General features: G+C 37.3%; 1 pseudogene; it reads right to left on the bottom strand.

Moving 5' to 3' along the window:
* Nucleotides 1-70,073: 70,073 nt before the first annotated feature.
* On the bottom strand, nt 70,074-71,174 carry LOC101713660 (tRNA (cytosine(38)-C(5))-methyltransferase-like; annotated as a pseudogene).
* Nucleotides 71,175-72,089: the final 915 nt, after the last annotated feature.

Below are 72,089 nucleotides of genomic sequence, written 5' to 3'. Positions count from 1 at the left end.
GTCAAGTTTTTTTTGCAATGTCAAATAAACTAATGTTTTATAATTTAGGAAAAGAAAAAAAATTTTGAAAAGGAAAGACCACATCTTGTTCCAGAAAGGAATATAGTTACGTATTTTATAAAGATAATTAGACCAGAGTGGAAGCTAAAATTCATAGTCTCTAAGTAGTTCTGGGGGTAGAGTATCACATTGTTAGTCAATCCATATCAAAATTTTTCATCCTTTTCTGTATAAAAAGCAGTTCAAATTTTTTTCTTAAAAATTTTTGTTAAAATCAACCACAATTTTAAGAATGAATAGCTATATATTTATTCTATTTTAAGTCCTCATGTAATGGTAAAAATACTTTCAAAAGATTCACCAGCTCTGAAATTTGTTTCAGTCAATGCCTTTGTAAATATACTAGAAAAGAGAGATGCAGCCTATATACAAAGTGTAATAAAGTAATATGGTGGATGTTTAAATTTTTAAAATGTATTACAATAAAAGACACATTGTCACTTATCCCCTTCAAAACACTTCCCTTCAATTTGAACACACTTATCCTATCATTCCTGTGGCTTTCTGAAGCAGTTCTGGAAGTCCTCCTTTGTGAGTGTCTTTAGTTGTCTTGGCTGCCTCATGTCCTGAATTGATTTTGGTGAACATGGGCATTTTGACTTTAGGGAAGAACTGCAAGCTCCATGGAGCAGTTCCAGTGAAGGTGGGTGAGGACACACTGCCATGTTTGTATTTAACAGGAACTATCATGCCAGAAGCCATGTGTGAAATCGAGCGCTGGCTTGATAAAGGATGAAACTGATAGCCCACATGAAAGAGGGCTTTCAGAACTGCTTCATAAAGTGGCAAGAATGATAGGAAAAGTGTTTAAAGCAAGGGGGAATATTTTTAGGGGGGATAAAATTAAAATTTAAGGGGTCAGGAATTTAGCTCAGTGGTTCTACCGCTTGCCTCGCAAGCGCAAGGACCCGAGTTCGATCCCCGGTACCAAAGAAAACCCCCGTGTATTCCAAAACCAGTATTTCAAAAATATCCTTGTTTAAGATTATCATGGCACTGCCCTCCTGATCTTGTGTGCTCTGGGAGGTAGCTGGACATATAGTAGTGAATGACATATCCTCTATGCTTGGAAAGGGTCACTTGTTGAGAAGCAGATTAGTGCTCTGTAGCAATTTTTCCATTTCTATAAATTGTGACAATCCTAACATCCAAGGTTGTGCTGATTGCCTCATCATCATGATCAGTCAGTCACCTTACAAATTTTCCCTTTAATCTCTTTACACTTCCGTGTCATCATCAAGTCCTATTCTCTCTCCACAGTGCTTTTCCAATCCATCTTCTTCACTCCATTCTTGTTTTCCTATCCCTACTGCAGGTCTTTTTATTTAGTTTCACTTTTCTAAATTTCTCACTATTGCAATAGATTTCAGATTGGTATCTCTGCCTTTACTTTCTTTTTCTTTATATTCTTCTCTTTCTTTCTCTCTCTCTCTGTCTTTATTTCTGTCTGTGTCTCTCTCTCTCTCTCTCACACACACACACACACACACACTTTTAAAGTAAAAATCAGTGTCTTTAAAATCCTTTAGAGGGGAAAGATCTTCCAATAACCTACTGAATATATTCATATTCCCAACTCAAGTCCTTTGGCATTGTCTTCCTTGTTGGTTGAGGCACTTAAAGCCCTTTTTCCAGTCTCCTCACTCCTTCCCCACATGCACTGCCCACTGCATTTGTGGTCACATTGTAGCCTTCAGACCCTGCTGCAAGACTCTCTGTGCCTGCTGCAGCTTCCTCCTGAGTCCAATTGTGAAATCAGGCTGCGATTGTGTGATAACCACTGTTACCATTTGTCATGGCCACCAGCATAAATAGTCATGAAAACAAAATCTGGAATAGATTCGCGTCATCTCATCACCTGGACTCTACACCATGATGGCCTGTGGCTGACCCCTGGTATGGTTGACAAGCTGCAGTTACAGTCATGATGATTTCAGAACAAGGAATGTCTCTATTTCTTCCTTCACCTCGAGACTTTATCTAACATATGAGTCTTCTCTTAAATTTTTTATATATAACTTTCACTGTTTATTGTCAGGTGATCACAGATGCACGTACTCATTGTAGAAATCTGTAAACCACAAAGAGAAAATAAAATTACTCAGAAAGCAATACTTGGAGCTATCTACTCTCACAAGGCTGTACTTTGTAAATATGTACACAGTGGTTAGTAGCTTTTCCTGTCCATTTTTTATTTTGTGGAATTTTATCTCTTTGTGTTTCTGTATGTATATGTTTATGTATATGTTTATGATTACATAGTAGTTTAGCAGGCAGATATATTATAATTGAATAAGCTGTTACCCTACTTTTGAGCATTTTGATTGTTTCCAAAACTTTGCAATTACAAATAAATACTATAATGAAAAGTCTGGTAACATCCCTCTTTCTGCATTTGTTCTTGGGATAAATTTCCAGAATGAAATCGCCAGATCAAAGAGTGCTTTACTCTCTAGAAAATTTGTATAACTTACACTTTCTACACCCTTGTAGTTTACTGGATATGGGTAGTTTTAAAGGCATTCATCTACCCAAATGTAAAATGTTAACTTGATTTAACTTTTGCATATATGTATGCAAGGATGGTGTATTATTTTGACAAATTTCTTTATCCATCCCCACTTTTTTGAGCCTGTCAGGAACAAAACAAACAAGAAATTCATAGTTGAAATGCCTTGTTCTATAGTCTATCAACAAATGATACAAAGTAGGTTAATTTAATGAAGTATTCTGGATATTCCCTTGCTGTTTGCTGCTGGCAGCAGAGCCCAGGGAGGGTTGCAGAGCCCACTTACAAGTTAGGTTGAGGTCAGACCTGAGCCATCATAGGCAGTGATGGTATATAACCTTTGCTTTGAGGCAAGGGCAGGAATCAACTGTCATTTGCCCCAACTCTTCTGTGAGATGAAATGTTGATTTTTAAATAAGGAAATTGCATTTATGTTGCCTCTGTAGTATCTACAACTGTTTTCACTGAAATTCTGTGGAGCTGACAGTCTGGTCATGCTTTCAGGGAGTCTGCAGTCCAGTAGTTTTTCTCAATCTTGGGAATATGTTGGTGTCAACGAGAATTTTCACATCAAAGAAGTAGGAAATGGAAGAATCCTGTCACTAGTCTCTGGCAGCTTCTCCCAAGGAAAGAAAATAGCAACTTTTTATTCTATTTTATTGAAATATCTGAGGCAGTTTAATTTATAATTAATAAATCATTTCTCACCCCAGAAAAACCAACAAGAAAATAAACAGATGGAAATATTCCTCCTTGAGCCTGACTGTGCCATTCCTCAAGCTCCAGAACAAGAAAGCTGATTGCTGCCTGCACTTCTGATCAGGCATTTGTCACCACTGCACATTTCTCACCCCAATTTCTCCCTCTAGAGTGCCATACAAATGTGAGGCACTGTCTATGAATAATCTTCATGACAGCCACATAAGCAGCTGTCAAAATCAAAGTACAGAAAACCTCAATTAAAGCAACATACAGAAGAAATGATATGACTTAATTTTACTACCAGACATTTTTATTATTCTTTTTTATTTCAGTACAGGGATTGAACCCAGCACCTCATTTGTTCTAGGTAAGTGCCCACCACGGATCTATATTCCCAGTTCTTTCCTTTATAAAGATACACACTTATCTTGTCAGAAAATCAATGTCTTTTTGAACAGTAGTATGATTCTACCAAATGGTTGATATTTCTACTCTGATTCATTCAGATTTATCACCTGCCTTGTTCCAGGCAATGCAGAAATCATGGTGGCCACAATGAAGAAGGAAATGGGCCTTAGATAAGGGGAGAGCACACTGACTCAACAGAGACAAAGATTTCCTACCTAATATTACAGATATTGATGGCCCCTTCTAAGCAATGTCTCATGAAAACTCTTGATAGAGATGCTTATTCCTGGTAAAGCAGATTGTATTAATAACAGTTGGACACTAGATGGTGCCATAAGACATTCTTAGTTTAATATTTTACAGACGCTTGAGGTTGAAAACTTTATTAGGTAAATGATAATATTTATAAAGTCAGAATTTTTTTTACTTTCACAAAGTCTTCATATATTTTTTAACTAAATGGGTTATATACATACATTTCAGATGTCTACAAAATAAATTCATTAAAAATTACATGTATAATCATTACCATATACCACATAATTCCATTTTTCTTATATTTCAGGCTCAACCTTTATTGAACAGTACCGTCTTTCATGTCAAGATATTACAAGTCATTATAGTATTTCTTCTAGTAATGAAGATGCATTCCAATGGGCCTCCTTATTTTCAGAAAACTTTGCCAAAAGAACAGTTAATAATCTATTCTGGAGAGAAAACACATCAGAGGAATAGGATTATAATATGAAACATTTGGTAACTTTAATGAATTCTAATTTAATAAAGAAACAGCTAATAAGTGCCCTTATATATGTTAGGATCTGAGTTAAATCTATTGTATACCTAAAATGTACCAATGATTAGAATGAATCATCGATAATGGAAAATAGGAAGAAAATGTCCAAAGGGGTAGGGGTAGTGGGAGGGGCAGGGGAAAGGAAAGAAGGGAAAGGAAAAATGCTGAGAAATGGAAAACATGGAAATAAAGTCTTTGTAAATAGGGAAGGGTGGAGGGGGTGAGGGGAGGGCTAGGAATGGGGAAAAAATAAAGTAACTTTCAGGCGTTAAAATAAAAGCTTTCTTAATATAAGTATCATTCAGTCTTCAAAGTTTTCTTGAATTTCCTCTTTATGATACAGGAAACCTCAGAGAATTTAGTAACTTGCAATAGATTGGCTGTTAAGAGCCAGGGTGATTAAACCAATGTCATATTGTCAAAGACCAAAGGCATCCTTTAATGCGAATTTTAATACTTAGTTTTGAAAAATTATTTATTTACTTTTCAAATATCTCTCTGTAATACCTATTTTTACTCTTTCTGCAACTTCTATTAAATAAATACTGAGGGTCCTGTATTTATATTCCAGGTGTTTAATTTCACATTTATTTATTATTCCATGACATATTTTGGGCAATTTCTCCAAATCTATTTTTTGATTTGCTACTTCTTTCATTTCTGTTCAATGTAATCTTTAGCCTTATAATCAATCTTTTGTATGTAAACTTCTTTATCTATCATATTGTTCAGTGTTTTTGATTAGATTTTGTCTTAGTGTTTCTACTGGAAAGATTTAGAGCTGAGTAAAGGGGGAGATTCTGGAGTCAGGCCCTTGCTTTACATTGTGACACCATTGGTTAGTAGCCGTGTGCTCTTGGTTAGGTTATGTGACCTCCCCATGCCTCGGTCTCCTCATTTGTAAACATGGTAGTAATAAATATTGATAGGGTTAGTGTGATGAACAAATGAAATGTGGAATATGAAGCAATCATCTCAGTAAATGTTAATCTTGTTATGTCTTCCTGGATCTCTGTTTATTCCATGAACAGAAGTTCTTGAGTCACAGTGTTTATTATTTGTTGCCTCTTCTGGGCTTTCTATGTGGCTGCTCATTCTCTTGGGCAGCTTGTGATTTTTGTGTCTGAGGTTATCTAAGTGAAAACTGTTTTCCATATAGCTCATGTTGATGCCCTAGTTTCAAAGGCCTCCTTGTAGGGTGAGTTCACATCTGCCTTTGGAGGTCTGACCCAGCTTGGATGGCAGTTTTTCAATTTGGGTGGGGTCTCATGTGGGTAGTGCCACTTCTATCCCACACTCGCACAGGGTGTGGACTTGATGTTCTGATTTCTTAGGAGTAGCTCTCCTTCCACCAAGTCCCTTTCACACTGTGTTCCTGAGCCTAAAGAGATAGGTGGTTCAGTTTCTAGCCTTAGCTTTGGACTTGGATGGTCTTTCATGGCTTCCAGATTTAAACAGAAAAAGACCTCAATGTGGTGCCCTGTTACCCTCTCTTCTGAGAAGATCATCATTCTCTTGGGAATTCAAAGCTTACTTCAAAGACTGAGGCATCAGTTCAGCAGAAAGATTCCATGGCCTATCTGTTTTGTTTTGTTTTCCTTTCCCTAGTACTGGAGATGGGGATTGAACACAAAGGCACTCTTCCACTGAGCTATGTTACCCTTTCATAGTTTTTATTTTGGAACTGGATCTTGCAAAGTTGCCCAGGCTGGCCTTGAACTTGGAATCTTCCTGAGTAGTTGAGATTACAGATGTGCACTTCTGCCTGCAGTGGCCTCTCTGGTTTTGCTTCTGCTCATGGTTCTGGTACCCAGGTCTTGCTCTTTAAAAATATGCCTGAGAAGACTTGCCTATCTTTACTCAAGCGTTCCATTCTTATGTGTTATCCAGAATTTTCCTTTTTTTGGAAAAGTGGCAGAGAGAAGGAAGGGAATTCCAGGAAGAAGAAATAAACATACAATAGCATTAGGGATCATGGCTGATCTGAAGCTTGAGAGAATGTGTAAGATACTCTTCAGGGATGGCAATGGGAAACATTTACACTAAAATTAGCATAGCAATTCACTACTTCCTGGGAGACATATTTCCAGCCTGTCACATCACTGCTGGGCTTCCCTTCAGAAGTTCCCACACTAAACGATAAAGAAGATGTCTAGTTGGTGTCAATATGGCTGCCATTGTTACTTTGGCCAATAAGAGGGTCTGACATGAAGTGAAAGGTATTTGATTCCTAAAAAGAGCTCTTGAACTAGACAGATTGCAGTATAGTGTAGTATAGTACAGTACAGTACAGTATAGTAGTTTAGAGCAAAATGTTCATCTTTACATGTCTGGGTTTGGATCCTAGCTCTACCCAGAGTATGAGCTGCCTTTGAAATCTATGTCCTCAGTGGCACAGCTGCCCTGAGTGTGGAAGGAAGAGCAGGAGGGTGGGTCGCGCAGCCCGAGGTTTCTACAGTGCAGCTGGAGCCATGACCCGGATTAAGATGGGCAACGCCAACCCCTCCGTGGAGGTGTTCGAAGGGGAGCCTGGGAACAAGGTGAACCTGACAGAGCTAATCAAGGGCAAGAAAGGTATACTGTTTGGAGTCTTTCCCCTGGTTGTTCGAAGATGTACCTGCTGGGGTTTGTGGCTCAGGCTCGGCTCTGAAAGCTGAGGGGATGCGTGTGTGCAGGAGGGGTGGTCGCGCCCACAAGGTGGAAGTCAAGATTCAGCTCCTGGCTGACCCCACTGGGATCTCTGGGGAGGAGATGTATTTATTATTAGGCAATTCATTGGTACCCTGTCCCAGCTGGGGCCACCTGATTGGAGCCCTGGCCACGTTTCTGAAATTAAGCATTTCTGGGTCCCACCTGTAACAAAAACAAATATATATATATATATATATATATATATATATATATATATATATATTTCCTTCTCTGAAAATGGATATGAAAATTATATTATTCACCTCATGGAGTTGCAAAGGATTGAGATAGTATATGTGAAGCACTTAGCTGAGTGTCCCCACTACTCATTAGATATTCTCTAACAAAAGGTCTAGCTTTCTAGATGTATTAAGACACGGATACGTATCCGTATCCAATCTCTCATCTGCTAAGCCTGAATCTGTCCTTGTTCAAGCTGAGTTACCTCACTGATAATTCACTAATATCAGAAATTAGTCTTGTTTGTCTGGGGATGTATTATATTGTCCTTCCCACAAGCCATACAGAAATTGAAATGCCTGATGAGAAGAGGTCCTCTGTGTATCTGTCACCTGGAGACCCTGAAATCATTAAGATAATCTGAATTCAAGTGATTTCTTTCCTTAATGTTTTTGTAATGAGGAAAATTGAAAAACACTTTTGTTTTCTGTGAAGCAGAGGTTGGAGTTACTCTAAAAGCACCCATTACTCTTCCAGTCATGAAAATGAAAGAATCAATGAGCTATTCACACAAATTAATGGGGAATTATGTGCAAGTTCTTTGATTATATGGCTAAGAAATTTCAAAGAAAGATTGAAGTCAGTTGGAGAAGGACATGGGCAAGAAAAGCCATAGTAGAAGAGCATTTAGAACTGGCTGTTAAGGACAGATCCTCATTTTTCTGTGTCTCTTCTTCCTCTCTCTGGAGGGATGAGGGATGGGAGAGAACAGAGAGGAACTGGTTAAGTGTCTGGCTTGGTACAGCCAAGCATGATGACAACCGAAAGGGACCAAAGAAGCCCCAGACATCAAGAATGCTTATTGAAGAAGAAACAATTTTTTTAAAAACCCTTGCACCCTATTATTTCGATAAAAGTTGTGAAAGGTAAATCTTCACAGTTTTTTGTTTTGAAGGAGAAAGTCTTTCCCAGCCCTCACCACTCACTGCCAGGTGAATGTGGACAACAGAAGGAGGCTGTTATGCAGATTCCACTCTTTCTGGGAGGGCAGGAGCCCAGATGTGCAAAAACATGGGGAGAAGATTGGAAAACTTCAAGAAAAATGTTAACTTAAAAAAAATTGCCTCAAGTCAAAACTGTGATATGGCTCTGGGGATTATGAAAATGAATTCTTCTCAGATACGATGATTATATAAGGAACCTGGCAGGTTTGTCATTCTATTTCTTAGGTCTACTGAAGACTGCATTCTCTCTCCCTGTTCCTCTCCTGTTGAATAACTGAGTTAATACTTTAGAGAGAAAATCAGCATTAAAAACAAAACTAAAGCTCGACTACATGCATATACTTTAGCTATTACTTGATTTAAAAATTCTTAAAGGTAAAGACATTATGTTGTTCCCACAACACTGTGAATTTACTGTTGATATGACCTTGAGCAAGCCATGTAAGCTGTCTGTGCTAGAGCTTTCTTAGTGATAAGATGTGAATAATAGTTTCTACTTTGTTTAGTTCGTATGATAATATAATAAAATGATACAAATAAAGTGTTTATTGGGGTACCTCACACACAAGCTATATTTGCTGATATTTGTCCAAAACATTCAGAGTATTACATTTCTCTAAAATTTTATCCCACTTGTATGAGTTTCTTGGGCTTATGTAACAGAGTGCTGCAAATTGGGTGTCCTGATATGACAGAAATTTATTATCTCCTGTTTTGCTGGCTAGAAGTCTGAAAAGCAGGTGTCAGGTGTCTGCAGAGCCACACTCCCTTTGAATGCTCCATGGCAGTACCCTTCCTTGTCTCTTCATAGCTTCTGGTGGTTTGCTGTCTGTCAATCCTTGGTGTCTCCCGGCTTCCACCTGTGCCTCCGTCATTATGTGGCACTCTCCCTGTGTGTCTGTCCCTGTTATAAAGACAGCAGGCCATTTGGATGAAGGACCTACCTGACCCCAGTAAGACCTCATTTTTTTTTTTTTTTTTTTTTGTACCAGGGATTGAACTCGGGCCCTTGCGCTTGCGAGGCAGGCGTGACCTCATCTTAAATAATTACATTTTCAGTAGCTCCACTTCCAAGTAAAGTCACATTCAATGATTCTGAGAGTTAGGACTTCAATATATCTTTTTTGGGGACACAGTTCAACTCATGATACTGTTTCATTTTGTATTCATGAACCCTAAGAGTATATATGATCATCAAGTGTTAGTTAAGAATGAAATAAACTGTCAAAGGGGAGGTTGTTTAAGATGAGAAATCAGGCTCTCTTCTTCACATTTTTTTCCTTAATACAAAAATCTATTTGCAGGTGTGTGATTGTAGGTTGATGATCAGCAAATAAAATTTTAGCCCTTTAGTAATTGCTTGATTCAATTTTTTTTTTCACATTTTGTGTTCATTTTAATTTTGAATCAGTTATGATGTGTTTTTATTCCAGGGCCTATTGCAACAATACAGGTGCAAACACAAAATAAAAACCTGGAAATAGTTGCTCTGTACATAGTGCTCTGAACACAACTTGGTACACGTGAGGGACACAAATATAAATTGATGAATTTTGTTATTTTTGTTGTTGTTTGTGGTTTTCTTTGTTCCTTTGTTCTTTCAATCAAGGAGGAAAGATAATTTCTGAAGAAAAAAACTAGAGAGAACCGAACAGGAAGAGCACTTTGGGGGATCTTGATGGAATCAGAATGAAGTTATAGTATCTATAAAGTTGAAAAGGACAGCAGTGTCTGCATTTGGCTCCTAGATCACGTCAGCGGTGCTTGACATGACTTATGGATGAGGGGACAGAGGTGCACCCTGTGCTCTTTCTGAGGTGGTAGACCTTGAGGTTACCGTGCAGGGTACAGTGGGAACACTGGACTTCAGACTGTCTGGTCTCTAGCTGGGCCTCCTAAAGGGTCCCACCTGGCCTCACTGCTTAACACCTCACGAAGCTTTTGCAGTTCCATGTCTCACATCCCAGCCCCTCAGAGAAGATGTTACTAATCAACCATTGTTAATGGCACCTGTGTTTGCATATTTATTGAAGGATGTTTAATTTCGATCAAATATACTTTCTAGGAACAAGTTTGGATTTTTTGAAATTCAATTCAAAAACTGACATAACAGCAAAAAACAAAAACAATTTTCCTCTAAGAAAATTCCATACCTCCCCTCAAAGTCAAAAACACCTACTGAACTTCAGCTGAGCAGTGTTTACTTCAAGTTCCTGAACTTGGAGCTTTTTGTAGCCATCACTTGGATCATCAGGACTCCTAGAAACAGAAGGACTATTAGTTCCTGTTCAGAGATTAGAAAACACATTCTCTTTGACTGGTGCTTTATCCTAGGTCTTTGAGAAAGAATTTTTCCATCCTGGAGCGATATGGAATCATCTTGGTTCCCAGAGCTTCTGTTCTCTCCAGAGCTGGCTAGCCTGCAGCTCATGTTAACATGTTCCTGGGCATGGAAGGCCATCCCTCTGGAACATGTCTTAGCTAAAATACTAATGCCGGTCTCACTTGCAGTTAGAATGCTAGTTGCTCTCAGAGTCCAATCTCACAGCACCTCATGGCTGTTCCTGAAGTGTCATATTTGTAGATGATCAGCTCCAGAGTGCATAGCACTCTCTGCCACATATATAAAAAAGTGTTCCAGGGAAATACACAGAGAATGTTTTGGAAAAGCAAACATTTGTGCAAAAATGATGCTTTTCAGTTGTCTTTGTGTTATTGGCTGCAACAACACAATTCTCTGCAATTCTCTGGATGGTAGTTAGTACACTGAATGATTGTTGGTACAAACCATCAAGGCCCTCATGATCTCATTTTATGCAGTCAGCTTTTCTATTGAATTATAAATGTGGCATTCACATTCCCCAACCATTTTTGTCTTTCTGGCATTTGCCTGAAAGAGTAAGTCCCATTGCTCATTTTAATCATCTATCTCTCTTTGACATATAATTATTCAGTACTTCCTTTATATAGAAAATGAGCAGCCCCTCCTATGATGAGTTTCTCACAGCCATTTTTTACATTGAGGGAAGACAGTTGCCCACAGGAGTGTGTGTGTGTGTGTGTGTGTGTGTGTGTGTGTGTGTTGTATGTGCGTGCTTGTGTGCATGCTCTGGTACCCAACACAAGGTCAGAATCCCAGCTCTGCTTCCTTCTTGGAAAGTGTTCACCTTCTTTTGATCTTGGGGATTTCTCCTAGACCAAACAATTCTTCAGTTCTCCAAGGATACCTACTTAGTTCTACTGCTAATAGGAGTTAGGACATAAAGGGCTTAGTCTCACATGACAGCTGCACTTAAATGATAAGTAGGCTACCCACAACTTCTTATCTAGCAGCTACAAACTAGAGGTCCTCATGGGTCCCTTCTTGGGTTCAATTATTTGCCAGAATGGCTTTTAGAACTTAGAGAGTGCTCAGATGCCAATCTGTGCTCAGCAGTGGGTGTTAGGAGAGCTTGGACTGAGAGTGGGCCAATCATGAGGCTAATCATAATACAGTTTGATTAATAAATATTTTGTTGTAATTGATCGATGGAAAAATCACCTAATTATTTATAGGGCAAAGAATGGGAATTTGGAGATTTATGTCTGGTCTTGTCATTGGTAATTAGAGTGGGGGGGCCATCTATAAGTCTTACCTAAGACCTGTGGGGACTTGCTCCTCTGCAATAAGCAGTTTGCAGAACACAAAAGAGACTCACAAACCTTTGCTATTTTCTAGGATCCCAGGACTCAGGTAAGTTCAATATTATCATCATCTCTCACTCAGCTCTATGAACAAACTTTCTGAATACAGATGTGGTCTAGTGACTCTGTTCCTCACATAGCTTAGTGGCTCTCATCATAGTGTCAAATCCTTACTGGTCGTGGCTATCTCTTCTACCATGTCTCTAGCTTTGCAGTCCTCCAGCAACACTAGACTGCTTGTTTCTGGCCTGTGCCATAAAGTTTCTGACCTCTTTGTCTTTGCCCATGTCATTTCCTGTGACCGTAGTACCATCTCTCTCCTTACTCAATTAAACCTAAACTTCTAGTTATCTTCAAAGTCTCAGTTGGGGCAACCTCCTAGCCCTGTGACAAGGCTGAGTATTCTCTTTATCTTGTTGCAATGTTCTGAACTTATAGCTCTCGCTGGACTTAGCACACCAGAGCCATCTTTTTGTGTGCTGTTTGTGTGTGTCTTTAGTATCAGGGACTATCTTATAAGCCTTAACTGTTAACATTTATTTAGTGTGTGTCTGATTCTTTGTGGAGTACTGTAAATCCATTTTATTTCCCTTTAGCAGACAGGAAAACTGAGAGAAGGAAGATAAACAAGTTGGTAATTATCATACAGACTTTGAATTGAATAGAATGGGCAAGCCAAAGTTCAGATTATTCTAGAATTGTGTCTTTAGAGTATTGCTATCATTTACCTTAGTGGTGACAGGATATTGGAACCATGAGTGATGGCAGTGTTCATGCATTGTTCTTTCTGCCAGTGTACAGGTATTTAACCTTTGGGAGGTAGAAGACACAGCAGTCACTATGCTTGAACAATATTTGCTCTTCTATTTCCTGTTGAGATTTTGGGATGACGAGTATATACTTCTTCAGTAGTGTAACACTCAAAGAGTGAATACAGTACAGACAGCCCTAGGAAGCTGATACCTTTATTCACAGTTCTGAGTAGCATTCAGCACCTTTGTTTTCATTCCCAGAGAAAGCTTTCTGGAGTCACAGAGAATCCTTATTTATTAATGGACATACCTTGTTACTTAATTCAGTAACAATTAATTTTTACTCATTCCTTAGATAATTTGACCAATATCTAATAAGCATTATATTAATTTGTCATACAAAAATCAACAGGTAATCAAATTAGCAGTAAAAAGACATGTAATAAGTTAGAAAGAATGCTGGGAAAAATGGAGCTGTGATTTCTCAAATTGTTATTTATGGTAATTTTGTGACTATTATGTTAAGACCATGGGCTTCCTGCCTCCCTGACTCACATAATTCAAGTAATTATAAGAACTGGAGACAAATCACCAACTACATTCAATTTAGAGGTAACAAGATTAGACTAGAACTTTATTATGAATTTTACATTTAAGCATGTGTATTAGCACATATGCACAAATTATAAAAGTATACTAGAAATCATTAAAAAATATGAGATCTTGGTTGGACAGAGAACATGAATAATGATTATTTAGTCTTAAAAATATCACTATCAGAGCACTGGTAATGAAACTGTCTGCCATAATTTCCTGGTTAAAATACTATCATAGAAATCAAAGGGCTGTGTTTTGCTTCTCCACCTCTTGTAGGTGGTTGAAAGATTTTTGAAGGAGATTTTGTTTCTAGCTTTTGTTTTCTATTTCTGTCCCTTCATACTCTTGCTAGGGTGCCATGGACCTGGTACCACTGCCTTGTATCCCAGAGCACACAAAAAGGCTGATCTCTTTGGCTGAAGTCCACTAGGGGCATATCAATTTACAAAAGACATAGCTTGTGAAAGAAAAGTACATACAAATCAGGAAGTTTTTTTCTTATGTAGTTATTCAAATGAAAACAGAATATGGCAACTTATTCCAATTGCCAGTGTTGCTTATGACTTGTCTTTTTGCTGAGTTAGTAAATCTTTGTAGTACTTGCTTGGAGACCTGGTGCAGATCCCAATACAACTTATTTCTTTTTATTTTTAATTTTAATATTCATCAGTGTATATTTGCAGTATATAATGATTACATTTATCTTAGGTGTTGGTTCTTATACGTAACACATTTTAATATCCCCTCTCCCTCTCCCCATCTCTTAGCCCCCTAGGTCCCCTTCCCATTTGGAAAAGATCTATCTGCTTATTTGAAACCACTTTCTCTTTTTACCAAGTTAGGATAGTAGTGATTTTGTTCTCCTTGGGGTTAAGTCTATATTGGCAAAATTTATTAAAATTGTAAATGGTCCAACTTGAGAAAAATGAAAAAAAAAATAATTTAGCAAATATGTAGTGTAATGTAGAGTGTAATGTAACATAATGTAATGTAATAATGCTCCAAAGCCAAGTAGACCTGGAGTTGATGGCTCTTGTACTTACTAGTTAAATATCTTTGGATTAATTTCTTAATTTCATTTTCCTCCTATGTTATATAACATATTTTAGTGTTGTAGAGTAAAACATAGAGGCCAAGGATGCTGCTAAACACCACTAGATGCCAGTAGCATATCATCACCCTTGAGTTGTGAATATAAGAAATGTTTCCAGACATTGCCCAGGTGTCAAAATGATCCCAGGCTGAGAACCATGGCTGTACAGAAGGGCTTTTGAACATAAAGAGGGAAAGTATATTCTTCTGCTTATTCTACCTACTAATTTTAAGTTTGCTTTTCTTATATTTAAAATGTAGGGTTTAAGCAAGATGGTCTTTAAGGTATCTTCTATCTTTAACAAGCTGTGATTCTGTGAAAGAAGGAAATACATCACTGGACATTCAGGAAGGCATGGAGCTGGAGGCCAGGGAAATTGACCAAGATAGGAGTTTACAGATAGTTTATTTCTGAGAAGACAAAGTGGAGAGTCCATGCCACCAACTAGACAGAATTGCTCACCAAAGCTAGCCAGCTAGGGAACAAAGGGATGGAAATCCAAACAAAGAACCTGGACTTTCATGGATAATGGCGATGATGAGGGAGATGGTGATGAGACAGAAATGGCAACAACAAAACAGCTGACTTTGGTCTGGAACTGTGGTTCAGGTTCTCATAATAGATGGTGGACAACAGAACATCAGCATGTAAGGTGGGGAAGGGTGTTTGAATTCATAAAGAACACACAAGAGCCAGACTACTCGGATTTGTGATAAATCTCAGCCAAGAGAAAACCAGAAACTTAGGACTTTGGTACATACTTTATAGAAGGAAAGAATGATACGAAGTTAGTAGAGAAAATAACTGATGGAAGTGTTAATATTTTATTATTAAAATCCAACAAGGGTCATTTCTCATTTCAACAGAAAAAAGCAACAAAAACCTAAAGACACTAAGAAACAAGAGTAGTCAAACAACAAAGTAATCTCAGTGGAAATATTTGCAAGTATTAATTATTATCCTTGCTCTCAGGTACATTTCTCTGCATACTGTATTGTATTTGATTTATTTTACATTGGAAGTGAATGTATCTGGGCAGTTTATTTTGCTTTAGGTTTTAACATTAACTATTATTTGTCAGAGATACTCTTAGAAATGTGTATGCATTTTACATTTTCCTTTGTAAAGCTGGTCCACGTTCTCTTAGGTGTTTATTAATTAAAGAATTTATCCATTCATGACTTCTTGCTTTATCAGGCCCTCTTTGCTTGGCTTTTCAGCAGCTCAGTGTGTATCGTCAGTTGTGAAAGTTATCCAGGAGCAACTGTGGAACTCTAAGTTCTCAGTGGATGATAATTTGCACTTTGGATAATGACGTGTTCTCAAGTGCTCAGATCTCCTTCAGCAGTCCATCTTGGGTGAAAATGTTTGCTCCCATCAGCAAGATTTAGCATGGTTTGTAAGTTCATTTTCGTCAAGTTATATCATTTAATGTCACATGATGAATCACATCCAAACTTTGTGGCTTAAAGCCACAAGCATATGGTTCTCACAGTTTCTGTGCAACAGGTTTTGGGGAACAACTTAATAGGGTGACTCTGGCTCAGGATCTTTCCTGAGGTTCTTGTCAAGAAGTTGGCAGAACTATTAGTAAACTGGAGGCTTGAGTGAGGCTGGAAGATCCACTTCCTTGATGTGTCACTCATGTGGCTGTTGGCAGGAGGCCTTGGTTTCTTGTCATGTGAGCATCTACATAAAATGGCTGAGTGTTTCCCTCATATGGAAGCTGGTTTGTTGGTAACTGCTCGCTTTTCTATGTTTGGAAAAGATGTTTCTATGTTTTATGTCTGTATCTTGTTAATGTTATTACTACCTGTAGGAGCGAACAATGTTCAGGACATATAGCAGATGCTTAGTAAGTACTCTTTATCAACTGATGGCCAAGATGTTCCTTTGTCAGACAGCCTTCCCTCTGACAGCAGAGCCATGGTCCTGGGAGTTTGGGAAGGGAAGAGCATCAAAGAAAGTGGGAGCACCCACTTCTTCATTTTCTGCTAGGTGACATTTGTATTAGGGTTCACTAGAGGAACAAAAGTAATATATTATAATATGATCATATATATGATATACATATACTCATTCTACAAGTAGGCTTACAATGAGTGCCTGTAAGTGAGGGGTGGAAGAATGCAAAATGGCTGTCTGTGTGCTAGAGAGAGAGATGGAAGATCCAGGTGACAGCTGAAGGCCTGTAGCTCACTGCAGAGTCTGGTGTGAATCTGTACCAGAAAGCCAAAGGTTCTGTGTTGGAAGCCTGAAATTGCTGGAAATGGACATCCAAAGATGATGGTGAAGACTGGAACTCCTCTGACAAAATGAAAGAAGACTTTCTTCTTTCCCTTTTTATTACATCCAGGCTACAAGCCCATTGGTTGGTGTCACACACACCTGGGGTGGATCTTTCCTCCTCAATTTGCAGCCTACACATAAATCATTCATTGACACACCTAGAACTGAGCTGTACTAATCTGCTAGATGTTTCTTAGTCCATTCAAGTTGACCTCATATTAACTATTACAACAACCTAAGTCTTGTAGCGGACTCTTTGAAAAGCAGGGCATTTATCTTGGTAAGGAAAAACATGGGACATTTATTCATTCAACACATATTTCCTGAGTTTCAACTATGTGTCAGTTTTTTTAGATACTGGGAACATTTCAGCAGACAAAAAATCACTGTTTTGAGAAAATTTACATTCTAGCGATAAAAGAAAGATAACAAAACCTGAAGTCAGATTATTTTTAGCAGATATTGTTATGTAAAATCCAGGGATTATGTCATTAGAAACAAAATAAATTTAAAATATATTCTTTAGGATTCCTGGAGCAAAAAATATTATTTGATCTTGTAACACAGTAGTTTCTACCAGCAGGCTGGTTATGTGTTGACAGAACTTTACTTCAAGAGAGTTTTTAACAGTATGAAATTCACCCAGAATTACTTAATGAAAGCAATCATGAATATTTGACTATTAGCCTAATAGTCTACTCTATGTAAAATAGTATCATAGATTGAAAGTAAGTAATGGGGAAAGAATAGGTGACACAAGAGATGGAGCATTAAAATCTAGCCTTTCCACTTTTTTTTTTTCCATTAAGTTTATTGGTACATTTTAGATATACAACACAGTTACATTCATCATTGGGATCTTGTACCTTTACATGATGTATCTTGGTTCTTATTTTTTTCCCCATTCCCCTGCCCTCCCTTCACCCCCTCCACTCTTCCCTATTTATAATGTCTTTGTTTCCATTTTTTTCCTTTTCTCATATTTTTATTTTCCTTTCTTTTCTTTCCCCTACCCCTCCCACTTCCCCTGCTCCTTTAGACCTTTTCTTCCTATTTCACAAGATCAACTATACATTTTGATCCTTATTTACACTTTTAGTTTTTCACTTCAGAGAAACTATTCGGTATTTACAAGTGTGTCCTATTTATTTCACTTAAGAGTATGGCCTCAATGTGCATCCACTTAGCTATAAATGGCTCTAGTTTCTCATTCTTTATGGCTGAATAGTACTCCATTTTATAGAAAAACCACATTTTCTTTATCCAGTCTCCATTGATGGGCAATTGGGGGGAGGGGTTGCTGCTGGTGCCCACAGGGCTCACCTCCTCTGTGCTGGGACTGGTGCTAGGTTGGCCCAGAAGCCTCCTACTCTGCACAGGAAGCTGTCAATCCTAGCTTTTTGAGGTATCTCCATATTGATTTCCACAGTGGTTGTACCAGTCTGCACTGACACCAACAATGAAGAAGGGTTCCTTTCTCCCCACAATCCCACCAGCATTTATTATTGACTGATTTCATGATAGCAGCCATTCTTTCTGGGGTGAGGTGAAATCTTGGCATTGTTTTCTTTCTTTTCTAAAATTCTTTTATTGGTACATTAAAAAAATTTTTTTTTCCCAGTAAGTTTACTGGTACATTGTAGGTATAAAATACAGCTACATTCATCACTGGGATCTTGTACCTTTACATGAGTATCTTGGTTCTTATTTTTTCCCCATTCCCCTGCCCTCCCTTCACCCCCTCCACCCTTCCCTATTTGCAAAGACTTTGTTTCCATTTTTTTCCTTTTCTCATATTTTTTCTTTTTCTTTTTTTCCTTTCCCCTACCCCTCCCACTACCCCTGATCCTTTAGAAGTTTTCTTCCTATTACACAATATCAGTTATACATTTTTAAAATTACAATATCAAGATCTAGGAGACATTACCATGGATTGTAAAAGGATATAGAAAGCATATTACAAAAATCTTTTTTGAAATAAATTTGATAACTTCTAAGAAGTACCTTGGAGGACAAATTAATGAAACTAACTCTGGAGGAAATACAAAATTGGAATAGTACCTCCTAAAGAAAGTATATTCCTAGCTTGAAAACCTACCTATATGACAACAGCAGGCTCATAAACATTTTAACTGATAAATTATATCAAACAATTAAAGCAGGAAAAAGAAAGAACACTTTTCCCCTCATTTTAGGAAATCAACATTGTGCTAATCCTAAAACTGGATAAAGATAATAGAAGAAAAAAGTATGAACACAGAATTTGTTTAACAAAACAAACTATTAGAAGTCAGATCTGGCAGTATGTAGAAAGTGGTTTTGTTATAGGGATGGCAGTGTTGGTTCAGCATTGGAAGATCCACCCCCAAAAGTCATCATTTTAACAGAGGAAAGGAAAAAGCCATATAATCCTGTCACTAGTTGGAGAAAAAGTATTGGACTAAATTCTACAGCTGTTCATGGTAAAAGCTATCAGGAGACTAGAAGTAGAACAGAAACTTCTCAACAGATTAAAGACATGTACTCCATACTTCCAGTGAGAATGCCTTATATAAATGGAGAAGATACAATGCTTTCTCCTTAAGGTGGGGAACAAGGGCAAATATGCTTACTCTTTATCTGCCCATTAAAACTTGAAACCTAGTCCCCACCAAGATAGTCTGGCAATAAAATGACACAATTAGGATAGGATTGGCAAGGTAGAAGTAAAATCTTTATATGTAGATGAAATGATCATCTACAAAGAAAATGCTAAGAAATCTCCAGGAGCCCCTAGAAGTTGTATTTGAATTTAACAGGATTAGAAAACACAAGGTATATATAAAAATTCAGGTCTGTGTATATGTGCTATAAATGAAGAACTGGATATTGAAATTTTAAAGTTATGTAGGAGTACAAAGGACCCAGAAAAGCCAAAAACAAAAACAAAAACAGTGTTGGAAGACGTTTAGCACCCAATTTTGAGACTTCTTCTAAAGCTACAGTAATCAAGGCAGTGTCGGTGTAAGGAAAGACATATAGATCATTTGAATAAAACAGAGAATCTAGAAATAGAACTACACATATAGGGTCCACTGAGTTTTGAAAGATTATTTAACATTAGCATTTTATAGAATATAAACTCAGTTCAAGAGCCGAGGATGAGATAGTGCCTTCAGCAAATGGCACTAGAACACCTGGTATCTGTATATAAAAAATTAACCTCAACCCTTATTTTCCATACATGAAAATAACTTGAAGGGATCTATGAACCTAAATAAGAAAGCCTAAAAGTATAAAACTTTAAGAAGAAATTGTAAGGGAAAACGTTTATGAATTCAGGGTAGGCAAGAACTACCTAGGATACAAAAAACATGATGTATAAAAGGAAAAAAATTGATAAATAAGATTCCATCAAATTTTAGAACTTTAAAAGACATCATTAAAATGAAAAGTAGTCCTTAAACAGACCATATTTACAATGCATATAACCTCTGAGCAGAATATACAAAGAATTCTTAGAGCTCATTAATAGACAACCCAATTAAAATGTAGACATAAGATGATAAATAGCCAGTACAGCACAAGGAATGGTGTGCAACTCTAGAATCAGAAAAATACTAATCAGTACAATAATAAGATTGAATTATACACTCATTAGGGAGATGTCAAAAGTTTTAAAAGCCTTGTCATGACTTTTTCTTTTTGTTGGATTCTCCCCCTTTGCGTTTAATTTGTCACACCCAATGGATTCATTCTGCTGGGTTTCCTGGGGTTGTGATCCTCACTGTCTTTTCCTAGGGTATTGTCTAAAATTCTTTGGAGTGCTGGTTTTGTATTCATGAAGTTCCTGAGGTGCTCTTTATCATGAAAGTATCTTATTTCTCCATCAATTTTGAAAGATAGTTTTGGTTGGAGGCTGTTTTCCTTTAGGGCTTGAAATACATCACTCCAAGCTCTTCTTGCCTTGAGGGTTTGCATTGAGAAGTCTGCTGTGATTCTGATGGGCTTTCCTTTGTATGTGATTTGTTTCTTTTCTCTCACTGCTTGTAGAATTTTATTCTTCTGTTGGATTTCTGGAATCCTAACTATTATATGCCTATGTGTAGATTTTTTTTGATTAAGGCTAGCTGGAGTCCTATATGACTCACTTATCTGTATGTCAAGTTCTTTTCTCCTGCTTGGGAAGTTTTGTGCCATCACTTCTGTGAACAGTTTTTTTATGTCATCTGCACTCTCTCCTGTTTCTTCATTGACTCCAATCAGTCTTATGTTATTCTTCTTTGCATCATCTAGCAGCTGCTGGATTGATTTCTCATGTTCCCTTACAATTTTAAAGCAATTTTTCTTTTCCTCCTCACTAATTGCAATCTTATCTTCTATATGTGAAATTCTATCCTCACATTGGTTCATTCTGCTGTGCAGACTTTCGATGGAGTTTTTAATCTCTTGGAAATCTGTTTGTAACTGTTTTATGGATTCCATTTGTTTCCTATGTTGGGATTCCATCATGTTCCTCAGATCCTGGATTTTTTTGTCTGTGTCCTCTCTAGATTTATTAATCATGTCTTGCACCATGAGCAAAATCTTTGCTGTTATGTGAGTAATTATTTCTGATTTCATTTTTCCCAGATCCTCTTTTGTTGCCAGTTCAGAGAGTCCAGGTGGTTGAGTATCAGAGTGTTCCATCTCGTTTCCCTTTGGGGTTGCTGTAGGTGATCTGGAAGTCTGTTTTTGAGGCTTGTTTATGTGTCTTCTTATTTCCACTGGGGGTGGGGTGGTTCTGGCACTCACACGGCTCACCTTCTCTGCCCTAGGAGCTTGGGATGGCAGTGGGGGAGCTTCCTTCTGGGTGCTGGGACCGCCTCAGCTTCTCTCGAAATTATTTCTGATTTCATTGTTCTCAGATCCTCTTTTGTTGCCAGTTCAGAGAGTCCAGATGGTTGAGTATCAGATTGTTCCATCTCGGTTCCCTTTGGGGTTGCTGTAGGTGATCCAGGAGTCTGTTTTTGAGGCTTGTTTACGTGTCTTCTCATTTCCACGGGGGGGGGGAGTTGCTTCTGGCACCTGCACAGTTCATCTTCTCTGCCCTAGGAGCATGGGATGGTGGTGAGAGAGCTTCCTTCCAGGTGCTGGGACTGGCTCACTTTCTCTGCCCTAGGAGCTTGGGATGGCAGCGGGGGAGCTTCCTTCTGGGATCTTGGCATTGTTTTCTTCTGCATCTCTCAAATGACCAGTGATATTAAACATTTTATCATATGTTTATTTGCTGATTTTACTTCTTTGTGTGAGAAATGTCTGTTCATTTCAGATGCCCATTTTTGAATTAGGTCTTTATATTTGGGGGGGGAGTTTGATTTTTTTTTTACTTCTTTATATATTTTAGATAGCAGACCTTTGTCTGAGGAACAGCTGGTAAAATTTTTTTCCCACAGTGTAGGTTGTCTCTTCACATGATTGGTGGTTTCTCTTTCAATGGAGAAGCTTTTTTTGTTGTTGTTTATTTGGTAATGGGGATCAAACTCAGGACCTTGCACTTGCAAGGCAAGCACTGGAATGACTGAACTAAATCCCCGGCCCCACAGAAGCTTTTTAATAAGATGAGATCCCAGTTGTTGATTCTTTATGCTAGTTCCTGTGCTACTGAGGACTTGTTCATAAAGTCTTTTCCTATGCCAATGTCTGACAGTTATACCTAATTTATCTACCAGTAAGTTTAGTGTTTCTCTTTTAATATTTAGGTCTTTAATCCACTTTGATTTTAGTTTAGTGCATGGTGAAAGATAGGGGTCTAGTTTTAATCTTTGGCAAGTTGAAACCCAATTTTTCCATCATTGTTTATTAAAGAGGCTATTGTTCCTCCAGTGAGGATGGTTGGCTTCTTTGTCAAAGATGAGGTAGCTGAGTGTGTTTGGAGTTGTTTCTGCATCTTCTAATCTGTTTCACTGGTCCTCTGGTCTGTTTCTTTGCCAGTACCATGCTGTTTTTATCACAGTGGCTTTGTAGTATTGTTTCAAGTTGGGGATTTTGATACTCCCTGCCATGTCTCTGTTGCCTAGAATTTCTTTTGCTATTCTAGGTCTCTTCTGGTTCCAAATGAATTTTTGGATTGTTTGCTCTAGCTCTGTGAAATATACTGTCGGGATTTCAATCAGGATTGCATTGAATCTGTACAGCAGTTTTGGAAGTATGGACATTTTCACTATATTTGTTCTTCCTACTCAGGAACAGGGGATGTCCTCCCATTTTCTTATATCTTCTTTGATCTCTTTTTTTCAGAGTGCTGTAGTTCTCAATGTAGAGGTCTTTTTCTTCCTTCATTAGATTGATTTCTAGATATTTCAGTTTTTTGGATGCTATTGTGAAAGAAATTTTTTCCCTAATTTCTCTCTCAGTGAGTCTGTTATTTGTGTACAAGAAGGCTATTGATTTTTGAGTGTTGATCCTGTATCCACCTCCTGTATTGAATCTGTCAATTAAGTCTAGAAGTCTTTTGGCAGAGTTTTTTGGGTCTTCTATGTAGAGTATCATATCAGAAAATAGTGACAGTTTAACTTCTTCTTTCCTATCTTTATTCCTTTTATTTCTTTGTCCTCTCTAATTGCTGTGGCTAATATTTCTAGCACTGTATTGAACAGGAGTGGTGATAGTGGACATCCTTGTCTTGTTCCTGATTTTAGCATGAAGATTTTCAGTTCTTGACCATTTAGTATGATGTTGGCTGTTGCTTTTTCATAGGTAGCCTTAAGTTGAGATAAAGACCATCTATTCCAATTTTCTGCTGGGTTTTTATCATGAATGGGTGTTGAATTTTGTCAGATACTTTTTCTGCATCTATTGAGAAGATCATATGGTTCTTGTCCTTGACTCTGTTAATATAGTGTATTCCATTTATTGATTTATGTATGTTGAACCATCCTTGCATCCCTGGGATAAATCCAACTTGGTCAGGGTGTATGATCTTCTTGATGACCCTCTGTATTCTGTTTGCCAGTATCTTGTTGAGGATTTTTGCATCTATGTTCATTCAGGAGATTGGCCTGTAGTTCTCTTTTTTGGTTGAGTCTTTCTCTGCTTTTGGAATCAAAGTGACACTTGCTTCCAGGAATGAATTTGGAAGTATTGTTTTCCTTTCAATTTCATTGAAAAGTTTAAAGAGTAATGGCAATAGTTCTTCTCTAAATGTCTTGTAGAAGAATTCAGCAGTGAAGCCATCAGGACCTGGGCTTCTCTTCGTTGGTAAAATTTCAATTATGTTTTCAGTCTCACTGATTGTAATTGGGGTGTTTAGAATTTTTATATCTTTATATATAGCTCAACATTGGAAATTCATATATATCTAGAAATCTGTCCATTTCTTTGGTGTTTTCCATTTTATTAGAGTACAGCTTCTTGAAGTAGGTATTGATGATCCTCTGGATTTCTGCTGGATCTGTTGTGACTTCACCTTTCTCATTCCTAATTGCATGGATTTGAGCCTTTTCTTTCCTTTTTTTTGATAAGGCTGGCTAAGGGTTTATTGATTTTATTTATTCTTTCGAAAAACCAACTCTTCAATTCATTGATTTTTTGTATCATTCTCTAAGTCTCCATTGCATTGACTTCTGCTCTGATCTTTATAATTTCCTCCCTTGTACGAGCTTTGGGTTTTTCTCACTCTTCTTTTTCTAGGACCTTAAAATTCAGCATTAGGTTGTTTATTAGATCTCACTCTCTTTTCCTAGTGTGGGCATTCACTGCTGTGTATTTCCCTCATAGAACTGCTTTCATTGTGTTCCATAAATTCCTGTATGTTGCATTGGCATTATCATTTACTTGTAGAAATTGTCTAATTTCTCTTTAATTTCCTCTGTGACCCATTGGTTGTTCAGGAGAGTGTTATTCAATTTCCATGTGTTTGTGATGTTCTTGTGGTTTCTCATGCTATTGTTCTTCAGTTTAATTGTACTATGGTCTGATAATATACAGAGGATAACTTCAATTCCTTTGCATTTACTTAAACATGTTCTATGAGCTAGTATGTAGTTTATTTTGGAGAGTGACCCATGTGGAGCTGAAAAGAATGTATACTATGATTTTTGTGGGGTGGAGCACTCTGTAGACCTCTATTAAGTCCATTTGTTCAAAAGCATGGTTCAGTTCTCATATTTTGTTGTTGATTTTTTGTTTAGATGATCTGTGTATTTGTGACAGTGGGATATTGAGGTCCTCCACTACAATTGTATTAGTGCTTATTTGGTTTTTCATGTCCATTAATATTTGTTTTGTATAGTTGGGGGCATTCATATTTGGTGCATATATATTTATGATTGTCATCTCTTCCTCTTGGATTGTTCCCTTGACAAGGATGTAGTGACCTTCCTTTCCTCTCTTAATTAGTTTTGACTTGAAAGCTACTTTGTCTGCAAATAGGATAGGTACCCCTCCTTTTTTCCAGGTTCCTGTCACATGGAGAACTCTTTTCCATCCTTTTACTTTCAGTCTATGAATTTCTTTTTGAACTAGGTGCATTTCTTATATCCAGCATAATATTGGATTTTGCTTCTTAATCCATTCTGCCAGTCTATTTCTTTTGATTGGTGAATTGAGGCCATTAACATTGATGGTTATAACTGATATGTATTGACTTACCATTGTCATGTTATTTTCCTGTTGTTGGCTCTTTTTTATTTTTCTCCCTCTCTCTTTAATTTCTTACCTTGCCTGGTGGATTTGTTCTGCTGGGCCTCACGGAGCTGTGACCTTCATTGTCTTTTTCTAGGATACTGTTTAGAATTGTTTAGAGTGCTGGTTTGGTATTCATGAAGTTTCTCAGGTGTTCTTTGTCATGAAGGTATCTTATTTCCCCATCAATTTTGAAAGATAGTTTTGCAGGATACATCAGTTTAGGTTGGAGGTTGTTTTCTTTTAGGGCTTGAAATACCTCACTCCAGGCTTTTCTTGACTTAGGGTTTGTGTTCAAGTCTGCTGTGATTCTGATGGGCTTTCCTTTGTATATGATTTGTTTCTTTTCTCTAACTGCTTGTAGCATTTTGTTCTCCTGTTGTGTTTCCAGGATCTTGATTATTATATGTCTAGGTGTAGATTTCTTTTCATCATGGCTAGTTGGAGTCCTATATGCCTCACCTATCTGTATGTCAAATTCTTTTGCTCTGTTTGGGAAGTTTTCTGCCATTAATTCTGTGAACAGTTTTTTTTTTTTATGTCATTTGTATTTTCTCCTGCTTTTTCATGGACTCCTATCAGTCTTATATTATTCTTCTTTGCATCATCTAGGAGATGTTGGATTGATTTCTCATGGTCCCTTATCATTTTTAAGAGATCTCTCTTTTCATGGTCACTGCCACCCTGTCTTCTATATTTGATATTCTGTCTTCAGATTGGCTCAGTCTGCTGTGTATTTTTTCAATAGAGTTTTTAATCTCCTGGACATCTGTTTGAATCTGTTTCATGGATTCTTTTTCTTTCCTCTGTTGGGCATTCATGGTTTCCATTTCTTTCCTATGCTGGGCATTCACAGCTTTCATCATGGTCCTGAACTCATCTATTATTTTTTTTTATCTGTTTCTGTTACAGAGTCTCTAATCATGTCTTTCATTTTGCTCACCATCTCTGCAGTTATCTGGGAAATTATTTCTGTTTTGAATTCATCTGTTTTGTTATTTTCTGTGTTATCAGTTCAGGCTGTCCAGGTGATTGATTATCAGACTTTTCCACATTGTTTCCCCCAGAATTTGCCTTTGGTGAGCTGGAAGTATGGGTTTCTGCCCTGTTTGAATGTCTTCTCATTTCTATTTTTGTTGTTGGTACTGTTTTTGGTTAATACCTGGGTTGATACTTCAATATTGCTTATTGTAAGTATCTTTGTTGGTTGTATTTAGAACCTTTATGAGGTGTCTTCCAGATATAGCTGGTCTTTAGGTTTTGAGTCTCTAATGACTCTCAGGCAATCTCATTTTCATTATACCAGGAAGGACAACTGATTAGATCAATCACAACACCTTAGCCCAAGTGATACAATCAGCGACAACAGTACCATCAAGCACAGCTTAGAAAATGACAATTTGTGGTAGTTATTAATCTATCACCTTTAACCATGTGAATTAAATAAAAATTGAGGACCAACCCAAAATATGTTTATAGTGAATAAACTCTCTGTATAGCAACTTTACCCTTTTGGGTGGGGACTTAGAAGGAGTTGGGGAGGCAGGGGTAGATAGGTAGAAGGATAAGGAAAGGTTAGAAGTGAGGCCAGAGGACACAGGAGGATCCCATAAACTTTAGGATACTGTTGAAGACAAGAGGAAAAGACAGAATTAAAGAACAAATAACAACAACAGAACAACCTAACAGCAATAGGGAAGCTAGAAACTGTATTCACTTTCCTTTGAAACTAATGACAATTGAGAGAAGGAAGAAGAGAGAAGAAAACAAAAAGAAAGAAGAAATCCAAATTAGGGCAGGAACAGGAACAAAAGGGAGATGAAGAACAATCTGGGATGGAGGGAGGGAGAGAGAGAGAGAGAATAAAAAAAGAAAAAGAAGAAAGAAAGAAAAAATTGAAAAGAGTAGAATAAATAAAAATGAAAAATGAAAAATAACAGAAAAAAATTTGAAAGTAAAAAAAATGGAGGGCCTTCTTCAGGGTATGTCTCTGCTGTCATAAGAGACATTGGCAGCAGTGTGCAGATCTAAGTCAATTAGTCTCAGCAAGCCAACAGCAGACCCCTGAAATTCAGGCTGATTTCTGGCTGCAAGGCCCAAGTTGAGCTCCCTGACCTCCTGCAGTGTTGAACTCTGCAAGGTTCTACTTCAGGTTCCAGCTGCCCTTCCCCTGAAGACAGACCAGGTTCCAATTGGAGGTGGTGATCCCTCCCACTTACCAACTATGGTGATCTGGTGTGCCTTTATTGCAGAGATTCTCTTCACTTTTGTAGTGGGCTTCAGTTTTCATCAAGGAGCTTAAGAGAGGCCCTCTTTCTGTCCTTCACTTCTGCTCTATCTTCTGGAACGCAGAACAATGGCTTTTATCACCTCCTGTGCCTCTGCAGTGTGGATCCAGGTACCGGCACAGCCAGGAGGCCAGAGGCTGGGGGAGGGTGCACTTGGGTGGTGGTGCAGGCCCCTATGTGGCTCCACTCCTCATTCAGAGGCCCGGAGTGGGGGTGGAGTAGCACCAGTGGTGACTTGTGCAGCTCAGCTCCACACATCTCAGCTCCTCGCTGGTCTCCTCCTCACTTGGAGGCCCATTTACAACATTTGTATATAAGTTTTGGTCAAGGTAGAAGAAATAAACAGGATGGTCTCCTATGTTGACCTCGTTTCAGCAAGCCTATTGGGGTAGGATGAACACAATGGCCAGAGCAAATATCTCTGAGGATAACAGTGTTGATTCTGCTCAACTGTTGCCTCTACAGATCTGCTCTGATCTTTACCATGGATTATAGGAGCTCTGGACTGTTGTCCAGGGATCTCTTCATGTTTACATTCCTTTCAAACACTCTTTCAAACAGAGTATCCCCCATATTTCCCCCTTTTTTGTTTTATAACCCAGATTATTCAGAGTGGGGAGAGTATAGTTTAGATGGGTATTGGGCTTGGTGTAGAAAGATCATCATGGCTTCCACAAGGAGGATCTGTTGGAACAGCATACAGAACAATCTAAGGAAGTTCATAGTGGTTTCAGTCCATAATCAGCTGGCTCTGAGGTTGGGATGGCAAACCAGCATCACAGAGGAGAAACAACATGGCGCACACAAGGCAGCAAAGGTAACATGATCGCTTTCTTACTTTCTTATATTATTTCAAAGAATAATGAGTTTTTTTGGGCAAGTAGATGAAGGTGTAATCCAAACACAGATAAATAGGAAATATGTACATTTCTCTTGCATTTAAAAAAATTAAAACAATGCAATCTAAAAAACCAAGTATGCTAGTTTAAAAGCATACATTTAGACATTTTTGTTTACAATATGGCAGTTAAAGAAAACATACAGATTTAGAACTCATGAGTTATAAATACAAAGTGTGATAAATACAAATGAATGCATATATTTTAAAAAAATGATTACAGTAAAAGGCATATTGCCATCAATCCCCCTCAAAATACTCCTTATGCCACTTTCTGAAGAGTTCTGGAAGTCCTCTTCCATGTCTTTAGTTGCTAGTGGGTGCCTCAATGTCCTGAATATATTCAAAATGTTACCCTTTTATGGTTGTTTTCATTTTGGAGAAGATTCAGAAGTCACAGAGTATCAGATCCAGGGAATAAGGTGATGAGGACATGCTCATATTTTTACGAGCCTGTCTTTCTGTTGAATGGTCCTCAGCAGCGGCATCCATTGTATGTTTGATTGCACCTTGTGATGACCCTTAATAAAAAGACTTCCAGAACTTCTCCAGAAGGTGGCAATAATAATGGGATGTGTATTGGAAACAAGGGAAATTATTTTGTGAGGGATAAATGGCAGTTTGTTTTTTACTGTAAAAAAATTTAAATGTAAACATTCACTGTGTATTTTGACAGTACCTTTTACATTTCAATCAGCTTAGCATTTTCCTTAAAATTTACCAATCAGTCAGGAAAACAGATATGAAAAAATTTGGAGTTCTCATGGAAATAGTAAATAACTCAGTGATGTGGTCTATGCTAGCCTTGAAAATAACAATAATATCTTCTATAATATTTGTAAAATGCCTTCTAGCTTTAAGGAAATTCACCAAGTTAATGTTTTCATTTGCCACCTACCAGCAGTAAGAGTGATTCCAAATAAAGAGAGGTAAAGAACATTTACCTCAGAATGGATAAATGATGAGACTTTGAAAAAAGTTTTTAATCCCCTATTGAATGATAGTCTGCCGTTTGAGGCCATTGCTCCAGGCCTGTCTTTCTGGTTTTCTACTTCTCCAGAAGTGTCCTCCACTATGTCTTTGTGGTTTTACCTTTCACTTTCTTATCATGTTCATCACACTCTAGCTGAGCTAATGAATGTTCTTACCTCTGACTCTTTGCTAGTCTGTTCCATCCTTTCAACTCCATTGGTGAAATCCTTCAGTTACGGGAGGACTATACCCTTCACAGCATCCTTTTTGAGGTCTCTCATCGTTCTTCTTATTGCACAGTTTCCTTTTTGCATGGAGCAAAAAAGGCTGCTGTCATTTCTTACATACTGTCTAATGCAGAGAGATGCAAAAGATAGGAGCCTGTTAAACCCTGACTGATGAATTCATCAGTAATGTAGCAAAAGCTGGCAGAGATGTGTTTTTCTTCCCACATCCACAGGGCTTTCGTGTGCCCTGTGGGATAATTTGGGATGAAATGGAATATATCTGTCCTGACTCAGAGGAATAGTCAGAGTAAAGACTAAGCTGCTGAGTAAAATGTTCCAAGGATACAATACATAATGATCTGGAACAGATTTTAGGCTTGAGCAACCCTGCTCTATGCGAGCATTCAGTGAATAGGTTGCTTCCATCATTTCTTCATCTCTTAGGGCACAGGCTTATGTGGTTAATGGAAGCTGCACCTCAAGCATGTCTGTGTCCTGTTAGCACAAAGTGCTGATAAAACAAGCACAGGGAAAATCATTTCCTGTTAATTGAATAAAGCAGGAGTTCATCCATCACTTCTGCTGGTTTCCCCTGGTGAAAAATTTGAGTCTTATCACCACTATTAGCTGGTAAGGTGGTTTGACCTTTAGTTTCTAGGTGGTGCTAGTAAGAAGTGGAGAATGGGTTTGGGGAATAGAACATCACAAGTCTGCTTCAGCCAGCAGCTAGACCTCCAGCACAGACCGAATCTGACTGAAATTCTTTGGATCCAGGCTCCCTCAGGATCCAGACTCTCCTCATCAGAACTTCCTAAGAGGAAAGAAAAAATGCCACATGTAAGAAGTGTTTAAATTTAGTTTCAGAAGAAAAAAAACGCAGGTAAAAATGTTATTTAAAAAATAACATCAAGAATTGTAATTACATAAAACTAAAGTTGACATGATGGGATATTCTTCATTATTTGGAGGTGAGAATAGAGAAAGACAGAGAGAGACAGAAAGCAGTGAGGATCAACTGCATTCCCTCTACTGCCAAATCCAATATGGGGTCACTTAACCAAGGCAGAGGGTTGATTTATATTGTACCCCTGAGCTGATAGATTGAAACTGAACTCTGACTCATGTAACCTGCTGATGTGGGTAGAGTAGAAGACCAATTCTATACAAAATTAGAAAGGGTTAACATTTTAAAAGCTTAAACAGACAATTTCAGGAACAGAGAGAAAGGAACAATTTAAAACACCTTGAAGGAACAAGAAAAGCCAAATTAACCAGTGAGAAACCATTTGGAAGTGACATTTACTCTGAATGAGTTAAGAACTGTAATGAAGTCAACAAAAATCTCCAGGGACCTTTATTGCCAGTGGTGGAAGGTGGGAGCATTTCAGAGTGTCATTTTACTAACTTTTTTATAAATTGCAAAAACAATCCAGAGAATGTTAAAAAGCCTTATTTTTTTCTTATGGAATATAATAAAATCTGTAATAGCTTTGCCTAATGGAGGAAACTCAGAGAATTTAAAGTGCTTCTATTATTACATCTACAGGAAACCAAAGGTAAAACAGGTGCCCAAGTATGAAACTTGATAAAGAATCTATATTTTCAGACTAAGAATAAGAATAAGAGTTTTTATTTTTCCTGAAAGAGAAACTATGTAACAAATAAAATACTTTTAAATTATAAGTAATTTCTTTACCTTAAAAACAATGGCAATCACAGAACAGAAATTATAAGAAACTAAAGGGATCAGAAATAAGTGCATTAAAAGGAAGTGTTGGGGCTGCAAATCTGTGACAGAGTGTTGACCTAGCATGTGTGAGGGCTTGAGTTTGATCCCCAGTATATGAAACAAAATAAAACAAATAAACAAAAAATAAAGCAGAGGCTAGGAAAATGGGATTTTGTTTTTTAAATGAAAGCAAAATTATTTTAATGAAATATTGGAGAGAATGACTTTCAGAGTATGGAAACATGACAGTTTTTAGGAAATAAATGTACTCACATATTTGACATTAGTGCACGTATTCTGACCTGTTCTAATAGTATATCAGGCAGCACTTCTATGCAGCCAAATACTTTGGGTTACAGTGATTTCTGGACTTGCTGTGCCTTTAGCTTCCAAATCTTCTCTACCATCGCCTCTGCCTTCCACAATGTCTCTCTCACACCATTTCCACATTTCATCCGATTCCTTCTTCTGGCTTCCATAAATTCATTACGACTTGCCCATGGAAGTTTCATTCTCCCTCTAGAACCTCTTTGTGACATTCTCTGTGTGCCTAGGACTCAGGAGCCAGACAGAAGCTGTTTTAGTGATGCCCATGAGAAATGTGAAGGTTACATAAGATATTGAGTGTGAGGAAGGAAAAATATAAATGAAGGATTTGAGATGTTTAGCCTGTCCACTGATATTGATATTTATTTAATTTAACAAGCATTGACAGAGAGCTTATTATGTTCCATGCTGGGTTCTAAGCAAGTAATAACCCATATAATGCCATATAGATCTGAGGAGGTAGACATGGTATTTAGGGGTAGATACTGTACTCTTAAAACCCCATTCATGGAAGCCATTAAGTGTTCTTATTTTTCCAAATGGCATGTGAACTTTGAGTGCCTTTGCTCCCATCTTCAACCTCCTGACTTTCTGAGTCTGCATTACACATGCCAAATCTCAGAGGTAGCCAGGAAACTTTTGCACCCAATGTGCCTAAGTCTCATGAATTCTCACCAATGCTGTAGGGATAGAGGGTCCTTTCCTGAATGGAGAGCAGTGATGGATGGGCAATGAGCCTTTTTCTGACCCATTAGATTTCTTTTCCCTCTTTTGTTCTCAAAAGGCTTTTCTGACCATATTGGGTAAGAGTGTGGAATGTGAATCAGACTCCATGGGTCCGTATCCTGGCTAAGCTGCTTTATAGCTCTTTGAAATTTATCTATAAAATGTGAATAATTACCACTCATAGAGGTGGTGGTTCTAAGAATTCAATTAGTCAATTACATTTACAGAATTTAGAACAGTGCTGGACATAAAGCACCCACAAATTTTTAGCTATTATTGTAATTATTATAGTGTTGTTACATTTGTCTTGCTATCAAAACAAATTTTAAACTTTGTTCAATAAATTGATAATTCTTTATACCTTTAAAAATCCTTCAGAGGCCCTAGACCACTGCTGGGACCATAACAATCATACTGAGCATTCTGAAAGGAAATGATGAAGTTTAAATTCTGAAGTTGGCCTAACTCTGTCTTAGTCTCAGATCCATCATTTACTGACTCTTAGTTTTCCCACCTGGTAATTAGGACAATGACTGATTTCTAATAGGACTATTGAAAAATTAAATTAAAAGTATGTTTATGTACTTATACACACCACACACACACACACATGCACACGTAGTAAGTATTCAATATATAGCAGTTACTTCATGATATCATGAGGATAACATTTATCTCTCTATGGCATATCTTGAATCAATAGGAATAAAATTAATATACATTTAACCCAAGGAATACAGTTTTTAGCTGTGGGAAGAAATTACGACATTTAGTTTTTCAGGAGCTCTCCAATAAACAATTTAGACTATAGAAAAGTTTTTAATCATTCTCTCATGGAAGTAGACCCTCCTGCTTAAAGTACCAAGTTGGCAAAATAACTAAGCCCTCATGCTGATTATAGGTACATTTTTAGATGAAGAGCTTATAAAGTAAGCTTTGTCTTACTAGTGAAAATCTTGTTTGGTACAAATTATTTAATTTTCTGCTCTTTGAATCTCATTAAATTATATTGTTTAGCAAGAAGTTTGCTGCCATCCATTGTTGGAATAAATGTAAGGAAGGGAAAACTCAGTAGTTTGGCTCTTGCTAATCTTTCTCTAGATAATGCTGTGTGTTTTCATTTTTTAAAAAAGTTTATTTGACAAAAAGTTTATTTGGCAATAGTCACTTTTTAAAATTATTAGAAAAATGGAATTTAAATTAATTGAAGTATAATTGTTTCACTGATAGGAATGTATTAGTCTAACTTCTCAGATGAAGAAGTACAAACAGCAAATAATTATATGAAAAAATGTTCAACATCACTGGTCATTCAAGAAATGCAATTTAAATCAACATTGAGATTTCATTGCACTCCAGAAAGAATGGCTATCATCAAGGAATGACCAATAACAAATGCTAGAGAGGCTGTGGGGAAAAAGGATCTTTTGTCCATTGTTGGCAAGAGTGTAAATTGATACAAGCATTATGGAAATAAGTGTGGAGACTGTTCAAAAATTCAAAACTAGAGGTTCCATTTGACTCAGCTATTCTTCCAGGTATTGATTGACCCAGCTATTCTTCTAGGTATCTTCCTGAAAGAGTTAAAAGCATCATACCACAGTGATACATGCATATCCATGTTTATAGCAGTGCAACTTATAATAGCTAAATCTATTTTGGAAATAGCTCATATGCCCATCAACAGATGAATGGATAAAGAAGATGTGGTATATATGTACAATGGAGTACTACTCTATCAAAAAGAAGGATAAACTTGAGATATATTTAGGTAAATGGATGCATCTCAAGACCATAATCTTAAGTGAACACACACAAGTTTAAACATCATATTGTTTTTCAAGTGTGAGAAACCCGAAGGGAAAATAAGGAGCAAAATGGAGGATAGATATTAGGAAGTAGGAAGAACTTGTTCAAATGGGAAGAGGAACAAAGGGGGAGGGGAGAAAGGAAGGGAGGGAAAGAAATTTAAAAAGAGAAGAGAATGGAAGAAAAAAATGGAAACAAAACTTTTGTAAATGGGGAGGGGAAGGAGGGTTGAAGGGATAGGAGGGGAATGGGAAAATAGAAGAATTAAGATATATTATATATACAGTTACAAATTCCCCATGATGAATGTGATCATTATGTATAGCAAACATGTACTAATTAAAAAAGGAATGTATTAGTCTATAGCAATTTACCATGATACTGAATATTTAAAATTATACTTCAAGACAAGATGAGCCAGTCCTAGCACCCAGAAAGAGGCTCCCCTGCCACCATTCCACTCTCCTGGGGCAGAGAAGGTGAGCTAGTCCCAGTGCCCAGAAGGAGGCTCCCTGGCTGCCATTCCATGCTCCTAGGGAAGAGAGGGTGAGCCAGTCCCAGTGCCCGGGAGGGGGCTCCCCTGCCACTGCCATTCCATGCTCCTAGGCCAGAGAAGGTGAGCCAGTCCCAGCACCCGGAAGGAGGCTCCCCCACCACCATTCCACACTCCTAGGGCAGAGAAGGTGAGCCCCCTCCCCACGGAAATGAGAAGACACGTAAACAAGCCTCAAAAACAGACTTCCAGATGACCTATAGCAACATCAAAGGGAAACTAGATGGAACAATCTGATACTCAACCACCTGGACTTTCTGAACTGGCAACAAAAGAGGATCTGGGAAAAAATGAAATCAGAAATAATTTCTCAGATAACAGCAAAGATTGTGCTCATAGTGCAAGACATGATTAATAAATCTAGAGAGGACACAGATAAAAAAAAAATAGAGGATCTGAGGAACATGATGGAATCCCAACATAGGAAACAAATGGAATCCATAAAACAGATGCAAACAGATTTCCAGGAGATTACAAACTTCATCAAAAATCTGCACAGCAGAATGAACCAATGTGAGGATAGAATTTCACATATAGAAGATAAGATTGCAATTAGTGAGGAGGAAAAGAAAAATTGCTTTAAAATTGTAAGGGAACATGAGAAATCAATCCAGCAGTGGCTGGACAATGCAAAGAAGAATAACATAAGACTGATTAGAGTCAATGAAGAAAGAGGAGAGAGTGCAGATGACATAAAAAAACTGTTCACAGAAGTGATGGCAGAAAACTTCCCAAGCAAGGGAATAGAACTTGACATACAGATAAGTGAGGCATGTAGGACTCCAGCTAGTCTCGATAAAAAAAAAAACTACACATAAGCATATAATAGTTAGGATTCCAGAAATCCAACAGAAGAACAAAGTTCTACAAGCAGTCAGAGAAAAGAAACAAATCACATACAAAGGAAAGCCCATCAGAATCACAGCAGACTTCTCAATGCAAACCCTCAAGGCAAGAAGAGCTTGGAGTGATGTATTTCAAGCCCTAAAGGAAAACAGCCTCCAACCCAGATTGATGTACCCTGCAAAACTATCTTTCAAAATTGATGGAGAAATAAGATACTTTCATGATAAAGAGCACCTTAGGAACTTCATGAATACCAAACCAGCACTCCAAAAAATTTTAGACAATATCCTAGGAAAAGACAATGAGGATCACAACCCTTGGAAGTCCAGCAGATTGAATCTATTGGGCATGACAAATTAAATGCAAAGGGGGACTATCCAACAAAAAGAAAAAGTCATGACATGGCTTTTAAAACTTTTGACTTCATCTTCCAAATGAGTGTATAATTCAATCTTATTATTGTACTGATTAGCATTTTTCTGATTCTAGAGTTGCACACCATTCCTTGTGCTATACTGGCTATTTATCATTTTCTTATATCTACTTTTTAATTGGGTTGTCTGTTAATGAGCTATAAGTGTTCTTTGTATATTCTGGTCATTGGTTATATGCATTGTAAATATGGTCTGTTTAAGGACTACTTTTCATTTTAATGATGTCATTTAAAGTTCTAAATTTTGATGGAATCTCATTTATCAATTTTTTTCTTTTATACATCATGTTTTTTGTATCCTAGGTAGTTCTTGCCTACCCTAAATTCATAAACATTTTCCCTTATAATTTCTTCTTAAAGTTTTATAGTTCTAGGCTTTCATATTTAGATTCATAGATCCTTTCAAGTTATTTTTATGTATGGAAATAAAATGTTGAGGTCAATTTTTTATATACAGATACCAGGTGTTCTAGTGCCATTTGCTGAAAACACTGTCTTTTCCTCAGCTCTTGAATTGAGTTTATATTCTATAGAATGTTAATGTTAAATAATCTTTCAAAACTCAGTGGACCCTATATGTGTGGTTCTATTTCTAGATTCTCTTTTTTATTCCAATGATCTGTATGTCTTTCCTTACACCAACACTGCCTTGATTAATGTAGCTTTAGAAGAAGTCTTAAGATTAGGTACTAAATGTCTTCCAACACTGTTTTTTTTTCTTTTTCTTTTTACTTTTCTAGGTCCTTTTTATTCCTACATAACTTTTAAATTTCAATATCCAATTCTTCATTTATAGCACATATACACAGACCTGAATTTTTATATATACCTTGTGTTTTCTAATCCTGTTAAATTCAAATACAAGTTCTAGGGGCTCCTAGAGATTTCTTAGTATTTTCTTTGTAGATGATCATTTCATCTACGTATAAAGATTTTACTTCTACCTTGCCAATCCTATCCTAATTGTGTCATTTTATTGCCAGACTATTTTGGTTTGGGCCTAGGTTTCAAAGTTTAATGGAGAGATGAAGAGTAAGCATATCTGCCCTTGTTCCCCACCTTAAGGAGAAAGCATTGTATCTTTTCCATTCATATAAGGCATTCTTGCTGGAAGAATGGAGTACATGTCTTTAATCTGTTGAGAAGGTTCTATTTGGCTTCTAGTCTCCTGATAGTTTTTACCATGAACAGCTGTAGAATTTAGTCCAATACTTTTTCTCTAACTAGTGACAGGATCATATGGCTTTTTCCTTTCCTCTGTTAAAATGATGACCTTTGTGGGTGGATCTTCCAATGCTGAACCAACACTGCCATCCCTATAACAAAACCACTTTCTACATCCTGCAAAATCTGACTTCTAATAGTTTGTTTTGTTAAACAGATTTCTATCTATGTTCATTCTTTTTTCTTCTATTATCTTTATCCAGTTTTAGGATTAGCACAATGTTTATTTCCTAAAATGAGGGGAGAAGTGTTCCTTTTTTCTGCTTTAAATGTTTGATATAATTTATCAGTTAAAATTTATACGAGCGCATTGTTGTCATACAGGTAGATTTTCAAGCTAGGAATATACTTTCTTTAATAGGTTCTATTCAAATTTTATATTTCCTCCAGAGTTAGTTTCATTAATTTGTCTTCCAAGGTACTTCTTAGAAGTTGTCAAATTTATTTCAAAACAGATTTTTGTAATATGTTTTCCATATCCTTTTAAATTCTGTAAAAATCTGTGGTAATGTCTTCTAAATCTTGATATTGTAATTTAAAAATGTATAATTGATATTGTGTTATAGGAAGTAAAGGTCTAAAGGATCAGGGGAAGTGGGAGGGGTAGGGGAAAGGAAAGAAGGGAAAAGAAAAAAATATGAGAAAAGGAAAAAGATGGAAACAAAATCTTTGCAAATAGGGAAGGGTGGAGGGGGTAAAGGGAGGGCAAGGGAATGGGGAAAAAATAAGAACCATGATACTCATGTAAAGGTACAAGATCCCAATGATATATGTAACTGTATTTTATACCTAAAATGTACCAATAAACTTAATGGGGAAAAAAATAAAATGAAATAAAATTATACTTCAGATGACTAAGAAATCTTGAAATGAAAACAGAAAAATGTTCTTTTCTACTTATTGATCACTTCCATTCTGAGCCAAGGAGATCTTAAGTTTACAGACCAATGTTGTTGCTGGTGGCTGCTGTGAGTTTAATGCCATAATACCAGAAGTTTAACGCCATAATGTACTCACATTTTAAATTCTATTTTATTTTGTCTGGCTTTACTTTCTTTGATTTAATAATAAATGTGGCAGAGATAGCATGATCTTGGTCTGATAATAATTTATTTGTATTCTCTATGTTAAAAAGTTAATACCGGGGCTGCTGATTTAGCTCAATGGTTCCACCGCCTGCCTCGCAAGCTCAAGGACCCGAGTTTGATCTCCGGTACCAAGAAAAAAAAAGAAAAAAGAGTTAATGCCATTGAGGTGGCTGCTATCTGTGACAATAATTCCCATCCTTGCTTGACAGTTTCCCCATTAGTCAGCATTGGATATCAATAAATGCATCATCATTGAAAAGCTAGCAAGAGTTACAGCAATGGAATTTTGGATTTGAGGAACAGTAAAGACAAGTAAAAAGACGGAAAAAGTCACAGTTCCATGTAGATTCATATTCTAGAAAAAGACAAGACAGGAAATTAAGCAGACTCAGTCTAACATGTGCAGTGAATCAAGAGGGTTTTGGAATATCATGCAGTATATTGGGATGGGCAGGAATCAGAACAATTTTTTGATCTTTTAAAATGTCATTTTTCCAAGAAAGTTGCCATATAAAGGTTATCAGTCATTGCTTGGCCTAGTTTAGGAGACAACAACTTGCCCTGGGACAGAATGTCTTTGTCTGGAAAGATTCACTTGAGATGATTTTAGTTATAATTTTATATACATTTAAAAATACCACACATACACTACCTAGGGGAGGTATGTAAAGGGAGTGCTTCTGTGGTTGTTACAGAATCCCTAGCCATATCCTGGATGGAAATGGATGCAGCTGCAGAAGGAGCGGCACACTTTAATAAGGGATTTAGTTTCCCAGGAGGAACAGAATTGAGTATGAAACTCCTTTTCTTTTGAGAATCAATGCTGTTAGATGCTGTCTCAAGACTTATAAAGCCTTGTTTGAGATCATTCTGTCAGAAGAAAATACCAAGTCTCATTAAGGGGTATTGGTTGTGAACCAGAGAGAAACCTGTTACACAAGCTCAAGGTCAAGGTAAAGTGGCTCAGGGAGAGGTGAATCTCAGATTCAACCTATAGTGGGTCCTGGACACCTTGCCCTAGCCAGCCTTGCTCTTTGAGCCTATGGCGGGTCCTGTGGAGGTTAAATAACTGAAGGAGAGTGAGGCTGTTTTCAGCAGGCAGTGGCATGGGGAAGCCACAGCTGACTGTCAGGGAAAACCTTATCCTTGATATGTGTAATCTAAGAGACTGTGACTAGATCAGAAGGGACAATAACCTTCATCATCACAGCTTTGACCAGGGAACATGTGTGATATTCTCCAAGAGGCAACAAGGGTACCTATAGGTGTTTGGTCCTCCTGATCTGTAGGACTCCAAGGACATGTGCAGCTTCAAGACACAGTTATCTGCAGCTGCTGAAGATTCCTGGCCATAAAGGACTGCACAGGATTCTGGCCAAATCACTGATGGGGGCTGCCAGAGCTGATGGGAAACAGCTTGGAATTATGTATGTGGGGCTTCTGAGATGAGATGTCACGGTTAAGTCACACTGCAGCTGAGCCAATTTAAATTTAAACAGTACAGGGGGACTTCACCTGATTTTTAGGTGGTATAGATCACAAGTTGTGATGGTTAACTTTATGTGTCAACATGGCTAGGCTGTGGTGCTCAGTTTTTAGTCAAATATGTCTAGATGCTGCTTTGAAGGTAGTTTGTAGACATGATTAATATTTCAGGGCCGGGGATTTAGCTCATTGGTTCCATGGCCTGCCTCGCAAGTGCAAGGACCCGAGTTTGATCCCTGGTACCAAAAAAAAAAAAAAATTCCAGCTTGACTTTAAGCAAAGGAGATTATCCTCACTAATGTGAGTACAACTGCTCCATCAGCTGAAGACTGTGAGAGAAAAGACAGGTGTTCTGGGGAAAAGGGAATTCTTCCACAAGACTATACTCTAGAAACAAACCCTGCCTGGGGACTGCCCACCTGCCTTACAGATTTTGCACTTGACAGCTGCTACAGCTGCTGCTGGTACCAATTTTTACAAACTAAACTCTCTCTCTCTCTCTCTCTCTCTCTCTCTCTCTCTCTCTCTCTCTCTCTCTCTTTCTGTGAATTGCTATATTAGCCTTTGGCTCATACCAGGATCTCTACTTCCATGAATCTAACATATCTTTTCATTCAGTTCTGGAAGTTCTCATCGATTGTTTGGCCAGGATCAGTTGTGGGTTTTGCAGGCAGGAATCTTTGTCAACTGTAGATAATTATCACTTTGGATGCCTTTGATGTTCTATAGGACACACATCTTTGGAGACCTATATCATCTATCTATCTATCTATATATACAATTTAGCTGTGATCTGTTTCTCTGGAGAACTCTTGAAATATATCTCAAAAAGTAAAATATATGGATTTGAGTGTTTTATAAACATGGTAAAGAATTAATCCAAATATTCTAAAGAAATATTCTTACTTGTGCTCACAGTGAAATAGACCAAGTTATAGGTAATGTGAAATAGGAAGAAAAGGGGCAAAGGGGAAGGAAGTGGGAGGGCTAGGGGAAAGGATAGAAGGGAATGGGATTAATATGAGAAAATGGAAAAATAGGAACAAAATCTTGGTAAATAGGGAGGACTGGAGGTGTTGAAGGGAGGGCTGGGCAAGGGTGAAAAATAAGAACCAAGAGAGACTATGTAAAGGTGCAAATTTCCAATGATGAATGTCATTATGTTGTATACCTAAAATGTACCAATTATTAGAATGAATAATCGATAATGTAAAATAGGAAGAAAAGGTCCAAAGCGGTAGGCGTAGTGGGAGGGGCAGGGGAAAGGAAAGAAGGGAAAGGAAAAAATGCTGAGAAATGGAAAAAATGGAAATAAAGTCTTTGTAAATAGGGAAGAGTGGAGGGCGTGAAGGGAGGGCTAGGAATGGGGAAAAAATAAGAACCAAGATGCATTATGTAAAGGTACAATTCCCAGTGAGAAATGTAATTGTGTTGTATACCTACAATGTACCAATAAAAGAATTTAATACAAAAAAAAAAAGAAATAGACCAAGTTAATTCAGTGGAAATGAAAATTTCATATCTTAAATAATTGGCTGACCAATATGTGTGTCCCAACCCCAGCACATAAAATGATGTAATACTGTAATATCACAGAGATCATGGTGTTAAACTAAATCAAATTTGGCCTGAGGAGGCCTCTTCATAACAAACTGAAATTTAATAGTATGTAAGCTAATGGAAACCCTACTTAGGAGAATGGCTGTGTAACAAGTAGCTGAGCAGGTCAGAGACAGCCAATTGTTCAAACCATGTTCAGACAGAGCAAAAATCACTCTATTTCCAAGTCAACCTGCTTCTACTTTGCCCTCCTTTTCTTTCCATAAGTATTATCTACTATGTTGCAGCCTTGGAGTCCTTTGAACATGTTCTGGGTGGGAGGGCTGCCTGATTCTAGAATTGTGAATAAATAACAGTTAAGATCTTTAAAATCGCTATGATTTTGTCTTCTAACAATGGTAATATATAGAACATTGAGAGACTGTTTTTCCTTTTCTCCATGGTTTTATCAGCTAAGGCATATCTAGAATTGCATGAAATTCATAAGTGTAGGAGATTAAATGGTTTTAAGGAGATGATGTAGGAATGAAAGTTTTAAGAACATGAAAGTGGATGAGACATTTAAAAAGTTGTTATCAAGTTAGCAATCACACCTGGTATTGTAATTGCATTGAGAAAAGCCACATTGAAAGCCATATGTTACTTATTTCGGTGCCAAGTTCTGGAGATATTCTGACTAGTTAGTGCATTTATTTATACAATCTAATCCTGATTTCAGATGAACATTTTATAAATGCAAAAATTGCTGTTATCTATACCTAATTTAAATGTGCTGCCGTATTGCTAAACATGATGCATGAGGATTGATTTCTCTGATATATAATCATAACTTAAAGATATCTATTATTTGTCTGGCATTCCCAAGTGCCATTCTCATTATGAGACATGCACACTGATGCTACATAGTCACAAATGTTTCCTGGCAAAGGCCATGCTTGAGAAGAACAAGGCATGGGCATTTCTTGTTCTCTTAGGAGAATTCTGAAGAGCGTATTATTCAGATCTCTAAGCATCTTTAAAAATAATTCTTTAAAAAGCTGTGTTTTGAGGACTAATAAGTGCCAATATGTGGTTATTCATACAAATAGCAGTTTGTATAAATGAGGCCAATATCGACCCCAGTGATGGCTAATCTTTTAGAGACCAAGTGCCACACTGCAATCCGAAACCCACTTATTTATCCCAAAGTGCCAACACTGCAATTAAACCTGAATAATGAGGTTTTAGTTTAGAGAAAACAACTCACACATTAACATCTTTTATCTTAAAAGAAAACAATAACACACATGCCATAGGTTCACCACCACTGATCCAGCCTCTCACTGGTTTTTGCTTTCTTCACTTTGCAGCAATTCCATGTTTGAAAATCATCTTTACAACTCGCCTGCAACATGCAATCAGCTCCTCCTTTCTAGTCACGTTTGCTCATGAATATTTTCTGTGGTCATCTATCCATACTGAAGGGCTATGCACTTACCTGCCACGATACTTCAGTGTTTGTTGGGAATCGAAGCCAAGTCTTGGAGATGGTGCTGCCAGATTCTCTGAGGAGACTGAGAATATGTGGTCCCAGCAGCAAAAAGAGATGGAATGAGAGTAGAAGAGTGGGAGTGATCAACCTGTTCCTCCTCTACTCTCTGCTCCTCCTTACCCTCCCTGCCAGTTCTGCCTGTGCTCTTTTTACAATGGATCAGGTGGGTGGCAGCTGGGGCTTCATATCCAGGGATTTATAGTTATGGCTGTTATGGGGTATATTCCAAGACAGTGCTCTCTCCAGAGTTTAAGGGGAAGTGACCAGGAATATACTGAAATTTTATGTCACTCGCTTAGGGAGGCCTGGAACCTGACACCAGCACTGCAGGAAGGGATGTAGAGAGAAAAGCAATCGAATATGAGTAGAGAACAGAGGCACACTTGTGCCCCCTGAGAAGTCTGCCAGTTGTGGAATCTGGCCACTGATCTACTTCTTAACATAGATTTTTGCATTCATTCTTCAGTGAAAAAATGTTATCTTTATGCTTTCCACACTCTAGGATGTGCTGTTTCCCAGTTTCCAAAGCTTTAATGAAATCATTCTGAGCTCAATTTTTATTGTTGTTGTGTGGGCAGGAAGATGACATTTAACATATGTTTCTTGCTGAAGATTTAGCTCAGTGGTGCCGCCACTTGCCTCGCAAATGGAAGGTCCTGAGTTCAATCTGCAGTAAAAAAAACAAACAAATCAATCAATCAATCAATCATGTTTCTTGACCTTTTTTTTTTTTTACATAACTCTGATACGGACTCCATGAGAAACTACTTCTTATCTTGCTTCAAATATTTTAAGAACATTTTAATACATAAATCCTGAAAAGTGGTAAAATCCCAACTTCATAGTTATATTTAATTATTTTTTCTTGCTTTCATCTGAATATAGAAGTGTATTAATACAGTAAGATACCTTGGACTTTAATGCTTGTGTTCTGGGAAGTTAAGACTGAAATTATGCATTTACATAGCAAGGTGGCATTTAATGTCCTAGAGAATATTTGAATATTTTATAAAAGTTCACTAATAGGTCTATTTTCTTCTCAACTAATGCCTTTTGGATTCTGTAACTGATAAAGTAGGATGCAGATTGTTGGTAGTGTGAAATGACCATGGATGAACCCAAATTAGAGAGGCAAGAGATGCTCTTACCATTGCCACATATCATCTGAGAAAGTAGCAGCATGCCTCATAACCCTGGCTATGACCAAGAAGCACAGAAAATATCCTTGCATAATATTGGTAGTGGTGTAGGACTCTAGTCCTCCTGCCCTGCTTTGCTCTGGTCAAGACTTCAAGGCATGAAGTTGGACAAGAGGAATACCTTCTGATGTTCTGTAGTACAGTAGGATAACCATGGTTGACAACAATTAACTGCATATTTCTTTTTTTTAAAATTTTATTAGGTATACAGTATAATGACATTCATCATTGGGAATTTGCACCTTTACATACTCTATCTTGGTTCTTATTTTTTTCCCCATTCCCTGCCCTCCCTTCAACCCCTCCGCCCCTCCCTAGTCACAAAGACTTTGTTTCCATTTTTTAAAATTTTCTCATATTAATTCCATTCCCTTCTTTCCTTTCCCCTACCCCACCTCTCCCACTTTCCCTTCCCCTTTGCCCCTTTTCTTACTATTTCACATTATCTGTTTTACCTTTTAGTCCTTATTTATACTTTCAGTTTCTCACACTAGAGAAACTCTTTGGTATTTACAGATATGTGTCTGGTTTATTTCACTGAAGAATATGGCCTCAATGTGCATCCACTTAGCTATAAATATCTCTAATTTCTTGTTCTTTATGGCTGAGTAATACTTCATTTTATTTTTTTTAAACCACATTTTCTTTATCCAGTCTCCAGTTGATGGGCAATTGGGCTCCTTCCAAGTTTTAGCTATTACAAATTGTGCTGCTCCTATGAACACGTGTGCACATATATCACTGTGGTATGATTCTTTTAATTCTTTGAGGAATATACCCAGCAGGGGAATAGCTGGGTCAAATGGGACTTCCAGTCCTAGTTCTTTGAGGTATCTCCATACTGATTTCTACAGTGGTTGCACCAGTCTACACTCCCACCAGCAGTGGGATAGGGTTCCTCTTTCCCCCACAACACTGCCAGTTGTTATTGGTTGATTTCATGATAGCTGCCATTCTTTCTGGGGTGAGGTGGAATCTCAGCGTTGTTTCCATTTGCATCTCTTGAATGACCAGTGACTTGAACATTTTTTCATATGTTTATTTGCTATTTCTACTTCTTTGTCTGAGAAATGTCTGTTCATTTCAGATGCCCATTTTTCAATTGGGTCTTTAAATTTGGGAGGTCTAATTTTTTAAAGTTCTTTATAGATTCTAGATAGTAGACCTTTTTCTGAGGAGCTGCTGGTGAAAGTTTTTTCCCCACACTGTGGGTTGTCTCTTCACACTGTTGGTGGTTTCTCTTGCTGTGCAGAAGCTTTTTAATAAGAAGAGATCCCACTTGTTGATTGTTTGTGCTAGTTCACTGGCAACTGAGGTTTTGTTTATAAAATCTTTCCCTACGCCAATGTCTTTCAGAGTTCTAGCTAACTTCTCTTTCAGCCAGTTTAGTGTTTCTGTTTCAATATTTAGATCTTTAATCCATTTAGATTTTAGTTTAGAACATGGTAAGAGATATAGGTCTAGTTTTAGTCTTTGGCAAGTTGAAACCCAATTTTTCTAGCACCATTTATTAAATCTCCAGTGAGGGTGTTTGGTTCCTTTATCGAAGATGAGGTAGCTGAGTATGTCTGAAGTTATTCCTGAATCTTCTAATCTGTTCCACTGGTCCTCAGGTCTGTTTCTTTGCCAGTACCATTGTAAGACCGAGGGCCTTACCAAACGGTCCGAGGAGCTGACTGTAGCGAAGAACACCCAGGAAGGAACACACCGGACAAGCTGGAAAGTAAAACAGACCTTTATTAGTCTGGCCAGATGGCACCATCCAAGCAGACAAGCTTAGAGAGGCAACTGGCTTAGAGTCTGAGGCTCTTTTATAGGGGTTGCAAGGGGAAGTTAGCAAGCAGAGATTATAAAAGTGAGATGCTGATGGTTAGGGGATTTAGATAGCATGTTCCAGCACATTTAGATAGTAGATAGCATGTTCCAGTACATTTCCTGTTTATGGGGAGTTGGGTAATTTCAAAGAACACTGTGCATTCCGTGAACCTTTGTTTTTTTTTCCCAGAAATGGCATCACATGGTTTACTCAGAAGGGGAGGGGGAGTATCGAGAGAGGCAACATGGAGTAACCTTTGTTCAATCTCATACAGTCCCACACCATGCTGTTTTTTTTTTAATCACAGTAGCTTTGTAGTATAGTTTCAAGTTGGGATTGTGATACCCCCTACCTTGTCTTTATTGCCAAAATTGCTTTTTGCTACTCTAGGTTTCTTCTTATTCCAAATGAACTTTTGGATTGTTTTCTCAAGGTCAATGAAATATGCTGCTGGAATTTCAATTGGGATTGGATTGAATCTACATAGGAGTTTTGGAAGTGTGTCCATTTTCACACTGTTGTGTGAAAATGTTGGTTCTTCCTACCCAGGAGCAAGGGATGTTTTTCCATTTTCTGATTTCAAGATAGCTAGCAGAGAGTTTGAATAAGAAACAATGTACCAATAAAAGAATTTAATACAAAAAAAAGAAATGATAGATATCTAAGGTGATAGATATGCCATTTACCCTGATTTGATCATTATGCATTGTATACTTATATTGAAATATTATACTATACCACATAAATATGTACAATTACTATGTGTCAATTAAAATATATTTTGAAAAAGAATTCCCAGCAGGAGCTGCAGGGACAGTGAGGGTAAGTAGCAGGCTGGCACATGGTATGGACGCCCAGCCTTAAGGATTGACCCTGAGTTCCAGCCCAAATGATTGGAAAGATCTTCAGATATGACTGTCAGGAACTGAGTTTGTTAGGGCTTGAAATTGTCAGGGACAATTTGGGATTTAGTATGACAGAAGTTTGAGGCTATTTTAACTTCAGTATCATTATTTTTCAATGTTATATTAATGTATTTGCAGTTATATTGATTTTTCTTCATAAGAAATATATTTGAATTTGCACCATGCATTATAGAAACAGAGTAAATTAATTTATATTTTAAAATATATATATAAATGTCCAAAGTTTGTCCTTCCTTGTGAAATGGACCAAATTCATTCAATGGGAAAGAAAATAGCATTTGTCAAATTTTGTGCTAACGAATGTGATTCTCATACCTCAGAAATGCATGTGATAACTTTTAACAGGTCACAAAAATACTTGTATAAGTAACAGTGTTAAGAGCTCCCCCTTTGCTTTTCTAATGTGCTGCAACAGACCTGGAATTCCATGTAATGCATATTTACCATAGTTTTTTTTTAAAAAGTGGTACCAATTTTATAGATGCGTGGTGCTAGAGATTCAACTCAGGACATTATGCCATGTTAAGCAGGTGCTCCACCACTGAACTACATTCTCAGCCCTATACCTGATACTTTATTTTTTTATTAAGAAAATGTCAGCTCAAAGCCATGTGACACTTATTTCTGCTACCTGACCTTCAAATATCCTGTGTTACCAGATTTGTTTAATGCAATTCTGGTTTCTTATCTTCTTTTTTTTTCTTTCAAATCATTTTTATTTTCTTTTCTGGATGAGAATACATCTACATATGATTCTCTAGAAATGACATGCTTGACTGACAACCATGTTTTGTTGTTTAGTACTTGGTCCTATGCCTCCAAATACAGAAAGGAGTCAAAAGAGGGGAGGGCAGGGGAGAATACTTCTGTGTCCCTTCACAGTGCAGTACTTCCTATAAATTACACTATATCAAAATCACAAAGTATAATCCTTTTATTTTATTCTTTTCTAAAATTTTAAATATTCTAATTTCTTTACATTTCCATCTAAATTTTGATGTCAGACCCCTGTGCCCATAAAATATACTGCTAGAGTTTTTATTGGAACTGTATTAAATCTGCAAATCAAATTGGGAAGGACTGACAGTTTTTATATGAATATAGTATACTTCTACATTTAGGTCTGTTTTGATTTCCTTCAGTGCTATTTAGATTTCAGCATACAGATCAAGTGTACATGTATGTTATATTTATACCTAAGTGTCTGTTCCTTTGGAGCTACTGTAAATAGTACTTATTATTCCATGTTCCTATTATACATTGCTAGACAGTGGTTTTTCAGTATCCACAAGCGAGTGGTTCCAGGAAACTCCACAAATACCAAAATCCGCAGATACTCAAGTTCCTTTAAAAACGGCATAGTATTTGCATACAATCTATACATATCTTCTTGTATATTTTAAATCATCTCCATATTAGTTATAATACCTAAGACAATGTAAACGCTATATAAATAATTGTTATATTATATTCCCTAGGGAATGTGACACAAAGGGCTTAGTTCAGACTCATGCTTAGTTCAGCCACAATTTTTTTCACATACTTTTAATCCATGGTTGGTTGAATCTGCAGACAATGAACCTGAAGAAATGGAGGGCCAAATGTATAGAGAATTAAGACTGGGATGGGGATAGAGTGTGTGTGTGTGTATCTTATATCCTGTGACCTTGCTAAACTCTAGGTTTTTGAAGATTCTTTGGGACAATCATGTTGTCTGTCAATGGAAACAGTTTAATTTCTTCTTTCCCAATCTCCTCTTTTATTTCCTTTTGTTGCCATATTAATGTTGACCAGGATTCAGTCCATAATAGGCTGGCTCCAAGGCAGAGTGGCAGAGGGGCAACAGTTCATGGCGATGGAAGCAGCAAAAGCAACAAAGAGAGGCTGAAGGGGCATCACAGAGGAGAAACAGTTCATGGCACCAACAAGGTAGCAAAAGCAACAAGGGACTTTAACAGTGTCTTTCTCTTCCTTTTATCTTATTCAGACTACCAGAATTAGGGTGGTGTCAAACCAATCACTTTTGTGTAGTGGTTTAGTAATCACACGTCCTTAATCCCAGCATCACACACTCTAGATTCACCCACCTATGAATGCATGAAACTTTTGGGGGACATCTAGACCCAAAACATAGTACTTCTTTATCAGAAGGAATACTGGTATCATGTATGCCTAATTTAAATGTGCTGCTGTACTGTAAACTTTATGAGTCATGGCGACTAATCTCCTTGGAATACAAGGATAACATCAAGCTATCCAGTGCTTGGCAGGTATTCACAGATGTTGTTTCATTATGAAGCACGAATACTATTGGTCACATAGCCATGAAAGTCTCCTATTGAATAATGATTGAGAAGTATAAAGCATGGACATTTTATGCTTGACTGATTTTACTCCTGAAGAATTCTGAAGAAGGTATTATTCAACCATTTAAATGTTTTTAGAAATAATTATCTTCGGGAGAAGTGCCATGATGTCACAACATAAGCATTAGTACAATAGTGCCATGTGGTTGATATCTATTTTTCTTGTGATATTCTCCATCTCTCAATCCCATGGCAGTTTCTGCCACTCTCTAATGACATGGGGACACCTCCTCATTGCTAGGTAAAATTATGCCTTACAATGTTCTGTGGCCCCCTACCCAGATTGAAGGGAAGTGTTTTAAGTACTTATTGTCAAGATGCTTTAGGGTCTATTGGGAGGTAAGATCACAACTTGGGAAGATGGTGCTATGTTATTCACGGAACAGAATGTGCAAGACGGGAATGTGTGATAGTTGTAATAAGCAACCTGTTCCTCTTTTATATTGTCTCCTCTTCCCCTCCTTTTGCAATGTGCCTATTGAGAAGGATCTAGCATGTTACACAAGAAAGGATCTAGCACTGCTGCTTCTGCATAGGGTATCCAGAGTCAGACTTGCTGTGCACTGTCTTGCAACTGGTAAACTGGTAAACATCTGGGACAGTGATCAGGAATGGATTTCACCTCAAAAGAAAATTGCAGCTGAAACGATCACTGAAAAAAGGTTGTCTAGAGAAAAATGTCATATTGCCATCACCATTAGATTGTGTTTAGCCTGTTAGAAGGCAAACTTTGTTTTTTGACAGAAAACACTTGATGTGGTAAAGGCTGGAGTCCAGTAACTCAGCTTTGCAGGAATTCATTCAATTAACATATATTATTCATTTATTTATTTGAGATGGTGTCTTACTAAGTTGCTCAGGCTGGCCTCAAGTTGACTGTTCTCCTATCTCAGCTTCCTGAGTAGCTGGGATTACAGGTATGCAGTACCACACCTGGAAATAATATTTTTGAATCCTTACTAAATGTGAGGAAATACTATGTTTTCCCATTTTCAAAAGCTTTAATGAAACTATCTCTATCTTCATTTTCCTACTTAGACTTCTATGTGACTTTAAACTTACGTGTTTTTGGGATTGGGGATTTAGCTTAGTGGTAGAATGGTTGCCTAGCAAGCCTGAGGCCCTGGGTTTGCTCCTCAGCACCATAAAATTAAGAAAAAAAACTAGCATAAAATAAATAGAATAAAATTATGTCTTTTAAGATAATAATTTGAGTTCTAGAGTACATTAAATAATACTTTCCCCCTTATTCCAAATATTTAAAGAACATTTCAATAGGATGGCAAAATTGCAATATTTTATCTAGATTTAAAAATATCCCCAGGCTATATTTGAGTGATAATAGGTTTCATGGTCACATGCAAATGGAGCTACTGACCTAATCAGCACTGTCACTCCATGCATTTTGCTGGAGATGTGGGTGATCAGTCTGTGTAAGGCATAGAGAGGAAGGAGATTCTTTTAAGGGAAATCAAGTGATCCAAGACATAATTAAACTTTTGATTTCAGTAGGTTCCAATTTTAACCAGTTAACCTGGGTTCCCTTTGCACTACTGAATGGGCTTGTATGGGAAGAGTCAGTTTTGGCCCTGCCTAATCAAAAGGCTGTCAACCCCAGTGAATCATTTTCTATGTCATGAAATGATGGCCTCCCTGTTAAAGTGAAATCTTATTTCCATGTTCTCCTATCTGCCCTTCTTCATCTGTAACACTCAACAGTCCCACAAATACTTATCTAATATATTTTCCTTGATCAACTTTATACTCTGAAGTGGCAAGGACTACTACATTTGGATCAGAGTAAGATAATCCTTGAGGCTAGCATAAGCATTCAAGAAAATTATAGATAATTTAGATAACATGAAACTATTGGTTTTTAAAAGAGAAATGGATGACTCAAAATCATTTAATAATAATTATTTTTAAACTCTAAATTTTACTATTAGAAATTCATAAAAATTGATTGGATTCCTCAGGATTTACTCTCTAAAATTGAAAAGAATTGTTTATGGAGTATCTTCAGAAATGGCTCTTTTATATAAATTTTTGATATACAAGGAAATTATCTTGCAGATATAGATGTGTTCTTATACTAAAAAAGAGGTTTGCATTTCACAGGTAATTCAAGGATACATTGCCCATCACTCCCTGTTTCTTAGCATTAGCTGTAGAACAAGCTGTCTCATGATAATTATGACATTGTACATGGCTTTCATAATGAAAAATCAAAGGTTTATGTGCCTTTAATTATTATTTTATTATTTCATGTAAAGACACAGATGGCAGCTGGGACTTTAGCTCAGTGGTGCTGCTGCCTGCCTTGCAAGTGCAAGGTCCCCAGTACCAAAAAAAAAAAAACACCAAAAAACCAGATGGCAGTAAGTCATAATTAGGTTTTCAGAAGTAGATTTTAAGAGTTACAGAGAAGTAACTAAATCTCATTAGTAAAAATATAATTTCTGTGTTGAATTATCCACACATTAACCTGTATATTTACCCACTGAAACATGGTCTTTAAAACATAAGCTATGTGTAAGATATTGCTTTGGCTGCTCAATAGAAGTTTCTCCAGAATACAAATGATTTACCAACAATAATATTATGTGTACTCAGGCATACAAGCACCTCAACTGTTGCTCCAGAGAATTATTCCTGATGCTCTCACCATTGCATCAGCTTCTCCTCAGTGCCTGTTACTTCAGCAATGGTTAAAATGAGTTAGCCATGTTCCACAAGTCCCTTTCAATATAATTGTATTAATGCAACTGTATGCAAGTTAATTAAAATTCTGAATGCTATTGTGATCATAGCTGCTGCTGACAGCATTATTGAGTTTGATGCTGGATTCTGTAATGAGCATAGCATTAGACATATTCTTTGTCCATTAGGTTTATAATCCAAAGGAGGCTGAGGCAAGGCACAGAGTAAGGGCAGTAATCACTCAGGTAAGAGGCATTTTGATTAACCGGACTGCAGAAATGCCCAGCGCTATTCAGTTGACCCTGGAGATATGAAAGCAACTCAATCTGGTTCCAAAGGAAGGTGAAGCTTGAGAAGGGATTAATAGGAAGAAAAGAAAGAAAATAAGCTAGTGAGCTCATTTATTTCATTCATATGCATAAAAAAGGAAAGTAAGAATATAAAGAAAAATAAGAACTTAATAAGAAGTTACATTTATCTTAGTTGAGGGAAGTATATGCTTTTAAAAGAAAGAAACAAACAAAAAATATGTGGGCCAAAACAGAGGAGTCTAGAAATAGATTATATTTGATCTAAAAGTCAGGGGAGATATGTAGGATCCCTGGGCCTATAAAATGAAGATGACAGTGGCACCTTGGTTCTCATTAATTGGCTCCAGTAGGCATGATGAGTACCAAAAACAATGAGCTAACACATTGCTTTGGCTGGAAAAGGCCGAGAGTCATGAGGTAATTGACACCAACAAATTCTATCTTTTTCATTGAGTACCAAGCAAATGATGAGTAGCAGGACACAATTTTCATGTCAAAATGTGTCGTGTACCAAATGTGATGAATTTGAAAGCAGTTGAGTGCCAAGGTATGACTGTGATAACACAGTCATAGAATGTGAAATTAATAGCATATGTTTTCTGTACATATGAAAGAAGCCTGGATCCAGAAGAACTGTATTTTAGTCCTCATTGTGCTGATTCTGGCTGTCATTTTTGACTATTCATGCACCTGCTTCTCATTCAGTTCACCAAACTTAGTTTGAACATAAACTGCATGGCTTTTCCTCAGCCTGATACCAGAAACAAATAGATGAAATAACTGTACTCGGGAAATTTACAGTTGGCTGAAGTTGCTGCCCCTGCACAGACTGAGCCTCAGTTTTCCCAGTTTAAAATAAAGATGCCATATATACATATATATTATATAATATATATTATATTATATTGTATTATATTATATATATAATATTCTGGCTTAAATGAAATCCCTAGAAAATAAAAATAAACTTAATGTTTAAGATCAGTTGGAAGTATATCAAATTTGCACAGTAATTCCAATTTAGAGGTTTGGTTTCACTTAGCTGAAAGAAATGTTTGGGAGTGACTTGTCAGACATCATGTAATCTTAGTATCCCAAAGTGTTCCATGTGGAGGTTAATTTTCTATGTGAAGGTTTGCATATGTGTGGCTGTCTCAGCTGAGAAGATACAGAGATTTGAGATTATACATTGAAAGTGTGAGGCAAGAGTTCTGTTTTCCAGGCATCTATTTGTAACCATCATTGTACACAAGATCTAAAGTTTCCTGGGGGAAAGGAGGTGAGTTGTATCTGCAAATGAATTTTAAGCATATACAGCCTTATCTGGAGAAATGGCAGAAATGAGAGGGTTTTGATGGAGAGAAACAACATTTAAATTCCAAGGAGAACTCTTGAAGAAGAAATCATCCTGAGAAAATAAATTTAGATATGGTTTAAATAATACCTGGGGATTGGTGAGGTCCTAGATACCACAAATAGGCTATTACCTAAAACCATTTTGAGTGGGAAAGTGTCTATTGGAAAGAAAGGCCTGAGGACAATTTTGTGGATCCTTAGAGTCCTGTTGTGAAACACTTTTCATAGGTGTAATGGAGAAGACCTTTACCTTTCACTTGCAACCAACTTGTAAGTAGTCCCATAGCTCTGATTGGGTCCATGGTGAGAGCATAAGTAGCCATATTGTAACTGATGAATGTTGGCTCAGATCTGAGCATTGAACAAAAGATGGCAGCCCCAACACCACTTGTCTGCTTATGCCACCTGAGCACATGTTCCCATTATCTTCACCAAATGTAGCTTCCTTTTCATTTACCATTGAATATACACTTGCAATTCTTTGCTTATTGTACACAAGAGCCTAGAATTTATCTGTTGGATCCACCACATGGTATCAGAATAGTTTATATTTGAAAGTGTCTGGTGGGAGTAATTATGCTGAAGAAGAAGTACATAAATGGCTAGTGGTCTTCAATGCCATGTAAAAGCACTTGGTCTGATTCTGGGGGAAACAAGAAGTAGCTGAAGGTGAAAAGGATCTCTTATTGGGTTGTACATTGTCTCAGTATGGATTTTCTGAAAGCAGACCATTAAGGGTTTGCTCAATAATATAATGATTTCTACTCTGTTTTTAATGTTTTCGCCTGTGGAAGGAAGGCAGTTTGGATTTGACTAAAGTGAATATTTAGTAATGATAAAAGATACTGAGTTTGCAAGGTGGTATTAGAAAGACACTTGGCTCAATTTATGACTATTGATCTTTGAGAAAAAGGATGAAATTTGACACTGGCCAGACATCAACATAAATTAAAGTTTCATTAGAAATTCTTTTTGCTGCTATAGTATTGCTGGAAGATTGCTAATATTTACTTCAGAGTAAAAGGTGCTATTGGTGACTTTCAATTCCAGGTACTAGAAGTCCATAAGCATATTAAAAAATCAGTGCAGAAGTAGTATAAGAAATCCAGGGGTATGTTGGGAAATCACACTTGTTTTCCAATTTTTTGTGCCTTTCCATATACTTCTCACTATTTAATAAGATGAACATATATTCAAATATTTTTCTTTGTTACCTACAGCAGAAAATCAGTTGGGTCAACATTCTTTCATAGCCAGACAAAATAACCTCAATCCAAATTTACCAAAAATTTTGAAACTTGGTTAAACATCTTCTAAATCAGTACACCAACATACTTGTCATCCAATGTAAAAAAGGAATCAGTTGAACTCAGTGCTGGTTGTTTTTACAAGTTGATGCTTGCTGTAAACAAACTGTGCTCTGAAGTTGGTGCATCTTGCATTGTTCACTATGGGGAACATTTTGCTCTGTCAGATTGAGGTTAGTTTGTTTTTGTTTTTTTTTTGGTCAGATTGAGGTTAGAACAGTGTAAAATATCTGGCAAAGTTCGGAGTTCTCAGGTCCAGGAGAGATTTAAAGCAAGCACTGGCGTCTCTTGTTCAGGGACAGTCCCTGCTCCCTCTTTGTGTTCTGAATCAATGGCTCCTTTGTAGCCAAGGCTACCATGACGCACTGTGAGGCCAGGGAGAAATACAATCCCAGCACTGAAGTTGCTGGAAAGAGTACAGATTCTTAGGTCACCAATTAGTCTCTAGGTTGTTTTAGTGAAGTTTCAGGTCATTCGTTTTCACAAACAGCTTTAAAGTTTCAGGAATTATTAACCCAAACCAAAACTACCCTTTTGTTTTCCAACCAAACAGTTTTCTCTTTCAATACATCAGTTATTCATGCTTGAGGAGGCTTTATGAATATTCATAACAGAGTTTTAAATAGTTTTCAGGGGAAGAGTGTAAGGAAAAGCCATGATTTAAAGAATATAAACAGCTACTGATATATTGCACCTTTATCTCACAAAGAAGTTATCTTTAATGGGCTGCTAGATGAGTTGAGCCAGGAGAAATAATAGCTGGGAGACATTTAACTGTTTTATTTGCATTGACTAATCAAACCTGTAAAGAATATTCTTATAGTAATATCTGATTTAGAGCCAGCAAATGTTTCTTTTAATTGGTTGAGAAATATTATCATAAACTTATCTTAGATTACGTTGCTGGTTTCTGTATATCTGCTAGAACCTCCTTTATTTAAGAAATAAATATGGAAAAATATGGAAAAAACAAGTATAGTTACTTCTGCCAGAGATCTTTCTAGAAGTATTCTAGACTACTTCATCCTTCATTTTGTTTAAACATACCCACACATATGCACATGCACACGTACACACCCCTGTAGGAAATGAGTTTACCATAATCACCTTATTTGCCATTAGAGATGGAAGAGGTACAAATGTAAGAGAATGGAGAAGTATGGATTTGAGGCAAAAGGAAGGACAAATGAACTCTGATCCCAAAGAATGGAAACAAATTAGCTAATTAACTAGCAAATTCGCAGTTTCTACCCAGGGGAAAAGCTCTTCAGCTACTACCACAGAGCTGGCTCTAGAGCTTCTGCAGACACAGATGTGAATAAGAATCAAAAGATGATAGTTCTACCAGTAAACAATCTGACATACGAACAAAATTATTTTCTAGTTTCCACTGATAGAGTGAGTGTATGGGGGTCAACATCAAGTGTTTCTGGATTTAAAAAATTAAAATAATATATCTTTTTAGTCAAAATCTTTTTAGTTGAAAAACATATACTAAAAGAAGAGTAGAGAAATTTTGGTGGGAGTTAGGAATAATTTTAAGGCGTTTGTTTAACACTGAACAAGGTTGTAGTTGTACTTACCTTGTTATTCTTCATATGCCATAATAACTGTATCATCAGGGTTTTCTTTTGTTTTGTTTTGTTTTTTTGGTACTGGGGATTGAACTTGGGTCCTTCCACTTGCGAGGCAGGCAGCAGAACTACTGAACTAAATCCCCGGCCCTTATTTTTTTTTAGTTTTTAAAGAAAGTAATCAAGACTTATTTTAATAGTAATTCATATGTAAATGATTTCCCAGATGTCATGGGGAAAATAGAAGTTGGCTCCCTCCTGTTGGCATCACAAATAGAGTAGGGCAGCCTGAATCCTAGCATCAATCCTAGAATTAATCTTAGAATCAACCCCAGTATCACATTCTTGGTCCCAGCATCACAAACCCTAGATCTAGCCACCTCCAAAAAGGCTCACTTATAACCACATGAACCTTTGGGGGGACATCTAGATACAAGCCATAACTAGCTCTATATCTGCCATCTAGGACACAAAGTGGTAAAATGTGAATTCTAAAAGGCTTGGACAGCCCTACCCCTATAACTTTGCTGTTTGTAGCCCACATGGCCTCTCTTTGAGCTGTGTCCACTCAGAGCCTGAAGCTTTCCTTGGCAGACATTTCGTATTCCTGGTATTTTAACTTCTTGGAGTCTCCTTCAGCTTCAATCTCACATATTATTCTCTCAGAAACTCTTGATCTGGTCTTGTAAATCTTCTGAAATCTGTGTGGAAGTCTTTGTGACCTCCTATCGCTTGTATTCTGCGTGCCTGAGAAAGTAGCACAGTATGGATTATATCAATATCTACCCCCAGTGGAAGTGGTAGCCAGGACTCCTTTGACCATGGCTATCATGGTCTCTGAGTGTCTGGATGGCTGAATTCAGAGAAACATTTCCCTTGGTGGGTTTGGTGAGTAGGGTGTCCTGGGGCTCTCTTCTCAAAGCAATCTTTCAAAAGAGTTTACCCTTTTACACTCTTGAGCCTGAGGTGGATGGGACCTGGCTGTTTCCTAGGGGATGCTCATGATAAAAAATACTTTGCTTCTTTTTAATGCTACTCTTTTCAGAGACCATGCTGCCCTTGGTCCCAAGAGTACAACTATTTCCTTCTGGCCAAGCTCAAAAATATTCTTATTTTGGTTCTGCTTTTGTTCCTGATTCTCATTGTATATCTGGCTAAAAGCATCTAGCAGTACCCATACCAAAATCTAAATGTTGGGCTGCTTTGAAATTTCCTTCACAAGATTAATTAGTCTACCACCATTAAATTAAGCCTCACACAGTCTGAAGACATGATTAAAACACAGATAAACTCTTTGCCATAATAAAAGATGCATAGCATCTGTTCTAATTTCCAATAGTTTCCTCATTTCCAGCTGAAACCTAGTGAGCTGAACTTTATGGTATGCATTACTATCTTCTGAGCTCCTAGCAGAATTGCCTAAGAAGCTATTATGGCATTCTAGGAATATGCTAGTCAGCATCTCTAAACTTTTTCAAACATCTCCCACAAACCAGTTCCAAAGGCTTCTACCACATGTTTCAAGTATAGTCACAGCAACAGTGCCACTTCTATGGTACCAATTTTATGTATTAGTCAGCTTTCTTGTTGCTGGACATGGTACCCAACACCCAAAACTTAAAAGAAGAGAGGCTTGATATGGCTCTGAGTTTCAGGGGCTTCAGTTCATACTAAGCTGACTCCAAGCAGAAACATCATGTTGGAAGGGTGCGGCAGAATAAAGATACCTAGTACATAGCAGCCAGGAAGCAGAGTATGGGACCAGTGCCAGAGAGGAAGGATCCAGAAATCATGTATAGTAACCAAAGTCATGCCTCCACAACCTACCCAGACACACCCAGAAATGTGCTTTACTAATCCTCTTGATATTACTTAAATTAGTCTAATTGACACAATTAAGGTTGTCACACCCTTCGTATTGCTTCCAGTTGAGCTGATTACAGAGATAGCACCAGATGAATAAATGGCCTTTGAGACTTTCAAGTGTGCATGTGGGGCACATTTGTGGATGACACTGGTCCTTTGCACTGAGTCTACTGCTGTTCTTTTTTGATGTTTCTTAGATGCACAGATGAGGACGTGACCTCTGGGTACCACAACTGATCAGGTGCACTTAGGGAACTGTATTCCCTTTCAAAAACCTTGAAACCAGTTTGATTAGAAGCCTCACAGATTTTCTTTGTTGGCAGGCTCTCTCTTTCCACAGAATGACCTTTTCTTCTTCTTTGCTAAACCCCCTAAATAATAGAGGAATGGAAAGTAATGGTATTAAAGTGGCCCTCAGGGCCTCATACTGGTTCAGCCCACAAAACTTTCCTTGCTTGAAATAGCACAGCACTATATTTATTTGGTAAATGGTTTTGGATATGATATTGATATTTTTGGATTTTTGGTTTTTGTTATTTTAAAGGGCTATGAAGTAATCTTTTAATTTAACCACAGCTCTGTCCAGGCAAAAAGCATATCTTGTTGAGTAATTCTTACTATTATATTGTTATATTTCAAAGGCTTGAAAATACCTCAGTTTCCTCTAAAAAATCTCTGAATCCATGAATATGAGGGTCTTAGAAATACATATAAATTATTTAAGTACATATAGTAAGATAATCTATTGAAATATTAATGCTTGTTTTACTTTCCCCGGCTTATTTATGCACGATCATTCTTCTACATTAACTCAGGAAGGAAGCTTCTTTGTCAGTGACAAAGTGTGTGTACTTAGCATGTGATCCTGGGCTCAATCTCTAGCACCATACACACTCACACGTGCACTGAAAATAGGACTGTTTTACTGGGAATAAAAGATCAAGAAATAAATAGCTTTCTCTTCCATTTTTTCTTTCCTTTCTCCCTCTACTCCCTCTCTTTCCCACCTCCCTTTCTTTCCTTCTAAAACTAAGTCACATTCCTGGTAATCACCATGAAGAAAGACCTAAAATAAACAAGCTCTTGCTGTTATAAGCTAACACTAGATTAGGAAAGAAATAAAAGATTACTCAACCCACAAGGTCCTCCTGTATATTTAGATGAGAAACAGGGCATCTAGGAACAGTAGAGGTTACACATGAGGTAAGGAGTCAAAAACTTCCTTTAAAGGAGATTGGAGAGATGAGAGATAAAAGAACAGGATCTGAGCAGACCCCGTGGGAAGAGCAGGGTCCAGCAAGGAATGGCTGAGTACACTGTAGGAAAACACAACTTCTTGCTGTGGGGAAGGTGCCATGTTGTTAGAAACTTTGAGTATTTTAAATGATCTCAGAGACTTTGTAGGCACCTCACACATCATCTCAGCAGGTCAGGATATGTTTAAGGCCCCTGCAAAAGAAGATGGACATCCTTGATACTCAGAGGAGATGAGAATGTGGAGGGAAAAGTGCTATCCCCAGAGTTTAGATGAGGCTGGCTAATAGTGAAACCAGCAAAGAATGAAAGACAACTGTGCAGCTTTTAATAACAGTCAACCTAACTAGACACTCATATGAGATAGTGTGAGTGTGATCAATAAAGCAATAAGATTTAAAAAGTTTACTTCAGGTACCTCCTGCTGACCTAACCAATGCTTACAATCTCCCTTTTGCCTACCTCCTGTTTACATCAGATCACAACTAGCTATTACCTAACCCCTTTACAAAAGTGTCAGATGACATATTTTGGGGAAGGATTTGCATTTTTATGAGTAGCAAGTTAAAAATCAAAATCTTTTCTTGACTGAAAGAGATGTCTCATGGTAGAACTAAAAATCTTAGGAGGTTGGAGTACAAAAATAAACAAACTATGGATATATGAAGCAGTATGGGTGGATCAATATTATGCCAAATAAAAGAGTTAGACTAAAAGTATATACTACTGTATGATACCATTTAAATAAAATTTAGAAAATGAAAGCTAATCAATAGCAATAGATGAAGGTCAGTGGTTGCTCTGAGATGGAAAGGGCAGGAAAGAAAATTTATGAAAAGGCATATTTTAGTTACTTTCTCATGGCTGGGACAAAATAGCTGACACCCACAAGTTAAAGGAGGAACAGTTCATTTTATCTTAGAGTTTGTAGAGGTTTCCCTTTATAGTTGGCTGGTTCCCAGGCAGGGTGACACAGCACAAGGGTGTGGCAGAGAAAAAAGTTCATTGCATGGCAGGCAGGAAGCAGTAAGCAGTGAGCCTTCCTCTCCCTTTTTTCTCTTCCAGGTTATCAGCCCATTGGTTGGTGCCACCCACAGCTAGGGATGGGCCTTCTCATTATCCCCACCCAGAACTACACTTATCCAATCAGTGGACTAACCTAGTTATCACACACCCTTAATCTAGTACCACACACTTCTAATCCAGCCACTCCCAAAAGCCCCACCTGGGAGCGCATGAGGCTTTGGGGGGACATTTTAGATATAAACCATAAGAGGGCACACAGAGATTTTTGGGGAGTGATGGATGAACTTTCTATCTTGATCATGGTGATAGTGTTATTACATACATGTGTCAAAACATAAAAATATACCTTAAAAGATATGAAGTCTATTGTAAATAAATCACTCAGGAGTCCCTTGGTATCTAGGAAGATTGGTTCCAGGATCACTCCCCTTCACTCCTACTAATACCAAATACCTGCAGATACTCCAATCCTTATATAAAATGGCATAGTATTTGCATATAACCTATTATATCCTCTTCTATATGTATAATTTTTTTGGTACCAGGGATCGATCTCGGGTCCTTGCGCTTGAGCAGCAGGCAGCAAAACCACTGAGCTAAATCCCCGGCCCCTCCTCTTCTATATTTTAAATCACCTTTGGATTACTTATAATTTCCAATACAATGTAAATGATATTTATATAGTTGTTGTACTATGTTGTTTAGGGAATAATGACAAGAAAAATTCTGTATATATTCTGTACAAATGCAACTTTACTTCTGAATATTGTCAATCTGCAGTTGGATATGGAACCTAGGGGAATAGGGGGCCAAACATACTTCAATAAAGATACTAACAAACAAACAAAACTTAGTGGAGCAAGAAGCTATTTCTGCATTCCTTGAAGGAGAGGACATTTATCTTATTAAGTTACCCCTGAAGGCAGAATAGTCAAGTTTCTTTGGAGCAGGCAAATGATCAAGTGATTTACCAAAAAGCCCATGGTGTGAGCTGCATGCTCTTCTGTGTTAACCCTAAACCCACAGGGCTGAGGGATGCTTGGTTGTTCAGTGTCTTGGAGAGGCAAGGTCAGAAGTAATATGTGATTACTAGTGAAGCATTTAATAGATGTCACTGACAGAAGATATTATGGGAAAACATACATTATCATTTAAATGAGACCATTAAGCCAGGTGTGGTGGCCCATATCTGTGATCCCCAGGACTCCAGAGGCTGAGGCAGGAGGATCATGAGGCCTGCCTGGGCTACATAGTGATACTCTGTCTCAAAAAAAAAAAAAAACCAAAAAAAAAAAAAAGAACAAATGAGACCATTAGACCAGGCTAGTACAGCTGAATTAGCTAAGTCCTGGTGATTTGTCATTAATGTTTATTTCTTTTGTGCTGCTTCTCTGAATTGTTTCATAGGCATCCCTAATTTAGTCTTGAAGAGAGAAGAGTTTCCCATCTACCCTTTTATGTGTATATGGGAATTTGATGAAACACCTCAAATACACTCCCAGATAGGGAACCTTCTACAAAGATATTTGGGCTTGGGTAACAACATTTATTTAGTGCACTTAAGTCTCAAAGCTCTTTACCCACATTGTTATCGCTGGTTTCTCTCCTTTTCTTTCTCTTCCACTTCAGGAAAGAGTATAATCATGTGCAGCATAAGGACATCTCAGTCAACTTCCAAATCATGGTCCCATAAAATTATAATGTAGTGGAAAAGTTCCTATTGGTCAGTGACTTCTAGCCCTCTAAATGGCCCGGTGCAATTTATGACTCTCGTGTCTGTGGTGATGTTGCTGCGCACAAACTTACTGCCCTGCCAGTTGTGTAAAAGTGCAGCCCATACTATTATGCACAGTACACAATACAATATGATATAATGATCATGATATGAACTGATCATTAGTGGTTTAAACATACTGTACTATACTTTTTCTTGTTATTTTAGGGTATACTCCTTATATTTATTTTAAAAACCTTTGCTGTAAAGCAGTGTGCCATGTTACACCAGCAGTAGCCTCCTATGTCTGTTTGCCGCATCTCTTGACTGCAGCAAGAAGCTGTGGGGAATGATTAACCTATATCATACGGATGTTGAGTGAAGCAAACAGGCATAGAAGGTTGCATATTGCATGATTTTTCTTCTATGAGAAACCCAAAATATAAATAATTTAAAGAGCAAAATGAAAGATAGATGATAGGAAGCAGAGAGTAGATTTTGTGGAAGTATGAAGGTCATCTGGGAATGGAGGGTGATAGGAAGGCTAGGAGGGAAGGAGACATTAAAATCTTTAAGGTATAATGTATATGTACTGGCTTCCCAAGATAAATGTAATTATTATGTATTCCAAACATATACTAATAAAAGAAAAAAGTACACTCTGATGCATGCACAACAGAATTGTTCAACCGTGCATGTCTCAGAGTGTTGCCTCCATGTTAAGTGAAATGGGATTCTGAGAAAGCCCATGGCTGGTCAGTGAAGAACCCAGGGAAGAGTTCAGGATGGAGAGTTCCTTGCCCAGTGGTCTTCTTATTGGTCTATCGAAAGAGTCTCGAACAGGAAGCACTCACCCCCACCTTCTCCCCAGCCCCTCGCTGATGCTGGAGCTTGCTCTATCTTCAGGCAAGTCCTCATTTCAATTATTCAATGTTTCAGTATTGAACCAAACATTCTCTCATTCTGTGTGCAAACTGTAAAATTGGGCTCATTAGAATATTTTTCATTAGTGATGCCCAAATAAACATTTACAAGTTAAACATTCCCTTGATCTGGAATCAATTGAAATACCAGTTTCTTCATAAAAATTAGCTGAAAAAGTAGAGTAAGCAAAGAATAGTTTATGAAAATAGGATTTAAAGATAAACCCCTATCATCTTTCCTTCCCAGAGGAGATAATGGGTCATTTTTCTGCTCATCTCTACATATATGTCAAAAAAGAAAAAAAAAAAAAAAAGTCAAACTTCATCAGTGTCTGAGATACCCCGGAGGATTTAAATCCCTAAACAATCCCTTCCTCCCTCCCATAAAATTAAAATAATCCACGCCTGAGAGGATAGCTCTGGGGTTTTTTTGCTTATTTTTGTCCCAGGCACATCTAATCTCTCCCTTTCTGTCTCTACTCTAATCCTGCTTATGGACTTTAACTCTCTGAGGTCAGGCAAGCATGTGGTCCAGAGGCTCATTCAACATGAGCTGAGATTGTGCAGCTACTTAAACCCTTGTGGTACTTTTATGTACTTTTAGCTATGTTTTTACCATTTTTTGTTTGTTTATCTATTTATTCATCTATTTATTAATCTATATATGATAACTGTCCTCTGGGAACAGAGAAAAACAAGTTACTATAAAATTCATTAATCAGCTCCCAGTCCGCACTACATCCCAGGGTTGGGGGAGTGGGTCTCTTTTTTCCTTTTCTCATATTTTTTCTTTTCCCTTCTTTCCTTTCTCCTAACCCTCCCATTTCCCTTACTGCTTTAGACCTTTCTTCCTATTTCACAATGTCAATTATACATTTTGATCCTTATTTACACTTTTAGTTTTTCACACCAGAGAAACTACTCGGTATTTACACATGTGTGTCCTATTTATTTCACTTAAGAATATGGTCTCAATGTGCACCCACTTAGCTAAAAATGTCTCTATTGTCTCATTCTTTATGGCTGAGTAGTACTCCATTTTATAAAAAAACCCACATCTTCTTGTAAATAGGGAAGGGTGGAGGGGGTGAAGGGAGGGCAGGGGAATGGGGAAAAAATAAGAACCAAGATACATCATGTAAAGGTACAAGACCCCAATGATGAATGTAACTGTATTGTATACCTAAAATGTACCAATAAACTTAATGGGAAAAAGAAGAGAGAATGCACAGTGGCCTACTAGGCTCTACCCTTAAAGCAGGGAGCTCCTTTGGAACTCTACTGATTTCTACTGAAATCATTCCACTGAAACGAGAGCCAACAGATGCTAAAGAAAGGAGCAATACTTTGGTTTAAAGCAGCTGTACGAAGCAACTTTTCTGTACCTTGGGGAGCTGGGGGCAGAGGCTGGGAGCAGAGGAGGATTATATGTGAAAATGGGAAGTGAGATATAGAAAGAGAGGATTTAGCTGACAAATTCTATAACTCTGGTCACTGTGGAGCTGATCAAATACATTTTTAAAATTATTCAAACCTATAAGATCGCTGGTTTTATATTTTCAGAGTAAGTAGATCATTTTTCATCCACTCAAGAGGCAAATTTGTGCTATTTATACTAAATATATATTTCATGGGCAAAGCAAAAATCCTCTTCATGCTGTCTGCCAAAGAAAACAATCTCCAGCTGTGCAGTCAGATGAACAGATTGCCTTTCAGAGAGCTGATAGGCAGCCAGTTCACTCTAATATTTCAACAGCAAAATGAACTCCATGCCCCATCACCAATACCCAAGAGCAAGTCTGAAACCAGCACAATTCTATGTTGGTAATAAGAGCTCTTGGGTCTTATAAACCGAGAACTTTTACTGGCCAAATTAAAAAATAATAGTAATAAAATAAAAATGAAATTGCACAGGGGCCAAAGCAACAAAAAAAAGGATTTCTTAACAATTCACTTTTTAAAATAAAATCAAGCAAAAAAGAAAAAAATACAATTTCTTATTAGTGCTATCAAACAATTTTATTGTAGTAGGCTTCACAACTAAAATCTTGTTTGAAAAGAGTTTATACTGATATGAAATCCAAATGTAGGCAAAAATGTTAAATATTATGTTGGTTTATGGTGCTTTCTTAATTCCTTAATTTTGAACATCTCTGACACATTTGATTTTTGTAATTTTTTTCTCAGCTCTCTCATAATGGATTCTAGTATTTATGGCAAAATAATTATTTTCCCAGGAGATTTTATGCCATAGGGCTTAGAAAATCAGGAAAATTATTGAAAATTCAGAAGAATGAGTTGTGAAATTTTAGTCATAGTGACAGACATGGAGACACCATTTGGAGGCTACAGCCATCTGATGGTAGTCCCTCAGGCATGAATGGAATGTGTATAGGCTGGTCCCAGTTTGTTTGTTTGTTTGTTTTGAAAGAAACAAAATAGAGGGCAAAAATAAAATTGTCCAAGCATTCTTTAGAGATAGACTAAACTGGTAGCGTATGAATATAAAAGACTTGAAATTTAACATCTCCCCAAAGTAAAAGAATGGAAAGTTGGCCAATTAGCTTAGAAGTCAGCATCTTTTCTATCCAGACCCCATAGCTTGTCCTTAATTGCTGGTGTGATCATGAGTCTGTTAATAACCTATATTGGGGTCTAGTATGTAGTCCGCATTTTAAAATATAAATGTTGGGCAAGTTGACCTCTATTTCCCTTTTTAGATCTAATCTATTTGTCTTGAGTACATGACCCTGATTTAATCTCTTATGAAGTTTATGAGGTATCAGGACAAGAGGCATGCTGGATTTGACATTGGAGACTAGGTCTCTCTAATTCCACTTCCAGTGATGTCACTGTTAATTTGAAATCTACTACAATGGGAATATTCACACCCAGTAACTGCCAGAATATAAATCAGGGCTCTACCCTCTCCACCCGCTCCAACTCAGGAAAGAGTATTTAACATTTACCAGCACACACAGAATAAGTTAATAATAAATATGTAAGTTACTTATAACAATATTGGTACATAACTTCTATATAGGGGATTGGTTTTTGAAATTCATTTTATAGAAAATTATTGCTTTTAAGAGTTAACAATATTTATTCTCCCACTGAAGAATAAAGCTAAATAAGATTCTCAGAAATTATTAGAGGTTTTTTGTGTGTTTATTTTGAACAGAAAACTTGGCAATTTAGTTTTCTTAAATCTAGTTCAGACAACAGATATCCTAATACTTTACCAGTCATTTACATCTTCAGTCACTTTAAGGGTTGTTTTGAAGGTGCTGAAGTTTCAGCTTCTTTCTACTGTTCTTGTTCATTCTCTCTTCTTTGAAGTCCTATGGGGCTTAACATTTGCAAGACCAAATCTAACACTGAGCTTTGTCCTGTCTTGTACTGACACCAGATAGGGTCCAAAGTGGTCCCCAAAGTGAGGATGGGGAAATCTGACTTATCCTACCTGTGGAGCAAGCTGTAGGTTTACTGACTTCTGTCATGGAACAAGAATTTTCAGAACACAGTAAGAGGTATAAGGAGATTTATTAGGCAGAATTTTGAAAGTACACACTCAAAAAATAGTCTGGGGGCTCAAAAGGGAGAGGGGTGCAATATGGCATCAAGCTGGGTATATCTGTGGGGACTAAAGGATGGAAATCTGTGGAACTTGTCGAGCTATGGAAGTAGGTGTGATAGCAGTCAGTTTACAGATGAAAGGCAATGGCTCTTTCTATAGGAGAAGGGTAAGGGCCCATTCATTGGTGACAGCCATCACAGGCGATAGAGTAGCCCATTAATTAGGGAAAACCCCATTCTGTAGGTGAAGATGGATGGTCTAGTCACAGGTGAAAAAGGCCCATTTACAGGTAAAAGGGAATAGGCAAGACTCATTTCTGTCTTTAAAGACCTTAGAAATTTTTAATTGGGTTTGTGTCCTGCAGTTTTTACTAAAAGCACAATTTAAAAATTATTTTCCTTCTCTCCTCTTCTCCCTGTCTTTACTTTTCTATCCTACCTCAGTTTCATTTTATTTTATTTTATTTATTATTTATTTATTTTAAGAATGGCAAAGACTTAAATTACACATAGTTCTCTTGAAAAACAGGCTTTCCAACATGTTGAATAATGTATAAGTAAAAATATCAGAAAATAGAATTTCCAGTGCAAATTTTATGTACATTCATTGCCAATAGCATGTAGCATTTAATAAAGTGACGTTTTTCAAATTATGCATTTATATATACATCTGGTAATTAAATTACACTGGTAACTGTACTTTCATTAAGCTGTGCATTATGTTTGCTATGGTGTATTTTCAACAATAAGTTAAGGGAAAGAATCAGCACCTTTCTGTGAAGAAACACATTAACAATTTAAAAATTGCACAAAGCTAGACATTCAGTGTGAAAGCAAATATCTTCATAGACCTTTCAAGTGCTTGTAGTTGTACACCTTATCTGAATATTTATTTTATATAATATTGCTCAATAGGATATCAGACACTATACTTATAGCATAATTAATATCGGTTAATTATAGTTAAACTATAAGCCATTGATAAACTTTCAGCAGTGAAGAGTACCAACATGGAAGTGTGCTAAATGCTTTCAGGTTGTATAATAACATTTGTGAGGCTTGTAATAAGGTTTATCTTTGAACATATACACAAAATGCAGGCAATGATTGTTGATGCATCTGTATTGGCCTACAGTTCCCCTATGTCCATGTTTACCTATGAGTTCTGAAAAAATTAAATCGAAGCAAAATAAGCATAATGTAAACTTTTCCATTTCAGCTATTTTCAGTTGCATTAAGTACATCCGCATTGTTGTTCAACCATCACTACCACCCATCTCCACTTTTTCATCACCTCAAGTAGAAACTCTGTACTAATGTACTCTAACTCCCAATTCACCTTCTTCCCAATCCCTGGCAAACATAATCTTATAGTCTCTATGAACTTGAGTCTCCTAGGTACCTGATATAAATGGAAGTACATATACAATATTTGTATTTTTATTCCTTTAGCATAATGTACCAGTAATCACCCAGGACAGGGCCTGTGTTATAATCTCACTTCTTTTTAATGCCAAATACTATTATATTGTATGTTTGTACCACATTTTATTCTTCCACCTATTGAAGGGATGGATACTGGGTTGCTTCTACCTTTTGGCCACTGTGAATGATCCTGTTACAAACACTCATGTACCCATATCTGTTCCAGTTCTTGCTTTCAGTTCTTTTGGGTATATACCTAGAAGTAGAACTGCTGGATCATATAATTCTACATTTACTTTTTGAGGAAGCTCCAGACTGTTTTATACAGCAGCTATGCCATTTTATGTTCCCACCAGCAATGCAGAGGATTCCAGTTTCTCCACACAGGCATGATTGTTTTTAAAGTACAAAATATGAATTAAAGTATTGTGCTATAATTTCTGCTCTTGCGTCTTTTCATTTCTCTTGACACTTCCTCTTTTCACTGAAATCAAAACCACAGGATGGATGACACAAGACTCAGTCTAATTAGAAACCTTCATTCCAAAATATCTTCTCATGCCGGGTGTGGTGGTACATGCCTATAATCCTAGCACTCTGGAGACTGAGGCAGGCGGATCACTGCAAGTTCAATATAGTGAGTTCAAGGCCAACCTGAAGTACAGAGCGAGACCCTACTTCAAAACACCAGAAAGAAAAAAGTCTTTTGACAAGGAGAGATGAAGAAAGTTAAAAAGTTCACAGAATATGTTACTTCAATCAAAAAATTAGAGAGGGGGTAAGAATTAGCATATAGAATGGGGGGTCAGAAGACAATTTCCTCCCTAAATTCTAACTAAATTCCTTAAAATGTAATGGAAAATGAAATTCAAAATTGGAGAAAGAAAGTAAAAACAAGTTCTGATAATAGTAAAGTAGGTACAGGTGAAGAAGAGGCGATCAGTTTGGACCTTCAAATGGAGACTGAAGAAAAGATAAGTAGATAGTACATACCTACATTTTCTGGGGCCTCCTGATGGAGAGAGAATGAAGAATTTAGGTGTATTTTTCTGATATATTCTTTTTACTGTTGTATGTTAAACGATGATAATTGGTTTGAAATGTTACATGTATTTCTTCAGGTTAAATAACACTTAAAGGACTAAGTAAAACAGTATTTGAAACAGGCTGGAATATAAACAAGCATTTTAAGAGTAATTATGTAACAAAAAAGTAAAATTGTAGGATTCATAAGACAACTTCTTAAATTAACATATGAAATAACTACATATTTTGAAGGTTCATTGTTACAGCTTATATGACACTTCATAAAATATTCACATAAAATATTTGAGTGTTCCCAAATTTGTTTATGCCACATTACATATAAAGATAATATTCTATGTATATTTGTTTCATATGAAAATATATTCTCTGTAAGACAAAAATAGTAACTTTCACTTTATAAAAATACAGAAATATAAATTTAATAAAACAAATTTACAATTTTGGGATAATATCTAAATTTCTTATTAAAGAAATATTAAAATATTTTAGTTGGATTTCATAAGAGTTAATTCAAAACAGAATTTCAGAATTACTCTCTGGACATGTAGGAATACCGCAACCTTTTTTCAGAGTTATTTCAAAATTATTCATATAGGATTTTGATTAGTTTAAGTACTACATGCACATTGAGACTATTTCCAAGTAGACTATTTCCACTGCTTCATGGTTATCTTCTTAGGAAATCCGAACTCTGGAGGAAATCCAAGAAGATTTGCTACTTCTTTAGTAGTGAAATATCGAAATTTAAACATTGACCACTTTGCTGTCTGCTCTTCTTGTAGCAAATGGTGAAGGGATTTGTAGACAGTCTCAATATGGTACCTGTACATCCTCTGCAGCCTGTAACACAGGTCCGGTCCCTTCTACTTAACTTCCATAACCTTTGATAAAGCACATGGACCTTCTGCAGGTGGGCTTAACGATATCTAATAAAGGAGCATATCGTGGGCCGAGGATTTAGCTCAGTGGTTTCGCCGCCTGCTGCACAAGCACGAGGACCTGAGTTCGATCCCCTGTACCAAAAAAAAGCGTATCGCAGCAATGATTTCGGCGGTAAAAAGTACTGATCCGTGTCAATGTCATCTTCAAGAAAATCTTTAAGCATCTGCACAGAGACAGCACTGTCTTGTTGATGCTTCCTGTCGAGTTCTTCTGCAGTTTCAAGCTTAAAAAGAATGGTGTCTTTTCCAGGACACTGTGGACTTCTATCAAAGCAAGTATTAGGTTCAATTTTCTTTACATTACTTCTATTTTCTGCATCTACCACATGTTTTTGTGAATGTTCAGATTCAATTTTGGGAAAATCCATTAGTATCTGGGCCGGGGCTTGGAAAGGTAATGGCTTTGACTGAAGCTTTGTGATAAGAAAATGCCGGAGCCTTGAATTGGAAATGCTGAGAGATGTTGGAGATAATAAAAATTCTTGGTGCTGAAAGTCACAATTTTCTATTGTTTCGATCAATAGGTCTCTTGTAGAAGATACTTCAAAACTTTTAACATTTTCTAAAAGAATATACTTCTGTAATTTTTGTAATCTTGGGAGAATATCTAGAATATGTAAGAAGCTATTTGTTCTTCGATCAATCATATCACCCTGTAGGCCAATTCTTGTAAATGGCTGACATGGAGGGCTCATTAAAATCATATGGAAAGATAATTTGCCAAACTCTTTCAGTATAATGAACTTTTTCTATTTTCGATGTAGAGACAAACACCACAGAGTGACTGATTAGTATATCACCAGTTCGATTGTCTTGGCCAGTAACTGTGTGTGGGGAAAATTATACTTGTATACTTCATTAGCGACAGTGTTTACATCAAGGGCAGCCACCACTTGCGCAGGGACAGCACGTGGTGCATGCCGCCAACTCCGCTGTATAGCTCGAGGGCCCGCAGGGGCTCTACTCTCTTGCCGCCACCGCCGTCACCGCCTGAGCCTCCATTTATTAATTTTTTTACAGCACCAGGAATTGAACTAGGGCCTTGCACAGGTCAGGCAAGCTCTCTACCACTAAGCAACATCCCCAGTCCCATATTCTAAATATTTAAAGTCTGAAATTCATCTCTACAAGTAGATATCACTTTTTCTGAGTTCAGCAGCCTCATTTTCTCCTTTTATGTCTCCACTATTTACCTTGTGAGTTAAAGAGGGTGAATGAAGATTCTTTATTCTAAACATCCTGATTCCCAAGTTCTCTCAGATTCTCTCATTTTTTCCCCCAATATTGCTCATTTTTGCCTTTTGCCTCTACTCATTCTTACATTCTTTTTTTTTCTTTTCAAATAGTTTGTCTACTTACGGAAAATAAGGGCAGCACCAGGCACGTATGTAGATGTAGTACCTTATGCTTTCCAGTTCTTTGGTGCAAATAATGGAAACTCATGTTGTTTAACTTCATCTAAAATTATATTTACTGAAAATATATGTAGGAGCTTAAAGCTTACAGGGAGAGCTGAAGAGTCAAGCTTAGGGGACACTCAGGACCAGCAGGAAGCATTTTGTAATCTCCCATAGGCAGAGTCCCAGAATCTATCAACTCCATCTGCTTCTGGCATGCTTCTGTCACTCTGCCATCAATCCCCAGATAGAGAGTGATCG

Source organism: Heterocephalus glaber, unplaced genomic scaffold, assembly GCF_053883595.1.
Source record: "Heterocephalus glaber isolate CG9 unplaced genomic scaffold, H.glaber_assembly_v1.0 deba00001553, whole genome shotgun sequence".
NCBI classification, from domain to species: domain Eukaryota; kingdom Metazoa; phylum Chordata; class Mammalia; order Rodentia; family Bathyergidae; genus Heterocephalus; species Heterocephalus glaber.
The sequence above is the reverse complement of the archived record's forward strand: the minus strand, read 5'-3'. Positions and strand labels throughout refer to the sequence as shown.